The 72,089-nt window shown below is 39.4% G+C and overlaps 1 long non-coding RNA gene across 1 annotated transcript; it reads left to right on the top strand.

Moving 5' to 3' along the window:
• Positions 1-25,502: 25,502 nt before the first annotated feature.
• Positions 25,503-27,095, top strand: LOC114839091. The gene is made up of 3 exons (XR_003781732.2): positions 25,503-25,572; positions 26,803-26,844; positions 26,991-27,095. It is a non-coding gene; the product is annotated as an uncharacterized LOC114839091 (long non-coding RNA).
• The last annotated feature ends 44,994 nt before the right edge of the window (positions 27,096-72,089 follow it).

Genomic DNA, 72,089 nt, shown 5'->3' on the forward strand with positions numbered 1-72,089 from the left:
AGTTATGAAATTTTGGCCGGTCCACAGCAAAAACGAGGGGCCGTCAAAACTTTACCAACGCATCAACCCATCAATAAATCCAGCAAACCTAAGCATGGCGAAAACGCTGGATCCAGAGCGAACACCATGGGGCCGTCATGCCGCCATCAGTCACCCTGGTACCTCGATCAACATGCCCAGCATGCGTTAATAAGCTCGTCAGTCCTTTCACGAGATATACCGTACACCGGTGTGTTATACAGTGGTCCAACCACCGTACTGTTAACAGTTTTCTATAAGGTCCAACCTTATACTGCACATTTACAAGCGCATTGTGCTTTTACCTCCTGAGTTCAAAATTTAAGCCCAGGTACTGTAGATATATTGATTGTATAAGTTAGTGAACTGTTGTAAGCTGTTGTTAGCAATGAAGCAAAATATAAATTGTTTGTAATATGAGCTAAAACTGAAGGTGCAAGTAGGAGAACAGGAAACCCTGTTCAAGCGGTTGCCGGGGAGAGAAAGATTTAGTATGTCTGTCTTTTGAGAAACAGGACACAGGTTAGAGACACACACACATAGTCTGACAGACAAGACAGAAACCAGAAGGGGGCAAGAAGATGTTTGCATTTATCCTTATAAGGAATAGAACTGGGATTGGGCCAATGGCACACTGGATTTGCTAACTTAACGCCTCTATCTTTTAGGCGTAGTTGAAGTATAAAATGATGTTTTGACTGTTGATCCTTAGACATTGTGCGGCGACACTTGTCTCCAAAAGCTTTTGTAATAAACGGAATATGCGGTACGGCAATTGACCTGACTCCTGGTGTTTTATTCTCCTTTCCAACAAACCAACTCGGGGAAGTGTTAGACTTCAACAGTACCTGTACTGATGAAACCCAAAAATCACTTAAGCTGGGTGCCGTGACTCTCACCCTTTTCGCAGCCAGTCCACGATTTGAGCTCTGGGACCCAGTCACCGGCCATGCACGGACAACGAATACGAGACATCAGGCTAAGTAACCAAGGACGTGCTCCCAAAGTGTGATGGCAACTTCATCGATCAGAACTCTTAAAGGAGGAAGTACAGAGACAAAAGTCTCTTGGCATAATAATGTTTATTTATTTGCAAACAGAGAGACGTGTGAAATGCTTAAAAACATAATCATCCGAGGAGTCTCTAACTTAATACATGAACAGTTCGTATTTATAGTGGAAAAAGGGGTGTGGAAAGTTGCTGCCCATCTGTCTTGTGTCACCTAGATTTTACCCAAAGGGCGGGCTGTCCCCCCACCTTATCCTTCCTGCCATAATGTTTACTGTTGTGTTTACCTAAAGGGGCCAACTGCTCCTACTTCCCCCCAAGGGCCACATTCCTAAGGAACAAAAAGACTGACACCCTTCTTTGTCTAGGCAGGAGAACATGGTCAAAGTACCAAATAATGTGTGTCACAATCAAAGTAAAGATTTACATACCAGCCAGTGGAAAGACAGACATTTCTCAAATGTACCTCATTTCAAAATTTCCAAAACCCTCGCCAGACCATCACTGACCCATTGCCAAACCGGCCATGCTGGACGCAGGCAGTATAATGTTCACCATAGCATCTCCAGACTATTTCACGTCTGTCACAAGCACAGTGTGAACCTGCTGTCATCTCTGAAGAGAACGGGGCGCCAATGTCGGACCTGCCAATTCTTCTGTTCTCTGAAGAATTGGCAGGAGATGGACAAACTGTGCAACCTGAATGGGCTGTAGGTACCGCCTCATGCTACCAGTAGTGACAAAACACTAGCAAAATGCAAAACTAGAGAAGAATTAGTCAGGAAGGATAAAGATAGAGAAAATGGGTGTAGCCACCACCTACACAACCATTCCTTTTTTGGGGGTTGCCTTGCTGTTGCATCTCCAGTGCACTTGTTGACACTGTTGTCATTTGCACCAAAACTGGTGACATTGATTCACAATCGCTTCTGCTTCCTAACAGGACAGATTGATATTCTTGAAGTTCAATTTACTTGATGTAATACTGTGATTACGTGTTCCCTTATTTTTTTGAGCAGTGTATATATACTGTGATCATGTGAGAGATCATGTAGCAATTATATTGCACAGAGGTGGACTTCATTTAAATAATGATGTGACTATGTAATTGTTTGCACCAGAACTTATGTAGGGGCCTCATAGCAAAGTAGGTGAATATATACAGTACAGTACTGTTTTCATCTTGTGTAGGTCCATTACAATAAATATAAATACAAATCCATTTAAATTACAGTGCAACAAAATAGAAAAAAAACGCCAAAGGGGATGAATACATTTGCAAGGCACTGTAGGACCTCATTCTTCAGGTCATCCACTGCTCTGTTATTATTAGCAATATGCTAACCTGCTAACATGCCTATTAGCACCATTAAACCCTACTGAATCCTGCAATCAGACTTTCACATTTCACATTTGGCCTCATATTGTCACGCTTGAGTAATGGAATTGGCTTGAGGCAGTGAGAACATTCTGAAATGTGTAACATCCTGAAAATGTGTCTAAATGGGTCTAAATTGCCTATGGTGATGGGATTAGCTGTGGGGAAGACTACGGGTATCTTCATGGGTCAGGTATTTCATTGTAATTCACTTTTACAGTCCATTATGGTCCTTTCAGTCTTAATTATAGTTGGGAGAAAGTCTGATTGCACTGATAAGGAGTGGACTAGTCATCATGATTCCATCTAATACTTCCTGTGAGGAGGCTGTATGTTTTGAACTGTCTTCTCCATACAGAAATCTCATGAGGCTGATAGATCTCAAATTTTTGGTACAAATTCACCCATGTATATGACTTTAAAGTTTAGCCTTTGCAGATCATTTATTTTAATAATTATTCCAGGCCATGTAGCCTAAGGCACTTGTTCCCTTGTTACAGGACATTTAAACAGCACTTAGAATTTCCAGAGCTCTACCAAACAGAGCATTTTGGCAGAGCAAAAAAATCTCCCAAAGTGCATAGTTCAAACGATTCCTCTTGTGGCGAATCCAATTGCAAATTAACGATGAACAAAAGTGAGGCATGGGGAATTCCCTTTCGTGCCATTAGATAAAACACAAACATTAAGTGGAGATGTCTTTTATTCAGGTGAGCTCCTCTTGGGAGCTTGTTATTCCTTGTGACCCTGTGAGGAGGAGTAAACCGGTAGTTTCATGCTGTGGAGCACCCCGCGGCGAACTCATCCCACCTAGTTTCCTAAATGGTATCTCTCTCTTCCACCTGTTTATTAAGCGTCTTTGTACTCCGAGAAACCAAAAATAATAATAATAATAATAAATAAGAACCATTAATTAATCTGTGAACAAGGCTTTAAGGGTTTTCAAACAAAACCAGAGAAGGATGTATTTTTATAATATATTTTAATACTTCAGAATTATCATTAAAAATAGTTTAGAAAAAACGAATGCTGCAGTTATGTAATTAAAGCAGAATTTCACTTTTTTACACTTCATAATAGTTCCTCACCCTGAAAATATTATTTGTGACAATAGGAGCTGTAATGCATGGTTCAGTATTGAAGTAATTGGGGCATGAGTATGTGCAAACTTGTCACCTTGTCCCAAGGGGTGCAAAACGTGTCACCTTGTCCCAAGGGGTGTAAAACATGTCACCTTTCAGCAAAATCTTTGAAAATAAGTTATCTACGTCTCATCTAAGTCATCTGCGGGTAGGCATTATATTTTCAGTTTTGTGAATCTACTTCATCCTGTTTTGCCACCCTGTGTCGTCAAATGACACGCGAGCTAGAACATCTTCCTGTCTGCTCCAAGGTTATAATCGTTAACGAAAACGAACGAAAAAACGAAAACTAGGTGGGAAAAAACATTGTTGTTAACTGAAATAAAAATAAAAACGAGGCATTACAAAAAAACGATAACTTACTAAAACTGTAATGTGTGGTTGACAAAAAAAAAAATATTCAAATATGAAATAATGTTATGTCATTTTTACTTTTACACTGAATGTTTGCTGCTTCAATCCAGATGAGTAGGCAGAAGGCTATTTTATAAATTTAGAATAGGGTATGAAAATTGTACAGCTGTGGTATTTGTATAGAGTGTGAATTCTGTTTAGAAGATGTGTAACGTTAGATTTTTGGTACGGTGTGTGGATTTTGTAAGAGGTAACATTAACGTTAAAGGAATTTCCATGGGGTGTGAATTTGGTAGGCCTCTAGGGTGTTAAATGTGTATATTTTGTGAAGGCGTGAACCATATTTAATATAATAAAGTTCTGTGTAACATTATTAATGAAGGAATTATTTTAACTATCCCTTTCAGATACTTTTTTTCAAAACATTAAAGCAAATCTACTAAATAGCGATCAGATGGCTAAAAACTTCATCTGCATTTTGAGTTCTATCTATTTATGCTCTTGGCAAAGGTCATCATGTATGTTTTCTTCAGTCTGTTGGCTATTTAGTTTTTTTTCTTGGCACACGTCAATTCCACATTTTGCATTTATTGTGGCGTGATGACTGTTTACATATTTGTGCCCATATGTACATTTTATGTACTGATTTTATTGTTCAATAAATATTTTCTGAAATTGTATGATGTTTTTGTTGAGTTATTATTACACAATACTTTTTCTGACCTTTTTGAATCTTGCCCCTGACAAATAGCCCATATTACAAAAAAAGACTAAAACTAACACTAAAACTAATAAAAACAACTAAAACTAAGCATTTTCAAAAACTAAACTAAACTAGCAAACCCACTTTAAAAACTAATTAAAACTAAACTGAATTTGAAAACAAAAAGTCAAAACGAAATAAGAATAAAACCTAATAAAAAATGCAAACCTAGGTCTGCTCCAGAAATTAACATTTAATTCACAGGCAACAGCTCTGGTGGACATTCCTGCAGTCAGCATGTCAATGCTCCCTCAAAACTTGTGACATCTGTGGCATTGTACTGTGTGATGGAACTGCACTAAGGCACACCTGTGCAATAATCATGCTGTCTAATCAGCATCTTGATATCTCGGCAAAGGAGAAGTGCTCACTAACACAGATTTAGACAGATTTGTGAACAATATTTGAGAGAAAGTTTTGCATTTATACTTTTGTTCAGTGTAGATAGCTGTGGCGCTTCTCCATTTATCAGCACGGCACAAGACAGCAAGCATGTATCTGACCTGTGTTGCACGGTAAGGTAATGTTAAGCACATTGAATTGCCACTGTGTATGAAATGTGATATACAAATTAACTAAAACTTGCCTTTAGCTATGTTAGCATCAGGTGCCCCTAAAATTAGCCCCATCATTTCACCAGTCCAGTTAGCCTGCATTTACCACTCACCCACTTCAGTTTGTTTTCAGAATGAGAGAATGAGAGATTTGGAGGAGGAGGATGCCCTTACTGTGGCTCTACTAGAGGCAGGAATCAGGTGCAAATGGAGCTGGTCCGGGCTGAAGCTAGACTCAAAGGCTGATGTAAAGGGAAAATAATGTGTTCCTACTGCCACACTTTTTGAAAGAAAATAGAGAAACTAGGCCATGCCTGATGTAGTCTCTGCTGCAAAGAGATAAATTATTCTTCCAAGGGCTCCCATGCCCATTTGGCACACTGTAAAACAGAAAAGCATAGCCAAAAGGTGGTCAATATTGTGACCACACATTGTGTCATATCACAGTCAGCAACTCAGTGCCCATCACAGCAGGGGCCATCAACACAGGCCCATCACAGCAGGGGCCATCAACTCAGGGCCCATCACAGCAGGGGCAATGAATGCAATGAGCAGATGAGGAAATGAGTGGAGGTGCCAGTACCATTACTTGAAAGAGTAACAAATGCTGAGGTGAGTGTTGACTAGCCAGTATGTGCTAGTTGTTATCTACTGTATATTGATATATACTGTAGATCATTATAGTCTTATGCTTAGACTTTGACAAGCAGAATAGGAAATCCCCCATAGATGCCCCATATTCCAGTGAATTCCAGTATTAATTATTTTTATAATGATGTCAAGTTTACTTATCACAAGTGTTAACACAAAATACTAATACTGTTTTTGTAAAGTGAGGCACAGCTGCTCAAAAAAGGAAAAAAGCACTGGAAGTGCTGGTGAAGGCAAAAAAGTAATGAGCTTGGTGGGGTGAACTGGAGTAGGTGGATGGGAGGGTATTGGGGTGGATGGTTGGGGGGGGGTATTGTACACTGCATGCACAATTATTAGGCAAGTGAGTATTCTGATCGTATTATTATTTCTATGCAAACATTCCAACTCCAAACCATATAAACTTGATTGGATTGAATCATTTTCAGTTGAAATGTATTTGTGTAATGAGGGAGGGTGTGGTAACAGTGAATAACACCTTATATCAAGGAGTGTATAATTATTAGGCAGCTTCATGACCTCAGGTAAAATGGGCCAAAAAAGAGATTTAACTGACACTGAAAATTCATAAATTGTTAAACACTCTTGAAATAGCGAAACTTTTGAGGCTTGACCACCGGATGCTCAAACGTTTTGTTGCGAATAGTCAACTGGGGTGCAAAAAATGCATAGAGAAGAAAAAACCCAAATTTACTCCAAAAGACTTGAGAATAAGTAAACGTGAAGCTACCAGGATTATCCTCCAGTGCAACCATATTCCAGAACTGCAACTTTCTTGGAGTGTCCATAAGTAAAAGGTGTCAAGTGCTCAGAGAAATGGCCAAGGTCAAGAAGGCTGAAAGAACACCATCATTGAATAAGATTTACCTGTTGAAGTGTATAGATTGGGCAAAGAAATACCTGAAGACAGGTTTTATGGACAGATGAAATGAAAGTGACTGTTGATGGACCAGATGGATGGGTTTCACACCTTTTTCACCCCTGATGAGTTTGCACCCCTGACGTTAACAACATTATCTCCAAATTATCTTAAATTAATTCCTTATTTGTCTTATGTTACTAAAATGGGTAGCACTTTATAATAAGTGTTTATAAAGGCTTTATAATTATGCTATTAGTGGCTATTTAAGCATTTATTAATATGCCATTTATAAACCATTATAACACACATTGCTCAAAATAGTGCGATAGCTGTTCAGTTCGCGCCAAATACTGAGCCAATATTTTATTTCATTTATTAAGCAGTTTTAAAGCATTTAAAACTGCTTCTATGATGAACCGCTATGTACCTGGTGTTGGATGTTTGCAGTTGGACAATGCAGTTCTTTGCTGTTATTTTCCCTTTCATGGGGATGACATGTTAATGCTGTCCCATGAACAGTGGTTGTTTTTTTAGCTAATGATGAGTAATGATGCGTCTTTGCATACATTTAAAACAGACATTATGTAATCACATTGTTTCATGTAACCCTTTACTATATCATTCATATCTCTACATGCTTTTTTCAAAAATCCATATTTTGTGTGTGCCAGATGCGTCTTTAGGCCTGGGCGTCTGGGGCTATAGCCTCGGTTCTCAAATTGACCAAAGTATCTAAGCCCTGAATGTACTGTGATCCTAGCAACGCCTCTGGAATGTGCACTAATGTGAGTCATATATGTACATACCTTTGGTCTTCAGTCTTCTCATTTGGTGTTCAACCTCCATATTTTCTTCCTATTTATTTATTGTAACCTTGAAGACCATCTATCAATGATTTACGAATCCTTAACACTCATGAAAAGAGATCTTATTTTAAAGTGACAGACCTATAAACATTTACAAATTACTTATAACCAGTTATAAATGCTGAAAGGATACCATAATGGAGATAGAATTGCGTCTAAATTATTGCAAATGTGCAGACCACAATTTACAAATGTATAAACAGAGAAAACAGTTTAAACAGAAAATACAATTTACAAATGAATGTAACATCCACAAACAAATGTCTTGTGATCTGCAACCCAGCATGCAACACGCCAGTGGCCAACCAGCGGCCCGCTAGCTTTCTGCCACTGCGGCCGCCGAATGTTTCTGCAAAGCGTCTGGCCAGTTTTTTTTTACAGCGCGCGTCGCAGTTGAGCCACCGGTGGGCCGCTTTCATTACAATGCCTTCCAACAATATACTGATCAACGGCTCACCAGCAGCTCGACGCCGGCTAGCTGCTTTTATGCACTAAACCCAGTGGGATGCCTTATGCCCCAATATTTGGTTTTATTTATAATAATCGTTTATAATAATTTTGGTCATATCACAAATTGACAATGAACTGAATAAAATCTCAACAATTTATTTCAAATAGTGCAAGATGCATACAAATAAACATGCATTATACAGGAACCATACAAAATAAACATGTGCAAATGATTATTTTTTTTATTTTTTTTATCAAATAGTGCAAGAAAACGTGTCCAGCAACATATATAGTAAAATTACAGTATTTGAATGTGAAAAAGTACAAAATAAACATAATACAATACAAAATAAACAAGGGCTAGAATGGCAGTAGTATAGTAAGTGACCTAGCAGCAATCGGTAGTTATTGACAATCAGATTTAAGAAAATTCACACACAACTTTAAATATATTAAGAGGATAATGTGATCATATACATAACACTGGACATAGCATCAGTAAAAAAATAAAGATACAGTACTGCAGCTTAGCAGCAATATTGGTTGTGCTGGAGATGTCATTCATATTCACGGCAGGTCCCTTGTACCGCTGCGACATCTTCCACCTGCACGGTCAGCTGCCCCTTTCTGGTACCTGGGGACCTGGTTCTGGACGGCCTCATCAGTGGTTGAAAGATTCTTCCTTTTGGCTACTGTAATACAGAAATCAGATATTGTGCTTAAATGGTCTGACATGATTTTGAGAATTGCATGACATTCAAGACAAATGAAATGTTTCATGAAGACAACATGCTAGCGCAACTATAGTCTTGTTTTTACCTGATTGTAGAGCCATCTGTGCCCTCCACTCGACCATCTCTTCAGTCAGCCGCTTGATCTTCTCCAAATGTTCTGAAAGTACATACACACATACATACATCTTCTTCCGCTTCATCCGGGGCCGGGTCACGGGGGCAGCACTCTAAGCAGAGATGCCCAGACTTCCCTCTCCCCAGACACTTCCTCCAGCTCTTCCGGGGGCACACCGAGGCGTTCCCAGGCCAGCCGGGAGACATAGTCCCTCCAGCGTGTCCTAGGTCTTCCCCGGGGTCTCCTCCCGGTGGGACAGAGACAGATGAAACAGATCCGAAACAGATGCCCAAGCCACCTCAGCTGACCCCTCTCGATGTGGAGGAGCAGCGGCTCTACTCTGAGCTCCTCCCGGGTGACCGAGCATCTCACCCATCTCTAAGGGATCGCCCAGCCACCCTGCGGAGAAAGCTCATTTCGGCCGCCTGTATCCGGGATCTTGTCCTTTCGGTCATGACCCAAAGCTCATGACCATAGGTGAGAGTAGGAATGTAGATTAACCGGTAAATCGAGAGCTTCGCATTGCGGCTCAGCTCTTTCTTCACCACGACAGACCGATACATCGACCGCATTACTGCAGAAGCTACACCGATCCGTCTGTCAATCTCCCGTTCCATCCTTCCCTCACTCGTGAACAAGACCCCTAGATACTTAAACTCCTCCACTTGAGGCAGGCACTCTCCACCAACCTGAAGTGGGCAAGCCACCCTTTTCCGACTGAGGACCATGGCCTCGGATTTGGAGGTACTGATTCTCATCCCCACCGCTTCACACTCGGCTGCAAACCGTCCCAGTGCATGCTGAAGTTCCTGGTTTGAAGGGGCCAACATGACAACATCATCCGCAAAGAGCAGAGACGAAATCGTGTGGTCCCCAAACCTGATACCCTCCGGCCCCTGGCTGCGCCTAGAAATTCTGTCCATAAAAATTACCAACAGAACCGGCGACAAAGGGCAGCCCTGCCGGAGTCCAACATGCACTGGGAAAAAGTCTGACTTACTGCTGGCAATGCGGACCAAGCTCCTGCTTCGGTCGTACAGGGACCTGACAGCCCTTAGCAAAGGACCCAGGACCCCATATTCCCGAAGCACCCTTCACAGGATGCCGTAAGGGACACAGTCGAATGCCTTCTCCAAATCCACAAAACACATGTGGACTGGTTGGGCAAACTCCCATGAACCCTCCAACACCCCATAGAGGGTATAGAGCTGGTCCAGTGTTCCACGGCCCGGACGAAAACCACACTGTTCCTCCTGAATCCGAGGTTCTACTATCGGCCGTATTCTCCTCTCCAGTACCCTGGCATAGACTTTCCCGGGGAGGCTGAGAATTGTGATCCCCCTGTAGTTGGAACACACCCTCCAGTCACCCTTCTTAAAAAGAGGGACCACCATCTCGGTCTGCCATCCCAGAGGCACTGTCCCCGACCGCCACGCGATGTTGCACAGGCGTGTCTACCAAGACAGCCCCACAACATTCAGAGACTTGAGGTACTCAGGGCGGATCTCATCCACCCCCGGTGCCTTGCCACCGAGGAGTTTCTCACCTCTGAGCCCTCATCCTCTGCTTCCTCAATGGAAGACGTGACGGCGGGATTGAGGAGATCCTCGAAGTACTCCTTCCACCGCCCGACGACATCCCCAGTTGAGGTCAACAGCTGCCCACCTCTACTGTAAACAGCGTTGGTAGGGCATTGTTTCCCTCTCCTGAGGCGCCGGATGGTTTGCCAGAATCTCTTCGAGGCCAGCCGATAGTCCTTCTCCATGGCCTCACTGAACTCCTCCCAGGCCCGAGTTTTTGCCTCCACAACCACCCGGGCTGCAGACCGCTTGGCCTGCCGGTACCCGTCAGCTGCCTCAGGAGTCCCACAAGCCAACCAGGCCTGATAGGACTCCATCTTCAGCTTAACGGCATCCCTTACTTCTGGTGTCCACCACCGGGTTCGGGGATTGCCACCTCGACAGGCACCGGAGACCTTACGGCCACAGCTCCGAGCGGCCGCTTCGACAATGGCGGTGGAGAACATGGTCCACTTGGACTCAATATCTCCAGCCTCCCTCGGGATCCAGTCGAAGCTCTGCCGTAGGTGGGAGTTAAAGATCTCTCTGACAGGAGACTGGACCAGACATTCCCAGCAGACCCTTACAGTACGCTTGGGTCTGCTGAGTCTGTCCAGCTTCCTCCCCCGCCATCGGATCCAACTCACCACCAGGTGGTGATCAGTTGACAGCTCTGCCCCTCTCTTCACCCGAGTGTCCAAGACATACGGCCGCAGGTCAGATGAAATGACAACAAAGTCGATAATCGACCTACGGCCTAGGGTGTCCTGGTGCCACGTGCACTGATGGACACCCTTATGCTTGAACATGGTGTTCGTTATGGACAAACTGTGACTAGCACAGTGACTAGCAAACAACAGTGAGAGACCTATCCCCGACCCGTAGGCGCAGGGAAACGACCCTCTCGTTCACCGGGGTAAACTCCAACACATGGCGGCAGAGCTGGGGAGCTATAAGCAAACCCACACCAGAACCGCCGCCTCTCACCATGGGCAACTCCAGAGTGTTTCCAGAGCCCAAGCCGTGCGTAGCGGTGATCCCGACTACCTCTAGTCGGAACCTCTCAACCTCACGCACAATCTCAGGCTCCTTCCCCGCCAGCGAGGTGACGTTCCACGTCCCTAGAGCTAGTTTCCGTGTCCAAGGATCGGGTTGTCGAGGCCCCCGCCTTCGACTGCTGCCCGATCCTCTCCGCACGACCCCTTATGGTCCCTTCTGTAGGTGGTGAGCCCACGGGAAGGCGGCCCCACATCACTCGTTTGGGCTGAGCCCGGCCGGGCCCCATGGGGAAAGGCCCGGCCACCAGGCGCTCACATACGAGCCCCAACCCCGGGCCTGGCTCCAGGGTGGGGCCCCGGCTGTGCCATACCGGGCAATGTCACGGTGCTCGAAATGTAACTCATCATTAAAGGGTTTTGAACCGCTCTTAGTCTGACCCGTCGCCTAGGACCTGTTTGCCTTGGGAGACCCTACCAGGGGCATATAGCCCCAGACAACATAGCTCCTAGGGTCACTCGGGTACTCAAACCACGTTAAGGTGGCAGTTCATGGAAGGGACCATCTACAGTGTGTTTAGTCTTAAACATGCAATGTGCATGTATCCAACTTAAATAAATTCCCAGCTTAATTTGGACCACCACATGACCTAGCTGATTTATTTAGATACCATACTGATTGTTAAGTGTTAAAATGCAACCTAATGACATTTACAGTACGCAGGGTTTATAGTAGGCTATATACAACATATACCAGAGTTAAGTGCTGTTGTTAGGCACTCTGCAAAGTATAGGTATACAATGGTATAGTCAGGTACGGAAATAATTGGACACTTGTTATTATGGCTGCTTACCAAAATATGTTCTAGTTACTGTATAAATAAAGAATATTGGCCTAAAGTGCAGTCTCTCGGCTTTAATTTGCGTGTATTAACATCCAAATTGGAGGAAGGGTTTAGGAATTACAACTCTAATATGTAGACACCTCTTTTTCATGGGACCAAAAGTAATTGGACTATTGACTCAAACACTGTTTTGTGGACAGGTGTGGGCTGTTCGTTATTTGTTCATCACTTGATCAGGTAAAGGGTCTGGAGTTTATTCCAGGCATGGAATTCGCATTTGGAAACTGTAGCTGTGAACCCACAACATGCTCAATGCAAGTGAAACAGGCTCTCCTTAGTTTTCAAAAAAGCAGGAACATATGGATTGGCCAAATCAACAGTTTGGGACATTCTTAGAAGAAAATAACGCACTGGAGAGCTCTGCAACACAAAAAGGCCTGGATGTCCACAGAAGACAACAGTGGTGGATTATCGTAAGATCCTTTCTATGTTAAAGAAAAACCCTTTCACAACATCCAGACAAGTGAAGAACACGCCAGGAGGTAGGCATAACATCATCCAAGTCTACCATAAAGAGAAGACTTCATGAGAGCAAATACAGAAGGCTAACCACAAGATGCAAACATTCATAAATCTCAAGAATAGAATGGCCAGATTTTGCCAAAAAACATCTAAAAAAGCCAGCTCAGTTCTGGAACAGCATTATTTGGACAGATGAAACTAAGTGTCAACCTGTGCCAGAATGATAGGAAGAAAAAAGTATGGAGCAGGCTTGGAAAAGCTCATTATCCGAAGCATACCACACTATCTGTAAAACACGGTGGAGGCAGTGTGATGGCATGGTAATGCATGGCTTTCAGTGGCACTGGGTCACTAGTGTTTGTGACAGAAGCACCCGGATGAATTCTGAAGTGTATAGGGATATATTGTCTGCTCAGGTTAAGCCAAATTTAGCTAATTTGATTGGACGGCGCTTCACTTTACAGATGGATAATGAAAAACATTCTGCAAAAGCAACCCAGGCAAAGAAGCGAAATATTCTGCAATGGCCAAGTCAATCACCTGATCTCAACCCGCTTGAGAATGCATTTCACTTACTGAAGACAAAACTTAAGGCAGAACCTGAGATTTAACTGCAGGCTTAGACTAGGTGTGCCTTGCTGACTCGCTCTAGCAACTGCTTGTGATGGGTTTAAGCACCTGCAAGTTCAATCAAGGTGAAATCACAGGTGATTACTATACTGTTCAAAATATTTATTTGTTTTCAAAAGAAAAGAAAATATTTTGTCTATTAAAATAACATCAAATTGATCAGGAATATAGTGTAAACATTGTTTATGTTTTAAATGACTATTGTAGCTGGAAACAGCCAATTTTTTATGGAATATGTAAATAGGCATACAAAGGCCCATTATCAGCAACAATCAGACCTGTGTTCCAATGCCACGTTGTTTGCTAAACCAAGTAAATAATTTTCAAAGGCTAACTGATCATTAGAGAACCCTTTTGCCATTTGTTGTTCTGAGAAATTAAGGCTATTCCATGCAAGAAGTTGCCAAGAAACTGAAAATCTTGTACAACGCTGTGTACTCCTCCCTTCACAAAACAGAGCAAAATGTCTCTAATAAGAATAGAAAGAGTGGGAGGCCCCGGTGCACAACTGAGCAAGAGGACAAATACATTAGAGTGTCTAGTTCAGAAAAAGGCACCTCACAATGTCCTCAACTGGCATCTTCATTAAATAGTACCTGTGACTCTGGGATGCTGGCCTTCTAGGCAGAGTTGCAAGGAAAAAGCCATATCTCAGACTGGCCAATAAAAAGAAAAGATTAAGATGAGCAAAAGTACAACAACTGGACAGAAGATTGGAAAAAAGTGTAATGGACAGACCAATCTAGGTTTTAGGTGTTCGGATCAGAAAGAAGAACATTCGTGAGACGCAGACCAAATGAAAATATACTTCAGGAGTGCATGATGCCATCTGTCATGCATGGTGAAGGCAATGTTATGTTATATTTATAAAATTATATTTTTTCTCTAAATGTTACTGTGACAAAAATGAAAGGTATGAGGTAGCATGCTACCACAATATTTTCAGAAGTAGCCAGGAAATTAATGGCCAGAGACAATAGAGAAAGAATGTACACATTATTTTCCTAACTTTACCTTAGACTTCTTCATTATACACAGCATCGGTATATTTAATGTGATTACACAAGTTTTAGCTAATTTGAACTATTATACTGCATGTTTTTAATAACCACATGCAATAAAAATGTATATCATGGGTAGGATGAGCATGAAATATGTATATTAAAAAAATTCACATTTTTAAAATATAAATTATTAATAACTATAACAAAAAAACACAGCATATCAAACACTTTTATGACTTTAGTTCAAGTTTTTTATATGTTATCAATTAAGCAAACATGCGCAAAACAAAACTAGACAATTACACATTTATTTAGACTTTTAATTTCACATGAAGTGATAAGGGGTACGAACAAAATTGACACAAACAAGAATATAACTTGAATATTATATTTACAGTTTTATCAACATTCAGAGCACAAAGAGCATATAAAGTTGTTACAGAAAAAATATACAATAGAATAGAACAGATGTGTCATATGAAACTTATCACAGTATCAACAGGTGGTACGGAAAAAAGACTGTGGTTTATCAGACTATATACCATTGTATACCTATACTTTGCAGAGTAACAACTGCCCTTAACTCCAGTATATTTTGTATATAGCCTACTAAACCCTGCATACTGTAAATGTCATTAGGTTGTATTTTAAACAACATAACCACAGGGTACTCTACAATCAGTATGGTATATAAATAAATCTAAATCAGCTAGGTCATGTGGTGGTCCAAATAAAGCAGGTACGTTTATTTAAGATGGATACATGCACATTGCATATGCCTGCATTTTGTTGTATTTGCTTGAAGACTAAACACACTGTAGATTCTAAAGTGTCAACAAGAATGCTGAGGCGCCAGGACATCATTCCATGTTATATGAACTTCAGCTGAAGTAGTTGTGCAACGTTGAGCTGAACATGGAGCAATTCTAGTAATCATCTAGGCAAAGAGCTACAAGTGAAATTATCACAACATGGCTGGATAGCTGGCTAGCTAGCAAACTACTTTGACAAGGATAAATAAATCCGGCTGAGAGAGTGACACGTGTGTCACTACAGTGTCGCTACTTTTTCTAGTAATGAAGAGTCAAGCGTACAAATAGCTAGTTGGTTACAGTAGATATCAATCTATTTCCTCCAATAACGTTTTTATAAACAACTTACTCTGCACAGTTGCTGTTTTCAGCAGGACTTAAGGAAAGATCACACTTCGTAAATTTCTAAACAAGACCTGACGTAAGACTGAAGGCAAGTGCCTGATTGGCTGGAGCACAGGCCAAGGTGGTGTAAAAAAGCTAGCGAAGAGATAACCTTGTTAGCCTCATTGGATTGCAAGTACAAATCGTTTTGCAAATCTAATGCAGAATGTTTGCGTCAAAATTCTGTAAACCAACAGGAACCAATCCACAACACAGTTTACTATCCATAAATATGATACATTCCACAAACTCAAATGTCACTCACAAATACCTCCTCACCTGATGAAAATAGTTTGCATATTGTGAATTCCAAATGCGGATCGTGTTTCATATTTACAGATGGTATAGTATTTGTTTGTGAATTTGAAACGTGTTTGTTTGAAGATTCTGAATTACATTTGTGGACCCTGTTTCTTATTTACAGATCATGATGTATTTGTTTGAGGAATTTGTGATACTTTATTATAAAGTGACACACCATTAACCATTTACAAATAGGTAATAACCAGTTATAACTGCTGAAAGGATGCCTTATTATGAAGTGACACTATTAACCAATTACAAATGGATTATAACCAGTTATAACCTCTGAAAGGATACCTTGTTATAAAGTGAAATACCAATGACCATTTCTGAATGAGTTAGAAAACAATTTTTTCTGTTAAAATGTTTACTTTAAGTAACAGAATTATGGACATTTATTATCAAGTTATCAAAATAAACGATTTCTTTATAAACAGTTACACAACCATGTAATGATGATAAACACTCAGAATATATTATTTTAACTACACACATTATACTATATTATAACCTATACCCTGGACAATATGTATAACATATACACCAGAATTAGTTACAATTAGTATTTATTCGTACATATTCTAAGGAAAGACAGATATGCTGTTAATAAAAGAAGTCCTTCAATTGTGCAAATGTTAATTGCTTAAACAAAACACATATGAAAACAGGAATTGCATTTTCAAACTTCCAATTCTACTGCACATTAAATCCATTAGGCCTCTAACCTATTATGTGAAGTTAGAAGAGGAAAAATGTACAGTCTTTGCAAGTATTCTTCATCTCCAAGGCCTTGAGAATCAAGAATCAAAGACATAGGAAGGTATGAAGGATGTATGTCATTAAAGTTATATTTTTAACATAATGTCCATAATTCTGACATTTAAAGTTATATTTTTAACATACATAAATGTTTGTAACTCATTCAGAAATAGTCATTGCTTTGTCACCTTAAAATAAGGTCTCCTTTCATGAGTGATAAGGGTTTGTAAATCATTTACAGATGGTCATCAAGGTTACAATAAATAAATAAATAATAAGAAAGATGAAGATTGAACACCAAATGAGAAGATTGAAGACCAAAGGTAAGTACAGATATGATTCACATTAGTGCATACACTAAATAAGGATTTTTGAATAAATGCGTGTTGAGATATGAATAATAGAGTGAATTTGCGTAAAGACACATTATTAGACATCATTAGTTGAAAAATCAAACACTGTTTGTGGGACAGCACCAACATGTCATACCCAAAATTGGGAACATTTCTGCATTGTCCAACTGCAAACATTCACAAACAGGTACATTAACGGTTCATCATAGAAGCAGTTGTAAATGCTTTATAAACGCTTAATAACTCATATTAAATATTGGCTCACTATTACAGAGTTGACCAGTTATCACAGTATTTTGAGCAATGTTTTATAATGGTTTTTAAAATGGTGTTTAATACATTAACAAATGCATGTATTACCATTAAAAGCATCATTATAAAGCCTTTATAAACCCTTTACAAAGGGCCTCTTTATAAACCCTTTACAAAGGGTGTTACCAATTAATGTTATATAGCGTATTAAAGTTCATGCCATGGGGGCCCCTGGAATTGGAGTGCAAAGCATGGTACTTTAAAAAAATAAATACATTACCTTACCTGTACACTACTTTACCTGAAAGCTAGAGGTGGCTAAAGTTAGTTTTATAGGCTTTCCAAAGAAAACTGAACCATAGATCACAGTTAACTTGGTCCAGACAATTTTTACATGGGTAACATACAGTTGTAAAATTATGATAAACTTTTTAACTATACAGACATATTTTAGACAACTAATTATATATAAGATTATAAATATTAATCCAAATTAATGTGAAAGCACATGACAGCACGAGCTTCACTGAAATTATATGGTATTACTCAGCCTCTTCAGTTCAGTGTTTTCAGTTTGTTTCATGCCAGACTTTAGCAACATTCACAATTTGGTTTTTAAAATTGCTTATACAATTTCAATACTGTAGATTATGTCCGTATTTTAGAAAGTAAAGCTTCTGACGGCCTCCCACTCTGCTTGTGTTTGTGCTTGATTTTCCTACTATAAGCTGTGGGGGGAGCCGGTATGACCGTCAGTAAGACTGGAAACACCAGTTGGAGACCTGGTTGGCAGGCTTTAAAAGCTTGTTTGCAACAGACACCTAAAGTTGTTTTGTTGTATCCTTTGGCCTTTGGACACCCTACAGAATAATACTTGAATATTTCTCACACAACCACAACTCACTCCACCCTTTATTCAGTTGTATGTGCTTTCAATAAATAATCTTTAATTAACAGCCAATGTGTTGTCTGCCAAATGTTTGTTAAGGCATTGTGCCAGGTCGTGACAAGCTAAATAGACAAAAAAAAGTTCAAAAAAATGTCTGCGTACAGTGTGAACTCCAAAAGTATTTGGACTGTGACTCATTTGGGTAACACTTTACATTAAGTCTACATTCATTAGATGTAATAACATTTTAATTAACGCATTTATAACATAGTAGATACTATTAAATACTATGTAAATAACATGTAATTACTATGTAATACGGGTTTATCGGTATCAGTTATTACACAATTGGAACAAAGTGATGTAATTACAAACATGATTGTTCCACAAGTGTAATTACTAATGATTTATTTATCTGTAATTACAAGGTGTGTAGTTACATGTGTAACTAACATGGGCTGTAATTACACTTTTGTAATTTCAATGTGACACTGTTAACAATGCATTTTGAAGTTTAACCTTGTTACATGTAACTGCATTAACCTTGTTACATGTAACTACATAAGTTCTTATCACCAATGTTAGTCTAGGACACAAGGCAAACCCTATCATTATCTTCAACTATCTTATTTGATTGTTGAGCAGTGTCTTTGCAGTTGATATTAATGTAACTATAATGTACCTACACAAAGTGTGAAATGTAAGACATTTAATTATCCCTTTCATCATAGCTGCACTGTAAGTCAAATGTTTCGAAAAATATTTGGTGTTCATGTATTAAGGAACAACACTTGGTTAATTTGTTTTTATTACGATCCCTTTGAAAGTACAGTACAATATAGAATAACAATATCATTAGAAATAACAATGCAATGTCACAGGCAAACCAAATGTAGTATATTTCATTCTGAAAGTGTTAATATTTTTCTCCATGTCAGAGTAAGAAATATTAAGTGTACTACAAAATAATTTCTATGTTGTTACACAATGCAAAACTTAATCAAATGTCAGTTACTATGCAATTGCATTGTAATTACAATGGTATTAAAAAGGAACGAGTGAATTAATGTAAAGTGAAACAAGATCCATTTACACATTAAGTGCGATTTAGTTACTATGTTACAGCGACAATAGGGAATAAGTTGTGATCTGGGAGTGAAAAATGGGTTAGCTTATGTAAATGTAATTACAAAGTAGTATCAATGCAGTTACACATAACAACACTCAATCCTATGTCAATTACTATGTACCTACATTGTAATTACAATGTTATAAAAAAAGGAACGAGTGAATTAATGTAAAGTGAAACAAGAACAATTTCCATATGAAGTACCATGTAGTTACTATGTTACAGTGATCACAGGGAATACATTGTGATCTGGGAGTGAAAAATGGGTTAGCTGATGTAAATGTAATTACAAAGTAGTATCAATGCAGTTACACATAACAACACTCCATCCTATGCCAATTACTATGTACCTACATTGTAATTACAATGTTATTAAAAAGGAACGAGTGAATTAATGTAAAATGAAACAAGATCCATTTACACATTAAGTGCGATTTAGTTACTATGTTAAAGTGACAATAGGGAATAAGTTGTGATCTGGGAGTGAAAAATGGGTTAGCTTATGTAAATGTAATTACAAAGTAGTATCAATGCAGTTACACATTACAACACTCAATCCTATGTCAATTACTATGTACCTACATTGTAATTACAATGTTATAAAAAAGGAACGAGTGAATTAATGTAAAGTGAAACAAGAACAATTTGTATATGAAGTACCATGTAGTTACTATGTTACAGTGATCACAGGGAATACATTGTGATCTGGGAGTGAAAAATGGGTTAGCTTATGTAAATGTAATTACAAAGTAGTATCAATGCAGTTACACATTACAACACTCAATCCTATGTCAATTACTATGTACCTACATTGTAATTACAATGTTATAAAAAAGGAACGAGTGAATTAATGTAAAGTGAAACAAGAACAATTTGTATATGAAGTACCATGTAGTTACTATGTTACAGTGATCACAGGGAATACATTGTGATCTGGGAGTGAAAAATGGGTTAGCTTATGTAAATGTAATTACAAAGTAGTATCAATGCAGTTACACATTACAACACTCAATCCTATGTCAATTACTATGTACCTACATTGTAATTACAATGTTATAAAAAAGGAACGAGTGAATTAATGTAAAGTGAAACAAGATCCATTTACACATTAAGTGCGATTTAGTTACTATGTTACAGCGACCATAGGGAATAAGTTGTGATCTGCAAGGGAATAAAGGGTTAGATCACATTAAATGTAATTCAAATGAAATCAATCTTGTTAGACATTACGCTCAATAAAATGTAAATTAGTATGTATTTACATTGGAATTACAATGTTATTACAAAGGAATAAGTGATTTAATGTAAAGTGAATAAAAGGAAATCAATATAATCCAGATTTTTTTTTTTATTCTTTGTTCATATTGCAAAACCACAAACTTAAATAATTACAATCTGATTTTATATAATTGTAATTAGTCTATGTTATTGTAACTAAAACTTTAGAAGACAAACAGTGCTTGTAGTTCAGATCAGTGGAAATGTAAATTAGTTTTTAGTTGTTTTATTGCATCTTTAAGTGTTTTAAAAGTGTACTAAACAATAAAGTGTTATTCAATTTAAAATTGTATATATCAAAATCTCTACTAAAACAAAAGTAGACTTACAACAGCATTGCACAATTTATGTTAGCTCCACTCCTAATTGACCAGTATATATATATATATATATATATATATATATATATATATATATATATATATATATATATATATATATATATAAGGACATTCACTTGCACTTGCAGTGGCCCCTCCAAACATGTGGCCCCTCCAAAATGTACCAAACATGTCCTTTTTTTGCTCCTAAGGAAAATACCAACGCGAACCCTAGTCAACTTTTAATCATACTCAACAATACAACAAACAGTCTATAGCCATATTAAAATTATGAATATATAAAGAATAACTATTTTCTTATTTAATCACAGATGTGTTTTAAAGATGCATATAACTGAGATTTTCAGATTTCTCAGAGCGGATACATTGATTGGATGTCTTTTAGGAGTTGACAGAGTACTCCATTCTTATTTTCCTTACCCAACCAGTACATCCACTCAATGAAATGTAGATGGTTTTTTTTTTACTTTTTGCTCCGATTACCCCTTAGTCTCCAGACCTGCCCCTTTATTGTCTGCCATGCTCTTTCAATGTGTTGTGTGAGGATCCACAAAGTTGTTGGTGTGATTTACTGTTTGGTGATTGTAGCCCAGCCTATTCAGAGACCTGACATATGCTCTCCAACAGTCACTCAAAATGGTGGAACCTCTTCGCACATGTCTTCTGATGATAGGGATCAAGGTTTCCTGAGAACGGTCCTTCACCATTTTAAGGATTGGGCATCGTCTGTTGTGTTTGACCTCCAGCATCCCAAACACCCATCCCTCTCTTCTCCACGTTGGACCCATCCTTCCACGATTGTACTAAAATAAAAGGACATGCAAGACAATGTTATTTGAGCCTCACAATGTGCAATATTTTTTATGTATGAAAGATCCAATCAAGATACATGTTTAAAATCAGACAGTGGTTTGTCATTTAAGCTAACAGTTAATTTAGTTGACTTAAAAAAATCTCCAGTATTACAGTGTATGTCCAGGCGAGTACTGAGGAACACGTATAGACATATTTCAATTACAGGTATGTTATCACTTTCTATTAGTTCAAAAGCCCAGACACTGGGTTGCCATGTCAAAGTTACAATTCTATACCTTTCTCTTGTGCGAGAACTTGGATTCGTCAATCACAACAAATCTCCAAAGAGATCTGGATCCAATTTTAAAACCCTTTCTCCTTTTGAATCTCCTCAAGGCTTTGTTGCAAACCTTGAGAAGAGGTAAGACATTTTTATTGATATTGGAATACGATTCAGGGGAGCATGAAATAAAATACAATCTAGAAATAAAATCTAATTCATTATTCTAAATCGCCCTAAACTGACACTGCTCCCTCAATCATTTGGAAATAAACATGTTATGTACAATATGGGTACCATCATGAACCTTAGTTAATGTATTACTGAATTGAACAAACATTCAGTATGTGTCTTAATTCAAGATTAACTTATTACCAGTTACCAATATATACGTATGTAGATATTCACATGAGTAAAAATATATGTTCACAATTTAATAGTTACTGAATCTGTTAACACTATTTATCTGCATCACAATTATTTTAACTAGCTACTAAACTTTTCAGTTTTAACAAACAAATTAATCATTGTTAAAGGAGGTACCCCTATCAGAAATTTTTACCACACACTGTAAGTTGGTCTGCTACTAAAGCATACATTTGGTTAGTGATTCATAATTGTGTTTTGTGAATAGGCAATTTGAACTATGAAAGTGACATTGCTTTTCTCACCTTCCTCAGGATTTCTGTCATTCTGGTTAGCGTCCTTGAGCTCTTGGCGATACCATCCTCCATCATGTCAACTTGCCTCAATTGTAGGCCCTGTGCAAATCTGAAATTTTTTATAAAAGAATTTGCAAATCTCATATTACTTGGAACGTACCTCATGTTTTTATAATGTGATTTATCTTTGTCTATGCCTCAGTTGATTATTATTGAATAATTAATTTAAGTTATTGACCTACCGATAAATGAATGTTAACCAATCTGTAAGGGTAACCCGAGAATGGCTAAATATTGAGTCCTTCCGGATGGAGCAGGTGGAAGACTGATTGTGCCTGCTCTTTCTTCGACAAATCCTGTAAGGAAAACCAAACAATACTTCAAATAGATCTGATTCTTATTCAGCGTTCACCAAACTACCGGGCTGAAAAGCACCCCACTAAATGATCTCCCACATACAACTGGGACAGTCAATAGGCTTAAGTCAATACAAAGTTCACATGCAATACCATCTCCAGTTTTGAGGTCCCAAACATAGCCCCTTTTGGGGCCCCTCCACTGACCCAAAAATATTTGTTGAAATAATGACATTTAGTTTGTATAAAAGAAAAGTAAGTAAGACTTTCTGTAATAATAATGTAATAAAATATTTAAATTCATTGTAAGCAGTGTGCGAGTTGTATACAGTATACAAACTATAATAAAACATGTTATTCATCCAGGGCCAGTCTTGGATGTCTGGCGCACACAGGTCCTGCATGCCTACACGCTGTGAGACCAAAGGTTCTTGAACACTGCCCCAACACTGACAAATATCTTTCCTACATAGTTGGCTGATGTATTTAAAATGTTGGCATAAAATGAGATATCTGCACACTGCACAACATTGACCAACATGACAGTAGGCTATTGTAATGCTAGCTATCCACAAAAACAACCTTTTGATCTATGTTAGGGCATTGTGCATGCACCAAAAACTGCAACCTAAATAAATGTAGCTACATTTCAAGTAATATTTTTTCTTTCACAAATTGCACTAAGCTTATCAGTGCAAATTGCAACATGAGGCTTGACTACGTTTTGTTTTTATGAGCTACATTAAAATAACTTACCATATATATCCATCTCTGCATCTATGCTTGACCATTTTCTGCTTGTGGTGACAGATAGGACATCGCATAGACTTTTTCAGCAGTCCTTTCTTCTGGAGGTATTTTATAATCTTTTTTTATTTCTTCTGGCGTGTTTTGCTGACAATACATGAAGCAGTGCATGGGGCATGATGAATTCAATGGCATTTGGATTTAAGCGGGAGGTTTAAAATCTTATCCTGTGTCTTGCAGTTACAAGTAGAAAATTGTCAAAACTGTCATAAAGAAATCAAAGTAAATTGCTACACCTACGTCAGAAGCAGGTATTCTTCAGTGAGTGAATTCAGGTAAATAGCTATAAGTAAGTATAATTATAAGTATGAATATTTTAATCTTGTCATTGTATAATATTTTTTATCCAGTTATTTTGTTTTTCTTCAAATGCACCGATGTTTGTGAATGTCTAGGACCGTCTCTATCTCTCCCTACCTGTCGAAATTACCTAGCTAGCTACTAGCTAACATACTGGCTAGCTAAAGTAGCCAAGCCAAGATAGATTTCCTCACTTTGTCCCGACATCTCCCTTTGAGTTAACTTAAATTAAATTAGCGATGGAAATGACAACTGTCTGCTGTTCTACAAAGCTAGCTATCTAGCTAGCTAGTAAGAAAAGCAAGCTAACTATGTCGGGCTTGCCAGCTTAGCTGGCGCTAGCTACCCGGCTAGCTAGCTAGCTAACGTTTTTGTTCAACTTCTGGCCAAAATTTTATTAGTCATGTTTAACAAAGTTGCCACGTTTAGTCTATCCACCTAGCTAAATACACCTTGATCTTAGCTATGTTTCTGTAGAAGCACATCGATTGTCAAGGTTAAGATGGCCCAATACAATGTTATATGTCAGTGCAGTAACTTTGCTTAGGTATTTAGTTAACATTAGCTAACTTAGTAGTCTCAGCTGTTAAATTGACCAATTTAACTATCTAGGCAAATCTATTTGCAAAGTTGTTTTAGCTAACATTTTGGTTACACCTCATTTTAAGGGGCCTTTTTAAAGTGCAGTTACATAATTACTTACATTGCAAAATGTGTTTCAGTGCAAATATGCACACACATTTTGTGTGGCTTGTTTGTATGTACGTATAAAGCATGTGTGAGCTAAAGTCATGTTTTTGTTTGTCTATAGAATGCCACGTACTACGCGTTCTAAAAAAGTGCTTGTTAGCACAGTGGGGGATGATGGCATGGCATCAAAAAATGTGCCGGATGAGTTGACTGAAGTGGTGGATGTTGAAGTCCAGCAACGAGAGGGCCAGGAACCACCTGTGGTTACTGTGATGGAGGATGTAGACACTGAATCCTTTGATTCAGGTGGCAAGTATTACTTCAATCATTCTGTATAATCCATAGAATATGAAATATCTGAGGCCATAAAGGCTTCAGACTTTGTAGGCTTTATAAGAATAAGACTATGTACTCCAGCCTGTCTGTGAGAAGTTAATGGAAACAGCACCACCATGTGACACCACCTGTAGCTACCACCCAGCCCAACAATTTATTTCGGGGAAACACCAACCTTTAACACCAATAGGTTTATTTCGTATTGATTATTTGTGGTAGGGGAGCTGTATGACGAATCTAATGTCATTGTTGATCTTGTATCAATCTTTGAATTTTAGATCCTGCATCAAGTTACACCAACAATGAAAACATGAAAATGAAGATTCTCAAAATGAAAATAAAGGCATTGGAGGAAGAGAGGGACTTCCTCCGAACAACTATTACCCAGCTGACTGGTTAGTAACATCTTCATGCAAGCCCAAATTCATATATGCGAATAGTAGGGTTGATAACCGAACTGGTTCGCAACTTGAGGGTACACTAATGGTTTTTGAGGTCACATTTACATAAGCTCAGTTAGAGACATTTGCTTTTCTTAACTGGCTCCACTTTGGCGAATCACAGCCTTCAAAGGCAGGAAACAACATGGCTGAATGAAGGTTTGGCCTCAATTTACAGTGGATATAAAAAGTCTACAAACCCCTGTTAAAATGCCAGGTTTTTGTGATGTAAAAGAACGAGATAAAGAGTAATCATGTCAGAACTTTTTCCACTTATAATGTGAATAATTAAATTGAAAAACGAACTGAAATCCTCGAGGAGGAAAAATGAAAAATAAAAACCTTGACCCGGTTGCATAAGTGTGCACATCCTCGTATAACTGGGGATGTGGCTGTGTTCAGAATTAACCAATCACATTCAAACTTATGTTAAATAGAAGTCATTACACACCTGCCCTCATTTAAAGTGACTGATTAATCACAAATAAAGTTCAGCTGTTCTAGTAGGATTTTCCTGACATTTTCTTAGTTGCATCTAAGAGCAAAAGCCATGGTCCACAGAGAGCTTCCAAAGCATCAGAGGGATCTCTTTGTTGAAAGATATCAGTCAGGAGAAGAGTACAAAATAATGTCCAAAGCATTACATATACCATCGAACACAGTGAAGACAGTCATCATCAAGTGTAGGAAATATGGCACAACAGAGACATTACCAAGAACTGGACGTCCCTCCAAAATTTATGAAAATATGAGAAAACTGGTCAGGGGGGCTTCCAAAAGGCCTACAGCAACATTAAAGGAACTGCAGGAATTTATGGCAAGTACTGACTGTGTGCTACATATGACAACAATCTCCCGTATTCTTCATATGAATGGGATATGGGATAGGGTGTCAAGACGGAAGCCTTTTCTTACAATGAAAAACATACAATCACAAGATTTAAATAAAAAATACTGAGTAATAAAAACTGATTTATATAGGATATTTAATGGAAGGAGGGTCCTGGAATTGTACAGAGTACTGATGTCAGTTCATGTCAGAACTTTCTCTTTATTTGCTGTGGACAAAATGACCCCTGCTAGGCGCTTCTAATGTTAACTCCCAAAAGTAAATTTTCAGTTGTTTTTTTTATTGTTGAACCCATTGTAACCAATCATCTCTTCACTGATTTCCTTTTATTTTAGGACAAAGAACTTCTTCAGGACCAAGTCCTAGCTCATCTGTGGGTAAGTTTTTATACGTTGTTTAAACCTTCAATATTTAAGATATTATAACACTTTTTAACTGTTTCTGCGGTTTTACCAGTGCTTTATTTGATCAAAAAGTCCGTAGCTGCCTCTATTAATGATTTAACTCTCAATTTCTATTTCAGGTGACAACATTGCCAAGCTTGAGGATCAGTGGGATGACAGCTCTGATTCTTCGAGCTCTGATAGCTCTTCATCCACAGACAGCGAAATAGAAAAGAAAAACAAGCAGAAGAAGAAAAAGAACAAAAACAAGAAGGAAAAAAAGGAAACTAAAAAAGGGAGAGGTATGTTTAGATTATGCATTTTTTAAGTTAAAGCGCTGTATTAAAGCATTTTGTTGTGGTGAAGTTGCTTCTTAAAGGATATGTTTTCTACTTTTTAACCTTATGTACCGAATACCTAGTGTGATCCTAGTATGTAGAAATGTGTCTTGTAATCTTAGGGCTGCAATCGATGTGAACGGGCCAACTTATACAGCATTTGAAAATATGACACATTCTGTGGTGTATTGATATAGGTCTCAATATGTTCCTTGGAATTTTTGGGGCCAAACGATCATAATATCAATAGTTATCACGGTTAATTCTAATGTACTACCTGCTGCCACGAGGATAAATCTCAGAGGCTTTATTAAAAAAAAGATAAGGAGACAAAGGAGCTGTGTATATATACATAAAACATATGGACCTATTCAGTGTAAATTTTTTGGGGCTAGTAATTCCACATCTACAGTGCAGTGCGTCTCGGATAACAGCTGTTTTACTCCAGGCTTTGTTTACATCTACGCGTACTCCACCTCTATGATTTTTATGGGTAGGCCAATTTGCCAAGTCTGAATTGTGTGCCAAATCCTTCCAGAGAAAGTTTAGAGTCCACAGTTATATCGTCCAACCACTTCTCCATAAGCATGATGTTAGCATCTTGTATGTCCATATCAGTACACCTTTGCATTCCTGTTTTGTAAAACTGAATTTATCATATATTTTCAAACTCTGTAGAGGTTGCTGCATTCACTTTCTTTGTCTCTCTGTTGTAGAGTGCAGGAAAATGTAAAAATACATCTAAACTGAAATACTTGAAAATAATCTCTTTACATACTAGGAGCATGCTAGATAATCAGTAAATAAGCCCCAGGGATAATAAGCTCCCAACAGAATTTTTGAAAACTACTGCTTACTCCCATTGATATGTGCATGGGATAGCATAGCATTGCTATCACCCCGTTATTCTTATGCAAAACACCTGACCACCCCAGAATAACATCCTGACCACACCAGTGTTTGTCAACAGCAAAGACCCCAGAAGATATCCTCAGAAGATACAAGATGGTCCTGGCAGCATACAAAAGGAAGGGAAGTATGGCTGCTGCATTCCAAACCGTGGGTGTTGACAGAAACACCGTGGCCATGAGTGCACCACTAGCACAGATAATGATTGCGGCACCAGAGTTCTTCAAAAAACAGCCAGCTTTTGAATGTGGTAATGATACACTGAACCAATATGTGAGAAGGATCACCAAAAATGCAACAGCTGAGGTGAGCAATGTGATCAAAGAAAAGAAGAAACAAAATGAACTGCTCCCAATCACTTATACATTTAAGTGACCACGAAGTATGCAAATGCTTGCACTCACACACTCTGAGACATGCTTTAATCAGATAAACATGTTAAGATACATTCTGTTCTGGCTGTTTGTTGTCTTGCTGTCCATCTGAGTTCGTATACAATCTATCTTGCCCACATACATTGGATTTTACACACCAGAAACATGTTTTTAATTTTGGGAATATAAATTGAATATAGATTCAATTTTTTTCTGTACATTGTTTTCTGTATATTAGTTTGTAAATATCCTAAGAGACGAGTTTCATATTTTTTATGTAATTAAATGTATTTGTGGTTCAGTGGTATAGGTCTTTACATAATTGTAAAAATCCATGAAAGACGTTCTTCAGAGGTAAATGAAGAGGCCTCACTTGTGGAATAACCCCCATACGTGTAATAATGTACCACAATTACATGTAATTACGTGGTAGTTCCTGTGTAACTATAGTGCTGTTACTACATATAATGCCACATTGTTCAAGGCTGCAGATATACACATGGTGTACAGTGTAAGCTTTTTTTTAAACGTAATTTTTCCTTTTAATACTCTCTTTAGATTTTGGGTTTGTGTGGTCTCTAGAAACGTAGGTTGCGATGGGCGATTAGCAGAAATAATAATGTTGTGGAAATGGAATGGTAGTAATTATATTCTTCTGCCTCATGTTTAAGAATGAAAACAAGTCTATAGTGTAGTTTAAACCGTTTGATATTTAACCTCTTTTGTAATTGTTTTTCGTGCAAAATAAAAATAACGCACCATGTTTACACCTGACTTCAGAGTATTCTTGAATAGTAAATTTGTCCTCCATGATTAATTGTAGATGTTACTACATTGAAGTGCTAGACCATGTGTACCAAATATATATTGAAAAATACTTTTCTTTGCAGGAACTACTTTTCTTTGCAGTACTGCATAGGTTTTTTTTGTCTTAGTAACTACATACTACTTGTACTACATGGTCATTGACATTTTATTAACCGGTAAAATGGTTAACAATATTCATATTACCTTGTAATTACACTTAGCATAATCAAACTCATTATTCCCTTGCAGATCGCAAAGTATTCACTGTGGTCTCTGTAACATAGTAATTACATAGCACTTAATGTGTAAATTGATATTGTTTCACTCTACATTAATTCCCTCATTCCTTTGTAATAACATTGTAAATCCAATATAATTGCATACTAATTGAAATTTTATTGAGCGTTGTAATGTCTAACAATATTGATTTCATTTGAATTACATTTAATGTGATCTAACCCTTTATTCCCTTGCAGATCACAACTTATTGCCTATGGTCCCTGTAACATAGTAACTAAATCGCACTTAATGCGTAAATGGATCTTGTTTCACATTACATTAATTCACTCGTTCCTTTTTTATAACATTGTAATTATAATGTAGGTACATAGTAATTGAAATAGGATTGAGTGTTGTTATGTGTAACTGCATTGATACTACTTTGTAATTACATTTACATAAGCTAACCCATTTTTCACTCCCAGATCACAACTTATTCCCTATGGTCGCTGTAACATAGTAACTAAATCACACTTAATGTGTAAATGGATCTTGTTTCACTTTACATTAATTCACTCGTTCCTTTTTAATAACATTGTAATTACAATGTAGGTACATAGTAATTGACATAGGATTGAGTGTTGTAATGTGTAACTGCATTGATACTACTTTGTAATTACATTTACATCAGCTAACCCATTTTTCACTCCCAGATCACAACTTATTCCCTATTGTCGCTGTACAATAGTAACTAAATCGCACTTAATGTGTAAATGGATCTTGTTTCACTTTACATTAATTCACTCGTTCCTTTTTAATACCATTGTAATTACAATGCAATTGCATAGTAACTGACATTTGATTAAGTTTTGCATTGTGTAACAACATAGAAATTATTTTGTAGTACACTTAATATTTCTTACTCTGACATGGAGAAAAATATTAACACTTTCAGAATGAAATATACTACATTTGGTGTTTGCCTGTGACATTGCATTGTTATTTCTAATGATATTGTTATTCTATATTGTACTGTACTTTCAAAGGGATCGTAATAAAAACAAATTAATCAAGTGTTGTTCCTTAATACATGAACACCAAATATTTTTCGAAACATTTGACTTACAGTGCAGCTATGATGAAAGGGATAATTAAATGTCTTACATTTCACACTTTGTGTAGGTACATTATAGTTACATTAATATCAACTGCAAAGACACTGCTCAACAATCAAATAAGATAGTTGAAGATAATGATAGGGTTTGCCTTGTGTCCTAGACTAACATTGGTGATAAGAACTTATGTAGTTACATGTAACAAGGTTAATGTAGTTACATGTAACAAGGTTAAACTTCAAAATGCATTGTTGACAGTGTCACATTGAAATTACAAAAGTGTAATTACAGCCCATGTTAGTTACACATGTAACTACACACCTTGTAATTACAGATAAATAAATCATTAGTAATTACACTTGTGGAACAATCATGTTTGTAATTACATCACTTTGTTCCAATTGTGTAATAACTGATACCGATAAACCCGTATTACATAGTAATTACATGTTATTTACATAGTATTTAATAGTATCTACTATGTTATAAATGCGTTAATTAAAATGTTATTACATCTAATGAATGTAGACTTAATGTAAAGTGTTACCCTCATTTGTTTACATCTGTTTTGTTTACATTTTTTACTTTGTATTACAGCATTGGGGATTTAAAATGTACAATGATAACAGGGTTAGTGCAGCCTGTCAAATTTCACTTGAAACACATGTAATTTTGACAATTGCCTTCTAAGATTTTTCTTATTAAGCAGCTTTGTTTCCTTGGATTGTTAGGGAATGTACAATGTCTTGTTTTGCATTTCATGTTTGTTGCTCGTGTTTGACAACATTAGTTTCAAAATATCATGTAAAGCTGGCTATCATGAGGACATTATGAATAATTTAGTCAGAGATAGACAGAATGTTTGGCATGCCAAAATCAACTGTTTGCCACATTAACACAAACAACAGCAATGGTAAAATCAACAACAGCTGTCAATCTATTAGACTAAGGAATATCTCTCCAGTGGATGACCAAGTAATGCTTAGAAGACAACAATTGCCAAAATACACTTGCTAGTTGTCACTGAAATGGTGAGTGGCTGAAGCTCATTGGCTGGAACTTCAATCACTAGGGGGATTGGCCCACATGTGCCAAGCACATTATTGAACAAGGACACATGTTTTGTACCAGTTGTATGAATCAGACAATTTTACAGTTACAACCAAATATGACACTGAGGGGAATCCCATTAGCCAGCCGTTTGAGAAGATGATGAGATACAGTGGAAGTTTTGTAGACTTTACAGTTTTTCAAAATGTAAGAACAAAATGTTTAGAATGAGTTCAATCAGTGACCTCGGATAGTCTAGCAATAATAATAATAATAATAATAGAGACTTTGAAATGTCTGTGTATTTTTGACTATTTTGTCATTGTAATTTAGTACAGGCGTTATTGAAAGGGAATAGGTAGCTGCAGTCTTGAGAGAGCAAGTATGTGTTTCTTTGAAGATCCTTTTGGGTGACAAACAAGCACTAGCGCACGCTGTTTCCCACAGAGCATGTACTTCCCCTCCTGGCCATAGGGGGCACCAGGAATCATTCTGCATCAAAGGTCTCACCATATTTAGGGAAAAACACGCCAGCGGCCACAACTTCAAAGGCCCCTCCACCGTTTAAAACATTCTATCTTTCTTGCTGAATATTGGAGACTGCATTTATTACCTATCCAACACAGACCCCCCGGACTTCCTCCCTACTCCTTTTAGAGCATGAATTCAAATAATGTTGTCTACAGAAAGGCATTTAGAACTAACTGTGTAGAATCTGGGCACAATAGCATAAAGATATGCTAATGTACTTTCTCAGCCCCCTGTGTTTCTTTCTAATGTGATACTTTAAAGGGCATTGAGTGGGTTTTTCCTTGATGTGGTGTTTTAAGCTCAGCTAGCAAATTAGTCAAGCAGCGGAGCCAATTTAAACACCTAGCTTAAGCTGGTGACATATTTCAGGGCATATTTGTGTTTATTATGCATCTCCCATCCCAACATTTATCATCCACATACCTTAAACAGATGACATCCATGTTTCCAATTAACCAGAGCCTCCATGGCGATAAATCACTATGTTGCCTCACTTTCTTTACTAGTATTCACAATAAAAACACAAATGCTTGCAGAACAAAAACAAATGTAACAGATGGGTAACTATTCCTCACCTTGGGATATGGGAGTTAGACAATGTTTTGTTTGTAGTATGTTGTTCCTTGTTTGCCACTGGGTTGAAATATTCAGCAATATATACTGCTGAAGTGGACTTTTTTCACAGCATCATATGTTATTCAGTTTCAGATTGCCCTCAAGCCCAGGAGCTTGAGGAAAGGTTGACGACCCTCAGAACTTCTTAAAGGGATGAATACCAGTTACCATGGCAACTTGGCAGGTGGGTGACAGTTGGATGAAGTTTAATCTTAAGTAGCGCTTTCCAGTGAACAAGAACAAAAGCTAGGCACTATACTGAAAACAAACTATCCATCATTGTCGTGAGCAGTAACTTTCCCCTGTTGTTTCCAGTCTTGTAACTCAATGTCTCAATCAATACATCTTTTGAAATGTAATTGGTCATAAGCAAATGTATCCATGCTAAACCAAAAACACTAATTGACAATGCTAAATTCAATGCTACTGTGGGTTTAGCTTATTATTTCTTTCCTCTAGGCTCTCCAGAGAGTACCTGCAGAAAAACATAGCCAACTTTTGGGTTTGTCATATGGAAATGTTTGCTAACCAGGCAGTAGTTGAATAATTTAAAAGTCTATTATAAAATCATGATTTAATCTTTGTTTTTCTTCTGCAAACTTAATGATATATGAAACCAAATCTTCAGGACTAAAGAAACTATCTGGGGATTTGATTCTCCTCTGACGCATTGGATAGTTATTTAGTTAATTGCACATTATTTAATTTAGGGGCAAATTGCAAAACACTTAATTAATCAACTTGATAAAACCACAGAAAAACAAAACACAATGAAGGCTGCTGTTAAACGCCCTCCTCACAAAACGTTATTACACAAGCACAGCATAGTTATTGCAAAATCTTTCAATTGCATATCTCTAAAATGAATAAACCACTGGAAAATGCCCAACACTGTAAATAAATCCGGGCAAATCCCTCACTTATTGCAATCTATTCATTTCTCATTACGGCTCAGTTTAGAGGATTTTTTGCCTTGGAAGCTGAGACTCCATTTTGTGGCGGGTATAACCAACTCTGTGCAGCTTCTAACTCTCATGTCGAAAGGCAGCTAATCTCCTCTTTCTGGAAGCAGAGAGACAGGATTACGACAACGCTTTGTGCGCCTCTTCGGTGATCACGGGGTGAGAGTGAGACCCGAGCAAGGAGCTAAGCCTCTCTGTGTTCTATAAGAGAAAATGGCCGATCCAATTGCAAGGGTTGGTAATCTAGCTGGTGCCAGATAGGGCTAGGAGGATATCCCCATATCAAGCATCAAGGCCGGCCTCTTCTCCCTTGAGGCAATGGCTGTGTCCTAAAAGGCAAACTGCACTGTGAGAAATTAAAAGAAATCTTAGCACACACTGGATCAATGCACATTTTGGGCAGTTTCAATGATCCTGATTGTGCATAGACCCCTTTTTATTTAATATTATTCCTTATCTCTAGCACGTCAGCCGCAGTAGGATGTGTGATAGATCCACTCATGACACTACACAGTAAAACCTTTAAACATGTTACATGTCTATTACCTAAAATGTAAACCTTATGCATATGTAGATATGCCAAATACATTAGGTGTCCTCATCTTAAACACAGGCATTTAGAATTCAAGATTAAACACAATAGTGAGTTTAAAAACAAGTGAAGTTTCATCCAGAACTATATAGCCTACATTTTCAGATTTTAGACTCTAGTGTTTTCCAGTGTTCCATTCTATGTGTTTACTACGGTGGCCCACAGGGGCACAACAAAACAACTTTAGCAAAGCAAACAAAAGTTGATAATTCAACAACATTAACCCACAACAACAACATTAACAGAAATGAAACATTTATGAAAATGAAACATTTATGAAAACGTACATTTAAGAAAACAATTAATTACTTATAACACTACAACATTAGGTGACAACACAACCGTAGTACCCTACAGCATTAATAGAAACAAAGCCCCAGGGCACTATGGGACGTGCAAAGTGTTTTTGGTGTGGATTAACCCATCTTTTGAAAAGACACCTGAAGTTAATGGACGCTGGTACGGGACCATGAGAGTGCGTCAGACATTTTTGTTATTGCTTATCAGTCGAATGATCCAAATGTATTTCTGCAGATGCAATTTTTTTTTAATATTTGTTTTTTTGCCACATGACTGCTATAGTAGTCTAGCACATGAAATGTACACATTTTTTTCAGAGGCAGGCATTGCAGACAGGCACATGCACAGGTAAAGCTCAACCTGTGCCAAGCACATGCCCCTTTGCTATCTAGTGCCCTTTCCAGTTGACATATGCAGATTTTTCTTGCAGTGCGTTTGTCGCTTACCCCGGGCTGTCTGCAGGTGCCTTATTACTTGCACCACGGAACCAAGTTAATAATGACCATCTGCTCCCTGCACCTGATAAGACGCTTGCTGGAAATGTTCAATGTGAGTTATACAGAGGTGGCACTGCTACTGTAACTATAGTTAACCTTTGTGGCGATTACTAGCTGATTAATGTAAATTAGTTAACTAGCTAACTTTAACTGCTAACTTGTTAGCTAATGTTGTTAGTGTGCCACAGATCAGGTTTCACGCTGCTAGCAATCACATTTCATCTCAATAGTGTCTCACCTAGTTAGCAAAGTCATCTTAAATATTGAAGAGATTACAACCAACAACAGCTTGTGAGTGTTAGTGATGAACTAGTTCATGTGCTTAAGCCTAGCCAGAATCATCCTAATGCAGATGTTAACTAATAGCTACAATCTTATGCCATTTTTCCACTGCAGGTTTGTGCAGGTTCTAGTGTGAAATTCATGGTTCTGTCAGTTTTTCCATTTGTTCACGGCAGGTACAAATTACAGCTCGGTTTCATAGCTGATACTAAGTAACAACTTCAATGGGATTAGAAATGACTGGTCACAACACGATTTTGAAAAGACTGAAGACCACATTCATTTCATTAGCCAGAATACACTCATTATTGTAATGTACTTCAGATATAATTCCTGAACCTACAGTCTGCTGAACCCATAATCACAGATCTGTCTCTCATGTTCAGAGTCCAAAGGCACAATTAGATTAAGATTCATCTTCACTGTCATTCAACAGTAGGAGTAGAGTACAACCAAATGCAGTTAGCATCTAACCAGAAGTGCAAACAGGAGTGGGCAGGAAGGTTGGCCAAAACTAGTCTTTGGAAGCACTTCATGTTCTTGAGGGTGAGTGTGACAGGTTGGAATTAATTCAGGCTGGACACAGTCAACTTTTTCGGCACTGGCACAATAGTTGCGGTCTTGAAGCACATTGGGACAACTGCCTGGGCCAGTGACTAGTTGAAAATTCAGTAAAGACCTCGACCAGCTGCCCAGCACATGCTCTGAGCACACACCCGGGACACCATCAGAACCAATTTAGTCTGGTCTTACCTTTCAAATGTATTTTTCCCTTTCTGTCTTTTGGATGAAAAAATAATTTACTAAATGCTCTAGATCAGTTTTAGACTCCATCATAGCACTCTTAAATCTGGTAAATTACCTCAGACTGAAAGCATGCTTATTTAAAAAGTAATTTACATTCAATTTGTACATGTAGTTTTCTGTATTACAGAATAATGGTAGGACTGCTGTTGAAATTACAAAGATAAAAATAAATGTAACATTTGTTATATAATACGAAACATCTATAATGAGGATAAACAATAATTGTCTGTGTTTTTCCACATATATAAGTAGACTATGAAAAGAAAGCAATATACCTTTTAGTTCTGTGTATCCAAGCTTTATGGCTGTTCATTCTGTTACTGTTCCAGTGTTGCACTGCCTTTGGAAAATGTTTGGGGGGAAGGGTGTTTTTGTGCCAACCATAAGTGTTGACTATTTTCAAATAAAATATCATTAAGAAGCTACGGAGGTCAGCAATTCCACAGTCACCTCTTCACTGTTGATGTTGAGACTGGTGTATGGCTAATACTATTTAATGAAGCTGCCAGTTGAGGAGCTGTGAGGAATCTGTTTCTCAAACTAGACCCTTCAATGTATTTGTACTCTTGCTCAGTTGTGCGCTGGGACCTCCCACTTGTCTTTCAAGGTTTATTTGTCAAAATGCACCAAACAACACAGTGTCATCCTGCACAATGGAATTCTTGTGACATGGCACCCGACAACTATGTAGTGAGAGTTTAGAAAAGTTGTATATAAGCACAAATAAAGCTAGGCAGAAGAAAAAAAAAAGTTTTAAAAGGTTTTAAATTAAATTATCTAAATAAAAGGCCTTGCAGAGTCTTAAATTGTCTTTGTTTTGTGAAAGGTCTTAAAAATGTATTTATTAAGTTTGGTTAGCACTGTAAAGAGGTGATGCAAAACTAATGGTATGGTTTGTGAATGCATTTTAGCGGTATGGAGGACCCACTATTTCATTCAGAATGTTAGATGTCAGCAAGACATTTGTGACAGTTGGCGGTTTTTCTCCCAACACCGTTATTCGTGAGGTAGCTAGCTAGGACCAAGCTAGGTAATTTAGCTAGCTACATAGCAGATATTGGCTGTTAAACTTCCCGCAGGTACAGAGGGAAAGTGCAAATTCAATCCGATTTTTTTGTGGTTTCATTTTAATTTTTTTCATTTTGTGGTTGATATCTGGCTTTCAAACATGGCACTATGGGAATAAAATCTTTGGAACAAGGACATTTCCCCCAATGTTTGAACAGTAGTGTTTATGTGCTTGTTGGACATCCCATTCCAAAACCTTGGGCATTAATATGGAGTTGAGCCCCCCTTTGCAGACATCACACCCACCAGTCTTCTGGTAAGGATTTCCACAATAATGTTTAGAGTATCTCCGTGGGAATTTGTACACATTTAGCCAAAAGAGCATTTGTAACGTCACACACTGATGTTGGATGAAAAGGTCTTGCTTGCAATCGCCGTTCCAATCTTTCCCAAAGGTTTTCAGTGGGGTTGAGGTCAAGGCTCTGTGCAGGCCACTTGAGTAATGCTGGAAAACGCCTCACACTTTTCCCACAAAGTTGCAAGCACCCATTTGCCTAACACATAGAGCGATCAATGCTATTTCTGACAGCTCAACTCCACTAACATAGCTGGCTCACATGCATATCCTTTTTTATCTGTGTAAATCATTACATTTGTGTTAGTCGTGTCCCTTTTATTGATGGCATACAATTTGACTCGCTCAATCATGGCGTTAACAGTTTGAGGAAAGTCAGTATTTACAAAACATTGTCCTGCTCCATCGTAGTATTACCATGAAATGTGAGTGTGTAGAACTATTCACAATAGTTCCACTGAGTGAGAACTCAGGGTGTGGGTTAAAATGCAATTGTAGCAGGCAATTGGACATCCCAGGAGCGCCTGTGTGTTTACTGATTTGCTGAGCATTCTGCAAAATGTGAGTGTGGAATTATCTGATCATGGATAATGATACTAAACAACTGTATAAGAATTGTATCCATCAGAATTCTCATATCTGTAACAATACTCTTTATCTGAATAGCCTACTCGCTTCATCCAAGTGCTCACACTCCATGGCCAGCCGGGCACCTTAGCACCCATCCCCACATATTTATAATGGTGTCTCTGAGTGCAGCTCCATTGAGGACCTCTAGCATTTTAAAGTAGTCATCTAGGTGCCTGGTCTTTCAGTGCAGGTACTGTTTACTCACGCCATTCCCATTACAATTACAAACATGTGAGGCAAAATGGCTCAACTTGAATGCAGGGTTAAGCAGTGAAACCCTGTGAGAGTTGAAATCCCTTATCTCAGGCCGTATATTCAGTCAAAAAGTAGCTTAGTTCACATGTCAATCGAGAGGTTGCTCCTCCAATTAGTTTTGATGTGCTTCATTGCACTGAATCCATGAGCGCCAGCAACAATAAACATGAGGATCACAAGTATGAAGCGTGAGAATGTTGCAGAATACTGTCTTAGGCTCAGGATCTGTGAAGTCCTCATGCCTTTGCTTGTTGAGGCTATGTTAATGATAAAATGAGTACCTTATCTTTTTGCCGTGCTGCCTTACCTGTGAAAAGTGAAAGTTGACCACTCCTAGGTGGGCTACTCTTGGGTCCCCAAGCTTGCCTGTGGCCCTTCATGTGTGTCCACACTCCTAAATCAATTATTCAGTGCTTCAATTACCACCTCCCGCAGCTGAACTAATCAACTGAATGAAATTTTGTTAACTTAACAGTAAACTAAACAACCCAGTATTGCAGGAATAACGTTCATATACAACTAATGTGATAACCACAATTATGTTCAGAATTAACTTAAATTGGTTGAATTACATTTGCTATCAACGTGTCATGTAGATATTGATCCTTAGTGACTGGCAATTATGTTAATTGTCAACGTATGAATACTGCCATTAACCTCCCATTGAAAACGAGCCATCTGGGGCAGTTACAAACATATTATTAGCGAGCTGCTGTTTGGTCAGTGATGGTGGGCGGGCGTATCCTCAACTATCTTTCAGTTCAATGTTAGCGAGTTCAGTAGGTCAGACAACTTAATCAGACAGACAGTCAACAGGTAGTAATGCTCTCCCAACTTAATTGGGGCACTTTGTAGAAACCTATCTTTTAACAATAGTACGACTGCTACTCATCTTCCCTAAGCAAATGAACCCAGAATAGTATTAGCTAGTCCAGTTTGGTTTAGGATGGGAGGCAGAGTATTGTGATTTTCTGAAGCGAGTATAAGGAGATTACAAGTAAATACAAACTTATAAACCAACTGTTGAAATGTGGAATATCTAAGGCACACCAATCTACACAGTAAGAATTGCACATGTTGCCCCGTTAAAGGAGAATAATGACAAAGATCTAAATTATTTCTAAGTTCATAAATTGCTTAGAAGTAATGGATCTGTGAACGTACAATATAAGATCTGTGAACGTACAAACATCCTTTTACGACTTTACGTCTCCATTAATTTGTTTACGAATCTATTGGGCCTACAAACTTTTGTCAGTAATGTAGCATCTGCAAAGGTAAGCGTTTGAAGCTGTGAAGCTAGCAACAATTAGTTGCTAGTGGTCCAATGAGTTGGACTGCCAGCCACTACTATAGCTAAGTGATTCTTGGTTTCATTTTCAAAATACAAGTGCACGGATGTTTTTTTATTACTGCATAACACCATTACACCAGTAGGCTCCCAGTAAGCAATTGATGGCGTCCCGCCGGCGTTTTGCTGCTGGCGGGCCACAGGAGGATATAATGTCCTACAGCCAGCGGTCCACCAGCTTTTGCCGCTTTTCTCCTGATCTCAATTTGCATAAGCTAATTTGCATTAGCAGGTGGCTTTTCACCAGCAGCCCGACTGCTTTACGCTGGCGGCTAGCCACTGAAGAGAGTGTGGGCACTGTGATTTGCTGTATTTGCTTGTGTTGCCATTTTCTTCCAGCAGAGATGCTATTGTACCCTTTTTATTCTTGTACTGATTATTTGTATTAACTTTATTTTAATATTGTTAAATCTTAGTTTACAGAATTTTGGTCAACATTGGTATTTTTTAAAATAATATAGACTTTGACTTTTGCACTATTGCTTGTGTAAAGGACCTTTGTGTAGATATGTACTGTAAACACATAGAAACAGCCGTCTCGCCATTGCTTACCATAATGTTTACCCGAACTAACGGTCATTTTCCACTGCATGGTACCGATGGTTACTTTCGTAACTCAGTGCTATGAGTGGAGCGTCGCCCATAGGGGCTTCGCTCCTATTGGTTTAACCCTCTGCCAATAGGCAGGCACTGAAAATGTAAATATGCAAATCACACCTCTCATGGCCATCTGCCCCATGGCTATAAAAGAGGTGGTCATACTCTGTTCTGTCTCCCGACATACCTTTCTTCACAAGAAAAGCAGTCAGTGAACAGTCAGGGTATGAACCTTATGGGCGACGCTCCACTGGAGTTACCAAAGTAACCATCGTTCTATATCGTGAAGCTTTGCCCATAGGGGCTTAGCTCCTATTGGTTTAGGGCGAGCGAGCCCAAGATGTACTCCTACCTCACCAATGAGATAAGTGCCAAACAGGACGGCATAGGCGTTGAATAACCACAACACAGAGCCGCTTCCATTCCGCTCCCACCAAGCACATACACTGACACACAGCCCCAAACAAATGTACATATGGCACCAACCCAACCGGTACCTCCTCAATCAGGCAAGACTGAATCGGAGCGTCCGAGGCCAGCCCAGAGAACACGCCGAGGCCCGGACTTGGCGCATAAGCAGACGCGAGCTTCACACACAAAACCTCACAGGCACACCGGAGCAATGGACAGACCCATGTCAAATGCACCGCCCCGGTAGCTCAACGGACCTAACTCACACCCCAGACTCAGCCACACTGAGCACAGAGTGAACCAGGGTGCCCGCAGCCATATCATGCAAGTAAAAACGGACAAAAGGCGATGGCGTCCCCCAAGACGCGGCTGCACAAATGGGCCCCAAACCCCATAGGCGTAGGAGTGCCACGTGACTTCAAAGCCAAATCAATTGCTTCACAAAACCAGTGAGACAGACGCTGTTTCGACAACGGCTGGCCCACCTTGGGGCCACCATGAGACACAAAGAGCTGGGGTGCGGTCCGCTTCGCGGTTGTGCGCTGCACATACTGTGCCAAAGCACCCACCGGACATAAACGATGCTTTGGGGAGGAGGGAACGAAACGACGCCTTGATCACCTTAAGCAGAAAGGCCGGGTAAGGGAGCAACACAGCCCTGCTACCATCCCTGTTGATGGCGAGACAGCCAGGCTGCGTTGACAGCCCACAAAGGTCACTGACCCTCTTAGCAGAGGTCAGAGCCAACAGCAGTGCCATTTCAAGGGACAGCATCTTCAACGGTATCTGCGTCACACAGCGCCTCCAGAACCAAAGCCAAATCCCACAGTGGCAACATCCACCGGGCCACCGGCCAGAGACAGCGGGACCCAGCCAGAAACCGTTTCACAAAGGGGTGACTAAACACAGACACTCCATTGAAACCCTCATGACACGCTGAGATTGCACATGCGTACACCTTAAGTGTGCCAGGGGACATTTGCTGTACGCCAACGCCTACCCGAACGGAATCCTGGCCCTGAAAGGTGAACAGCAGGAACTTCCTGTGGCACGGCAGTATAGGAACATGGAAGTAGGCGTCCTTCAGGTCAATGCTGACGCAAAAATCCCCGGGGTGCACACACTCCAGGAGACGTTTCGTTGTGAGCATGCGAAACGGCCTTTTCGACACGCAGAATGCGCAGGTCTAGAATCGGCCTCATGCCCTCCGTCTTCTTGGGCACCAGGAGGTAAGGGGAGTATAGCCCCTTCTCCCTCTGCCCCAACAGGACTAGGAACACCGCCTCCTTTTCCAGAAGGTCCACAATCTCCTCCTGTAAGGTAGCAAACTTCAAAGGAGACACCATAACGGTCTGATTGTACACGTCCTTGGCTGTCTGCGAACAAGGCGGGGCCAACCCGAAAGGGAGAGGATGAAGCATGCGCCACCTGGGCCGAGCTGTCCATCTCCCCATCGGTTACAGTCGTAACCAAGGAGACAGAGGATCCAGCAAGTGACGTAGCCGAGCACAGATGATCTGACACCTCAGTGGGGCGAGCAGAGAACTCTGCTTCGCCTAACAGAAACCTCCCCAGGCCCCAATCCCCGCCAGACACCTCAGAGGCGGCAGAAAGGGAAGCCACAAACTTATGGAGTCTGAGGTCGCCGTCCTCAGTCAGAGACCGAGGGCAAGAAGACGGCTCACTGACTGTACCCAGGCCTACAACAGCCACCTGTAATGAAGGCTCACTCACTGGTAAATAAGGTGAACACACAATTTTATTGTCTGAAACAGAGGAGCTCCCCACCAAACGCACACAGGGTGGGGAAGCGTGAGTTTCTCCCCCCCAAAGAGTCAGGTATGCCGTTTCTTGAATGGTGTAACTTTCTGGCCCCCGTCCTTCTGACCTGCGTGAAGTTGGCCCCCCACCCAACCCAAAATGTCGTCAAACTATGCTCAATCGTTTATGCTCCGTTTGTGCTGGTTTGTGCTGTAAAAAGTTTTGTTTGTGCTGCTTCGGTTTTTTAGATATTAAAATAATATTTTTAGGTCAATCTGAGGTCACTCAGCCCAAACATGCTCCAAATTCACCCAAAATAGTCTTGTTCGTTTGTGCTCCGTTTGTGCTGGTTTGTGCCGGTAAAAGTTTCGTTTGTGCTGCGTTGGGTTTTAAAATATCAGAAATCTAATCAAATTAATGTTAACATTTATTAGGCTTATATGCTACAAATAAGGCTGACTGAATAAAATTGATAAATCAATGGTCACACGATCAAAAATAGTTATAGACAGCTCTGTATTTTTGTGTGAAGTTAGTCAGTAGCCTATAGCCTATGAGCATTTTATTTCGGTTTTGTCTATTCAATCTCTAAAATGTTAGATGCTAATAAAGATGATTTAATAGAACATCATGCAACTTCTTATCAGTGTTTTTTGTAGTCCTGTAGTGTTTAATAAAAACGTCATGTTGTTCAGATATTAGGCCTATGTCACTCTTTTTTTTCCGCCACTCTCTCTCTATGAGCAAAATGGCGTGTGCCATCAAGTCGTAGTTTAAATGTAACTTCAGCATTTTTGGGCAAGAAAACAGCTAAACTATCCTCGAGGAGAGCACACTTTTAAAATAGAATTGACGAAGACATTCTGTCATCACATAATTTGTTCAATAAACAATTATCTTCACTACAGTGTCTTCTGATTGTATTTTATTTTTACGAGTCTCATCTGCTACACTCCACTGGGCAAGTGACTCTTCCATTCAAGAATGCTCTTGTATAAAATGGTGTAGAGTTAGTGGAGAAAAGGTCGATATAAATCAAACTACAAAAGTCGTTACTAATCCAAATTTCTGACTAATGTAAATATACAATGTTTTAAAACTGTCAGTTACAATATTAGTAGCTTTAAGAATATTGTACAGGATTCAAGAGAGCTAATCTTGTTATTGAACAGAAACCTCAATAATAACACTTATATTACTAATTTAGTTATGAACTGCTAATTACAGTTGCACAAAGTTGCATTTTAGTATTAAAAAACGACCATGGGTCACATGTGCAACTGTATTTAACATTTCATAGCTAAATTAGTGATAGTGTTAGCAATGAATTTTCAGTTCAATAAAAACTGACAATCTAGGGGTCAACATTACCATATTGGTCCTAATATAAGATATATTATCCATCTACATTATCCTTACTATATTATATTATCCTTATATTCAGACCAATACAGTAATATATTAAAAACATTTATGCTGTACATGATATTTTTTGGAATCAGGATAATTGAGGGTAATTATGTTTTGCTTATGCCAGATGCCCAATAAACCAGCAGTTGACAGGGATTCCATTTTCACATTCCTGTGTTCATCAAAAGAGGCCATAGTCCAAAATGGCAACATAGCTACTCCTAATCAGAGCATCTGGACAGAACTTAGTAAACAGCTAGACAACAAGATCACTGCAAAGGCACTATACACTTTTGTTAAATTAAACAGACACAACATCTGGAATGCTTTAGGGTTTACTCATGAAAGTGATCATGAAACGTGGCAGTAGTGATGACACTGATTTTGAGCCAGGGTCCCTTTCCTCCAGTCCAAAAGATTGCTACACTTTTGGTTTTGAAGTTCCATTTCAGAAATGGATTGAATTTATGCCTGAAACAGTGACATACAAAAACAAGTTCTCTAAAACAAAAAAAAAGGAATACACAATTTTGAAGCCTGGTATCTGGACGCATGTGATAAATCATCACATTTGGCAAGAAGTGAAATGCCCCTGCACATTTGCTTTTAAAAGAGCCAAGGTCTATCCATCAGTCACAGACAAATATACTGTAATCAGAGGCAACTGTAAGGAGTGTCGTGGCCAAATTCACATAAAATGTGACAAAAAGCCTGAAATAAACAGCACAATGATGTTCAGGTGTTCGCTTAAAAACATTGATGACTCCCTGCACACTGGCTGTTCCAAACGTCCGATGTCTGGTAACTTGCGTGTGCAGATATCCAAAGAACTGTGTGAGGGTAGGAAGGAACCCCATGTATGGAGGGCATCAGAGGCAATAAAGCTGATGGATTTTGGAGATCCTGAGCCAAGTCATCTGCCTAATTTGGCCACCCTGCGCAAAGCAAAGCAGGAGAGAAATGATTTGGAATTAGGCGACAAGGATCCTATTCTGTCATTGCAGATGCTAAAACACAGTGCCCCTCACAGTGGTAGCATTAAAGACATTGGACTAGACAAGTTTGTTTGTCACTATTGGAGCCAAACACAAATGTATATTCAATGTCTAATATTTTGAAACCCAACGCAGCACAAACAAAACATTTACAGCCACAAACCAGCACAAACGAAGCACAAACGAACAAGACTATTTTGGGTGAATTTGGAGCATGTTTGGGCTGAGTGACCACAGATTGACCTAAAAATATTATTTTAATATCTAAAAAATCAAAGCAGCACAAGCAAAACTTTTTACAGCACAAACCAGCACAAACGAAGCACAAACAAACTATACTATTTTGGGTGAATTTGGAGCATGTGGGGGGGCTGGTGACATCATCGTCTATAATTCAATGTCTAATATTTTAAAACCCAATGCAGCACAAACGAAACTTTTACCGGCACAAACCAGCAAAAACAGAGCACAAACGAACAGGGACTATTTTGGGTGAATTTGGAGCTGGTCGGGGGGCTGAGTGACCTCAGATTGACCTAAAAATATTATTTTAATATTATTTTTGCTTCATTTGATGAACTTTTTTGGGACAATGGCCTGAAAAATATGAAACAGTGTGTCACCTACATAGCTATGGTGAATTCTGTTCTGCGCTATTATAAATAACTAGTGTTAAGTGTTGTTAGGTGACTGAGTAAGAACATAATGACTGTTTGGTATTAAACTAGAACTATTTGCAATATTCTGAGATGAAATACCTACAGTAACCCTTGTTTCTTCGTGTGTCCACTAGTGTGGTTGCTTACTATTTTTTGTTTCTTCGTTTATCCTCAAGTTTGGATGTTTTGTGCTTATTCGCATATCAACAGTTGAACAGGTATGGTAACATCGTTAGCTAACTTTTTTAAATTGTGTTTCTTAGTGAATCAACAAGTTAGAATGTTATAATATACATGCTTATTCTTTGTAACTTTTATCAACTGATATGTAAAGTTAGCTAAATCATGTTTCTTTGTGTAACGTTATCCACATGATGTGGATAATGTTACTCTTGGCAGTAAAATTTAGTTAGACTAGCTAAATCTACACTTGTTACAATTCCGTTACTGAGGTGTCTTTGTGTATCAACATTGTTCTTAGCTAGCCTGTGTGTGTCTTATTCTAAACATTGCTTTCAGGTGATTACGTTTTCTGTAGTTTTGTTCCCGGAGGAGGATGACTGTGTGGCTGTAGTTCCACGCCTGTGGCTCGTAGGGGGACTTTGCTACTGGCCACCACACAGCATCACCAGCAGGAAGTCCTTCAGTCACGACAAGTTTGCCAGAACTTGTTCATCACCTGAAGACACCTGGGAGGCTGTCCCTTATAAGCTCATCAAGCATGCAGGTGAATTTGAAAATGTAATAACAAATTGAAACTTGGAATGAAAATGTGTTTTGAAGGGTAAATGCTTACAAAACCTTAACTTTTCCTAGACACGTGAGAGAATGGACGTGTGTATCGCCAGAGGAGTGAAAATCGTTCCAGCATGGGCCCCTACCACCCCAAGGACACACATTTAAACCAAAACGCCCTGTGGATTGTAGCCCTGGAGGTATGTGAATTACATGTTGATCTTGTAATTGCTGCAATGTTTACTTGGTTTCACCATATTTACCTCTTCACCAACTTTTATGTTTATTTTTAGGATGGTACAGTACTCCAAGGCACCAGAGAGGTACTCTACATAGGTAAGTGTGTGTTCATTCACCTAACCTAGAAGCTTAACTTGTTATTAAAGCATATTGCTCCCAATTTGTGTTCCTGTACGACCGAAGCAGAAGCTTGGTCCGCCGGCAGTAAGTCAGACTTATTCCCAGTGCATGTTGGACTCTGGCAGGGCTACCCTTTGTCACCGGTTCTGTTTGTAATTTTTATGGACAGAATTTCTAGGCGCAGCCAGGGGCCGGATGGTGTCAGGTTTGGGGACCACACGATTTCGTCTTTGCTCTTTGCGGATGATGTTGTCGTGTTGGCCCCCTCAAACCAGGACCTTCAGTATGCACTGGGACGGTTTGCAGCCGAGTGTGAAGCAGTGGGGATGAGAATCAATACCTCCAATCGGAAAAGGGTGGCTCGCCCACTTCAGTCCACAAACGGTCACCATCAAATTTAACTGAACTTGAGCAGTTCTGCAAAGAAGAGTGGTCAAATATTGCAACGTCTAGATGTGCAAAGTTAGTAGAGACATATCCCAACAGAATAAAGGCTGTAATTAAAGCAAAAGGTGGTTCAACAAAATACTGACACAAGGGGGTGATCCTTTTTCCAACTCAGTGATTTTAAAGGGGGGTGATTCTTTTCTATACCCACTGTATATAATCTCCCATAACACAGACGGAATGCGTACACAAATAGTTGTCAGAAGTTTACAGTATCTCTGCAGACATAACCGGTGGCTATAGCACATTTATTTTACTCCAGTTTACGATAATTCTGATGCATGTTCTGATTTTGTCATGTCTGTGCATTTTCACCAGTACTCTTCTGCTACTGTGCTTAGCCTACAATAGCAATTTTCTGATTTAGTTGTTTTCTAATTGTACGACTACGTTCAACAAACATCAGTTTAGTTTGTTAAGCCGACATCATTTCTGGCGCTAACCACTACACCAAAAAGGATTAGGCTGATAGGGGAGCCAAGTAGTAGTATTACCAAGTTTACTTTAGTACGTTAGACTATATTTGTGACTAAGTTGAAATGTAATTTGGTAATGTACACCTATTAAATGTGTTTCAACACCTAAATGTGATGTAATCAATATGTCGGTATTTACGTTTAATCATTTTACTTTCACAGGACCTTGAAAATGCATTTGAATAAATACATCAAAAATACATTTGTGATGTATTTTCTATAATACATTACAATTGTAATGAGAGCATTGTTGACAGTGAAATACATTTGGACAAAACTGAAATGTATTGCTACATTTTCAAATACATTTCGGATTAAAAGGTGAAATACATTTTGATACCTGAAATGTATTTTGAATTAAGTTAAATGTATTCGACATATATTCAGCATACATTATACATCAATCAATCAATCAAATGTATTTATAAAGCCCTAAACAGCAGTTGTCACAAAGTGCTTTACAGAGACACCCGGCCTTAAACCCCAAGGAGCAAACAACAGTATTGTTGGATTTCAGTGGCTAGGAAAAACTCCCTAAGAAGGACGAATTTTAGGAAGAAACCTAGAGAGGACCCAGGCTCAGAGGGGTGACCAGTCCTCTTCTGGCTGTGCCGGGTCAGATATTAAGAGTCCAATTAGAATAATAAATACATTTCTCTGGGCTAAATCCAGAGTCTATTTGATTCTAGACTAGGTCAAAAGTATGACCAGGTGGACAAGGACAGGGACAGCAACAGGCCCCCCAAACCAGGTACTCCGCAGGTGTGGACCAGGACCTCATCTCCTCCTAAAATTTTAAACTGGAGGGGACTGAGAAAAGTTAGAAAGGGCATTCCTCATATCCCCCAGCACCATAATATAGCAGCGTAACACCTTGGAACTGAGACGGGGGGGTCCGGCGAAACTGTGGCCCTACCTGGGGGAGGCCCCGGACAGGGCCCAACAGGCAGGAAATCAATCCACCCACATTGCCAGACATCAACCAAAGGGACACCCACCAACCGCAACCAACTGCATTTTTGCATTGCAAAAATATATTTATTTTCCGTATGGGAAATCTTTAATTCTGCAAGCGAACTTGCAATAAAATAATTAGTAAAGTCACATTTAAATGGTGGTTCGGGCATCTGGTAAGGATGCCCCCAGGACGTCTCCCTAGGGAGGTGTTCCAGGCACGTCCAGCTGGGAGGAGACCTCGGGGTAGGCCCAGGACTAGGTGGAGAGATTATATTTCGACACTGGCCTGGGAACGCCTTGGGATCCCCCAGTCAGAGCTGGCAAATGTGGCTCGGGAAAGGGAAGTTTGGGGTCCTCTGCTGGAGCTGCTGCCCCCGCGACCCAATACGGATAAGCGGATGAAGATGAAAAGAGACATTTAAATGGTAAATCAATAAGGACAAATAAGAATGACAATGATATACTTTCAAAATTAAATTTGTATCACCTGTCTATTTACTAAGTAGTTTTGGAGTAGTACACGTAACAACTACATTGTTCCTATAACTACCTATTCTTACCACTTACTTACATTCTTGTCACTACGTAGTTACGTGGGAACTATCCTGTAAGTAACAGGCTGTAATTTGAAGGGTTACCTTATTTTTTGTTATTCAGCATTAATAATAAGTTCTCATTTTATAGCAACAACCGAGGGGAAAAATGAAGACCCATGAAGCAACGCTCTATGAGTTTACGGGATCACAACATGTGTGTAGGCCTACACAGTAAAACAATTTCTATAGGTTTAAGTGATTTTCTATTACACAAGAACCGTTACAAACATGGATTACACACGTGAAAATCAGGTTTCACTGTGCATGAGTGAAGAGAGAAAAGAGACTTTTAAATTGAAATCTGGCAGGATACCTATTTCTGGTTTTCCTGATTTCCTGTTGTTCACACTGCCTATGCTTGTTATATCAGTAATCCTCCTGGAAGGTTTTTTGGTTAAGTTTTATAGGAGGGTGAGATGAAACTGCCAAAATTCCAGATCATGATATTGTACTTTAGAATTGTAAAAGGAGAAAATATTTGTCCATCATCATTACAGGGTTTTTCTACTTCAACAGATCTAATTTCACGCTTTCACGTTTCATGTTTTACATATGACAATTTTTACCATCATACAAATGTACGTATGGATTGTCTTACCATCCTACCAATATGTACGCTTAACCACAGCCACCCAGGCTATGGTCTGTTCACACTGCTGTCGTCAGGTAGATGCTACCGGAGCATAGAAACACGCACTTACAATTATACCTGTACATCCAAAATACCTTTTTCTACTGATTGAACCTCATAAAACTCAAATCACTCAAATCAAGTGCAATGTATTGGGCTGTGATCATTGATATTAGTGAGTCCGAATCCAGGCAACCAAATCTGACAACCGAAGTTGTTGGCACATGGATTTGGTGTTGTAGTGACTAGGAGTTTGTTTTGTTATTCTTTGAAATAAACCACTAGAATCAAGGCATTTCCTGGATATGTCACTTTAATATGTCACAAAAGACTAATAACTAATCATCTCACCAGATGTAACCTGAATGACAAATTTGGGAAAAACTGAGAAATGTAAGTGAAAATGAGTTCTTATTGGGGCGTGCTTCGACAGGTCACTCTCATCATGATCAGATCTGATAGATATTGCATAAACGTGACAAAGCTGACTAGATCCACGTTTGACTGAATGAATCAAAGGCACCTCACCACATAGTGTGTGGCTTTAACTTTTTAAAACTTGAATTAGTCAGCTCATCGGACTGATTAATGAAATATAGGTCCAATTCACACATGTTGGTAAACAGACAGAGCCATGTCTTACAGGTGCCAGAAATCCCGTCAGGTTTGTACACTTGTCACAGTGGATAGTTTCTTCTTTGGGGGAGAAATGGGTGGCATATAAAGTCTTTAGAAGCAATGTCTTGGAAATCAATGTCTTAGCATTCTACAGATTTAGTTATTTGGTTGGTTTTCTAATGTAAATATGAAAGCAAAAACAGAAGATTAATCTTAACCCAAGAGTCCAACAGGCTATTCCTGTCTTTTTCAGGATAGAACTAGACTTCACCTCTGTGTGCACATACTGGATTTGGGTGCATGGGCTTTTTCTAAGAGAACAACTGTATATCGATTGTCACTGTGAAAATATGAATGACTGTAAAGCGGACACCCCTCCCGACGTGGTTTTCGGCGCACGTCATCGCCGGCCTTCTAGCCCCGCCGCTCCTCCTCCCACGGCACTATCATGTCTTGTTATTGCACGCACCTGGTTTCCATTCCCTCATTATCTTGCCTATATTATTTCCTGTGTTTCTGGGTGTCTTTGTGTGGTATTGTTCTATGTCTTTCAATTGTGGAGAGAGGCACGTTCGTTTGAGCGCCGTGTTTTAGCGTGCCTTTGAGTTTGATATTTCAAGAATACAGTTTCGTTATCACTTCCCTGTGGTTTGGCTCAACGTTTTTTTCTACAAACTCCACTACACCTGCATCGTGACAATGACTCAGTTGAAGGCATCCGATGGATTTTAATAACAGCTAAGCATCATGTTCATTTAATCCATGTCTTCAGGGTGGCAGTTTACTACCTCATCGAAGCAAGCTCCTCTAGGCCTGTTGATGTATCAGACATTTATTAGAGTTTACTTGGCCATGTACAGTATATACATACCGTAAACACCGCCATTTTCTTTTATTGGGCTACTTTAATAGCCAGAGTGCTGATGCCCAGAACTACGGTACCAGTCAAAAGTTTGGACACATTCAGGTTATTACGGGAGACCGCATGTTTGATAGGTCCCCCCAAACAATTTTGTTTACTGCAACACTCTTCTTACCGGTCTCCCCACCAAACTCATCAGCAGAATCCAGTTGGTCCAGAACTCTACAGCAAGAATCCTCATCTACACATGATCATCCGAACATATCACAACTCTTATCTAACTTCACTGGCTCCCTGTGCAATATCGGATCACATTCAAAACCCACAACGTGGCATCCACCTATCTCTCAGACCCCCTCCCACTCTATGCTCCCTTGCGCTCCTTACACTCCTCTGCAGGTCTCCTTGTCACCCCCCCATTCTGCCTCTCGACTGTGGGAGGCCGTGCTTTTAGCTGCTCTTCACCCAGACTCTGGAATGCACTCACCCCCCACATACGACAGGCTGACACAGTCACCTCACAACCCTCCTCAAAACACATCTAATCCGTACTGCCTACAACCTTTAGCCTTTCCTATCTTTACCCTTTGTGTTTGTTTTATTTGTCCAGATTTTAGACTTATTTTTTAACTTGTTCTGTTGGCTAACTCACTTATATAGGCCCATTTTATGTAAGATGTCTTTGAGTGTTTTGAAAGTCATCCCCCATATAAAATGTATTATAATTATTATTATTAAAATGCAAATAAAAACAGAATGCAATGATATGCAAATAATTGAATCCCTGTATTTAATTGAAAATAGCACAAATACCACATATCAAGACAACATATCATATCATACAATGATACAATGAATTTTTGTGCAAGAAAAAGTGTTTGAAAAGTGTTTTTGTAATGGCAGAACAGTTCCACATGGGGTTTTGGGCCATTTTTCTGTTCACATTCATTTTGAAGCCTTTTCTTACACAAATGTGCATTGTGTTTGGGATGCCCTCCCTCCAATGCCTTTCAGGGGAAGAGTCACTGGCTTGTTGTTGACTCTCTGTTGCGCATTTGTGCAATTGGGCTGTACATTGCTGGCAATACTCTGCCCTCATTCAGGGGGATGCGGTTGGTGGGTGTCCCTTTGGTTGATGCCTGGCAATCTGGGTGGATTGATTTCTTGCCTGTTGGGCCCTGTCCGGGGCCTCCCCCGGGTAGGGCCACAGTCTCGCCGGACCCCCCCGTCTCAGTTCCAAGGTGTTACATTGCTATATTATTGTGCTGGGGGATATGAGGAATGCACTTTCTAACTTTTCTCAGTCTCCTCCAGTTTTACATTTTAGGAGGAGATGAGGTCCTGGTCCACACCTGCGGATTACTTGGTTTGGGGTGCCCGTTGCTGTCCCTGTCCTTGTCCACCTGGTCATACTTTTGACCTAGTCTAAAATCAAATAGACTCTGGATTTAGCCCCGAGAAATTCATAAATTATTACAATTGGACTCTTAATATCTCACCCAGCACAGCCAAAAGAGGACTGGTCACCCCTCTGAGCCTGGGTCCTCTCTAGGTTTCTTCCTAAAATTCGTCCTTCTTAGGGAGTTTTTCCTAGCCACTGAAATCCAACACTACTGTTGTTTGCTCCTTGGGGTTTAAGGCCGGGTGTCTCTGTAAAGCACTTTGTGACAACTGCTGTTGTAAAAAGGGCTTTATAAATACATTTGATTGATTGACTGATTGATGGTTAATAGGAAAACATGTAATAAATTACTTTTATTTTAATGTGACAATATTGAATGAATACCTTATAAAGACCCTACCTATTATTTATTTTTTTTACTACCTACACTCATATTAAGAATGTATATTGTATATGCTCATGGGTCAGGATTTTATTCCTATAATCCCAAAATGAAAACCTTGCTCACTTCCGTCTCTGTTGGTTCAGTCGCTGTCTCACTACTCGCTGGGCCACTCTGTCTTCCAACTCCTGCCGGCTGTGACTCAGCCTGCTCCTCCTCCAGTATCTCCATCCTAGCTTCAGTCAGTGGCTCACTAGTTTATAATCCATTCTCCAAAACTAAAAACATACTATAATTGCATAAAACAGTTACCGTGGGTTAGTGAAAAGAATTAGATTTTATTACCTTATATATGATATTTTATTGAACATTTTTGTTAGTAAAATGTTTAGGGTTTCTGGTCATCTTGCTAGCAGTTCGTGGCCTCTTACACTATTTTCCCTTCCCTAATTATTCACAAAACTAAACCACAGATGGCATCATTACCATAGGCTATGGCATAGCTAACTTTTAAACGTATAGACAACGTAGCTTACAGATGCGGTAGAGTCTTCAGTCTGGGAGGTTTCTCTCACTTCAATTAACTTTACCCTTTCACAATCAGTACAGAAACGACTATCTTACTACAGCACAAGATCCGAAGAACGAGATTGTAAAAACTGGAAGCTTTCTGAGATTTACTCACCAAACTGAAAATCTACCCGTGTTTGGATCTTGACGGGGGTTAATTTTGGACCCTGTATATATGATTTCTTCCTAGCATTGTAGAGTTTTAACTTGCATTTGTAGATGCAGCGACGTACTGTGTTCACAGACAATGTTTTTTGGAAGTGTTCCGGAGCCCATGCAGTGATGTCCACTACAGATTTGTGTCTGTCGTTGTAACCTGGTCTCAGGGGACTTTATTATTTTATGTAAATCTATTTCTGACTAAATCACTATAATTTAAAGGAAGGCTTTGGCAAACAGTACATTGAGTCTTGAGTTACATGAAGTTTTAAATGACACAGTGAAAGGTATTCACTTTATTAAACCAAGTTATCTGGATCAGTTGTTTGAATGGCTCTGTCATGATAGTGGGATTTAGCATGACCTGCTACTGCTGCACACGATGTCTCTTGGCTTCCCCGAGGAAAAACAGAACAGAGGGTTTTTGAACTGTGCGCCAAAGTGCTTTTTTTGCGTGACCACTCCCCCTTGTGGCTGTGTTCATGGACACAGATTGTGTGGCCGCTTTGCTTCTCTTGCTTGTGTTCAGCAAACTGAACAAAATAAAATGTTCATCGCCAAGATTAAAATAAAAAGATTCTGATAAAGTGTTTGGATACTGTAGTAAATCGAATGTGAAGATCAGGATGTAAGTTCCAGCAGCTTGATACATACCTTTCTACATATGATGTTGACAAAGCTCCTATAATATTAATATTAAGCTGACATTTTACCAAACTCAACAGTGAGTTCAACTCCTTCCCTGACACTTAGAACAAATCTGCCAAACTCGACTTGGTGCTTAATCCCTTCATTGACATTGCCAGAAAACACTGTCACAGTTCTGGTGTGATGTGGATAATCCTGATTTGGGGAAACATGCACTTAATGAACTGCTGCTTTTTGAATCTACATACCTGTGAGAAGAGACACGTTTATCCATGGCCCTAATCCAAACCAACAACATGAACAGACTTGAGTTGGAGAAAAGCCTGTTTACAGCTGTTGCCTCACTATCTCTGAAAAATGACTATGCTGAGTAAGAGAGACAGGGTCAAGTTTCACTAATTGATTGGTGAACCCTCATGCATCATACATAATCATCTTATAAATATGGGTTACATGTGTTGGAAGTAAACGTATGTATAAAACATTTGGGTTTTTTAGGTACTTTTTCTAGGCACATAAATTGTCAGGTAAACAGATCAAATTTAAATTAAAGTTGATTCAGTTACATTTCTGTAAAATCTTGGTCATACTGTCATTCGGAATACTTCAGGCAAGTGAGTGTTTTAGGGATTCAGTACTGAATAAAGTTTGGGATCCAGAGCTGTAGAAGATACATGAAGCTGTGGGAATCCTGGTCAAGGCATACAAATAGTGCCGGGGATGGTCAAGCAAAGGAAAGTGCAAAACATGGTGTCAGTGCTGAAGACGCAGAACAGCTTGGCCAGATGTACAGCAGAGTCTCAAATTTCAACTCTCCTTGTTCACCCAATTTTGCTTTACACAGTAGCAAGTGCACAAAACTAAATCGCAGTGGCAAACTGTGACTACTGGAGCAATAGTGGAAAAAAGATCTGACGTCATACAGATGCCTGTGTATACTCAGATGCCTGTGTATACAGAACATGACTTGAGACCTTTCTTTTGCAGACCTATGTAGTAGAAGCAATTCTTTGATGACAGAGTCACAGCTTCGGCTGTGGCTCAGAAGCAGCAAACATAACTACATGATGGGTGCAAATATCAATAGCAGAAACCACGTTACATGAAAATACAGTTATGTCATTTCAAAGAAACATTTGCCAAAACAGTCTCAAATAGTGGCAGAATAAATTCAATCACAAAACTACTCACATTGTTTTAAGACCACAAACATTATATGCAGTCAGAAAGAAAAAAGATGTGACGTATTTTCCAGCATGCAACAATAAAAAAAATGCACTACAACAAATGTTAATGTCATGTACCTAGGACTTCCTATTTGGAAGGCAATGCCCTCCCCCGCCATACAAAACAATTTGTGATTGGCTAATTCTACTGTCATTCCAAAATGCTGCTCTAATTGAAGTCAATGTCAGTGACTTTGGCTGGTGCCTTCTATTCAAAGCCTGAGGGTCTAGCCAATGAGTGCTGAGCACAGCTAGATTATTTCTACCAAGGTACTACCAAAGAAAAATTGTGATTGGACATTTTTTTCTCTTGGATATTAACCAATGGATATTAAACTGAATAAATTCAGTTGGAAGATCACTACAATTAAGATAAGAAAATATTAAATCAATGAAAACAAAATTGCTAAAAAAAATAAAATAATATATATATATATACTTGTATCCATTCTTTGGCACAACACAAAATAAGCAAACATGAAACTGTTAGAGGGGAAAACAGGAATAGCCCTATTGAAAAGATGGGGCTTAAAGGGGCCATGACGTTGATTGACTCTGGGTCATGAATGGTTGCAGGTAGGGAGTTCCAAAAACATGGAGAAACCCTCAAGAGACACCTGTCCCCAAAACTCTGGATCATGGACCTGGGGATCGTAAGGTAGCCTGCTGTAGTGGAGCAGAGTGAACGAGTGGGTTAGAAGGGAAGAAGGTCTGAGAGATGGGTTGGGTGAGGAAGTGGAGGGCTTTATAAGTTAGTAGAAGGATCTTTTACATGTTGGGAGACACAGAGGATAGGCCTGATATGCTTGCAGTGTGTGTGAAGTCGGCTGCAGAGTTTTGAACAATTTGAAGCTTATGGAGCAAATGTAGAATATATGATGAAGATTAGAGAGTTGTGTTACTCTTCCAGCCTGTACCAAACAGCCCGTTACAGTACAACAAAGAACTTGACTCAACTTCCAATTAATAAGTCTAAGATTATGGCTGTATTTCAAACAGCTGAGATTTGTAAAGCACTCAGCACTGAAATATTGCTGTTGAATTAAAAAATATAATTCTAAGAATCAAAATGTGCTTAAAAAGGTATTTGGTTATGGCTCAATGTCATCCCAGAGGTGTTGAAATGTGGAACCATCTACCTATAGTTTATGAAGACGAAGGTTTCCAACTGCTGGGGTATAAACGTCTGGCATCTATAAATAATAATTATATTAAAAGATGTTTCCTACTGACTGAAACAAACAATATTGTGGCAGAAAGTGCCAAAGCTGCTTGCATTACATTACCACCTTAACCAGAATCATCCACACAAGGTTAATAAACTTTCTGTTCATTCGTGGATTTTTCTGAATTTTTCTGAATTGTCATTGACTGGATAATTATTATGTTTGAGTCCCTAGGTCTAAATATATAATGTGAAATTTTGTGCTTGAGTCAGTGGTTGGTTAAGTGACAGAGTTCTGCAAAAGTAATTTATCTTGCTGCCCCAGACTTTGTTGGCTACAACACTCAACAAAAGGACAGATTTTATCAATTTATTCACACCTACAGACATCGAATCTATCATATTTTTACCTTCAATCTCCTGAATACATTTAATTTGGGGACCTGCTTCTTTAAACCATTTTACATTACAAGGCTATGTACAGTATTCTCATGCATTAAATAGGTGTCAATCTTCTTACTAGTAAACAAATACACATCTACCTGCTTACACTTTTTGTTCCTCCATGATTAACAGGCTCATTGTTCTTAACTATGAAACCCCTCAAATCCTTCCTGAACAGAGATTTGGCGTGCACAAACCTGTGCTCAACAGTTCATTCACTCAATGTTATCTTTGTTTTCCATTTCTAGTTAAATCAGCGAAACATTTTCACCTGACCTAAAAAGTAGGGTTGATAAGTAGTGTTGCTAGTTAGGCTACCTAACAATGTATGATTTTCTCACTTGCAGGGAGGGGTCAGTACCTGCTCTACTTTCTCATTGTTTCATGGCTGGTTATTTCTCATCTCTCACAGAAATAAAGTTTTGTCTTAATATGAAACATTTCTGACCCGCAAAATAAAAGTTCTGAACTGCGAGTCAACTTACAGGTTAGTTTATATTCCACCCAATGAGTGATTTATTTGTGGTTCACCCAGAGGGAACTGCAGGCAACCGACCTATGCGGGACTCGAACTGGCTGGTTCCCTGTGAACACTGAAGTGAAAAACAGGGTTGCATTTTATTACACTCTGTTCTGAATGTTGCCCTGGCCTCTGTATTATGCATCTTACAATTTTAAACTGGCCAATAAATACCTAGAAAAAGGTGCCTGTTTAATCTTTGAAGAAACATGTATCTCTTCCATTTCTTTAGGCACATTTCATTGTATTTATCTTGAAAACTGAAGATGAGCTTCAAGAAATGCTAAATATTGTTTTTGACTGATATAAATAATGGAAAAAGATATCAATGTAAGAATACACAGAACACCTTCCTATTTTCCCGTCTGGCCCGGCCTCTTTAGATGTCAGTGTGTACTGTATCAGCTGCTGATTAATAATGGATTACAATGTTTTTGTAAACACGGCTAACCATGCTACTAGTCCCATCATTCCGAAGTGTGAAGATGTGTGGCCTACTTTTTAAACATTTCACCATAAGATTTTCTTCTTTAGAGCTACCTATTATTATTTATGCTGCATAAACAATGCATGCAGATCGTGCCTTGTTGTGAAACAATACTCAACAAATAGCTGCTACGCAAGAAAATATAAGTAGAAAAATTATATGGCAACCCAGTGGCTATTCATAAAAAAATCGATGTCTATGCAAACTTGTTTTATGTGCTCTGTCGAGGTCAAATGTGACAATAATCTGCCCTCTGTTCATTCAGTAAGAAAGCATGCAGGTAAGATGCTGTCCCTCCCAATCTGGTCGCTCATGGTTCCAACAATTCTCATATTTAAGGCATGTGGGCAGTACAGGTCAATCATGATACAAAATAAAATCCTGCCACCGGAACAATGTCTTTCCCTGTGCTCTGGGTCTCAGCAACCTACCATCTGTCCCACAGTGACGGACAGGACTATCCTCACCATATTAAGCCACCTCAAAACTGTTAAAGGAAAAGCTGCACTATTCTGATACAAAAACGTTGCTCATCTATCTGTATCTAGAACTGAATACATGAACTGTAAATTAATGCATATGAGATACTCACCGCTCATATGCCATGAATGTATATGCTAACCATTTTAAATTGCTTCTAATCTCGGTGTAGATTTTGTGTATTCTGTGTACTCTTTTTGTGTATTCTGTCCCTTTATGTTGTCTACCACTATCAGCACCAATAGTACAATTCTGGGTAATTCCGTCAAAGTATTTAGTGAATTACAGTGATTATGAGTATGATATACACCAATGAGACAATTCCTGATGACCACTCATAGGTGACGCGTATACTGTTGATCATCTCCTAACAAAGACACATAGGTCTGGGTAGGTCTGGGTAGACTAGACGGTATGTGAACAATCTGTTCTCTTAGTCAATATGTAGGATGCAGGAGAAATGGACAGGATTAAAGACCTGAGCGACTTTGACAGGGGCAAACATTGATACGGTCAGACGACTGGGTCAGAGCATCTCTGGAACGGCAAGGTCTACTGTGGCAGAAGCCACAGAAAATGTTATGACGTTTGTGGGAGGAATGTGTCACAACACACAGTGCATCGCCCCCTGCTGCACGTGGGCCTGCATAGCCACAGACCATTCAGAGTGCCCGTGATGACCTCAGCAACTAAGCAACAGCTCAGCAGACTGCTGTGTTGCAACAGTATGTTTTAATGCTCTTAATTTTAAGGTGCAGATGAAAAAATAAGTGTTTCCTTTTTAGCACCACCCGGCTGTGGACAGCGACAGGCCTGATTAACCGCAATCAGGCTGCTTTTATATATGGATGAGGCACACCTGGGCCAGCGCCACTCTTTGCTCTTTGTCTTTGCAATGGTGTTCATCTGTGACTCCTCTCACAATGTTTGATTCATTTGTTTGTCCCATCTTCCCCTTACCCAGTTATTTGTTTGTAATATAATAGGGAATGAAACCCAAATGTATTTTACTCAAAAGTGATTCGACCTCCTGTTTGTACAACACATGCTGTTCACCATCGAAAGTGCCTCAAGTTGGTTGGAGGGAGTTTGACGCTATGGATACTGTTCTGCTGGAAACACCCTGGGTCTAGGTATTTATGTGTATTTGTCAATTTGACATGTGCCATCTACCTAAACATTGTTGCAGACCAGCTACACCCCTTCAATGGCAACGATTCTCCTTGATGACAATGGCCTCTTTCAGGAGGGTAATGCACCCTGTCACACTGCACACATTGTTCAGGAATGGTTTGAGAAACATGGTGAAGAGTTCAAGGTGTTGCCTTGGCCTCTAAATCCCACAGATCTCAATTAAATTGAGCATCTGTGGGATGTGCAGGACCAACAAGTCTGATCCACGGTGGCTCTACTCAACTTACAGGACTTGAAGGGTCTGCTGCTAATGTCTTGGTGCCAGATACCACAGCACAACTTCAGTGATCTTGTAGAGTCCATGCCTCGGCGGGTCAGCGATGTTTTGGCGGTATGTGGAGGACCAACAGCATATTAGGCAGGTGGTCATAATGTTTTCAGTGCATACAGCTCCGGAAAAAATTAAGAGACCACTGCACCTTTTTCTTTCCTTTCCAAGAAAGTCGAAAAGGAAGGTTTTGAGTGAGGAACAGAAGGGTTAAAATTAAAAGACCAATGCGAATTGAACACTTCTGTTCCTCACTCAAAACCTTCCTTTTCAACTTTTTTCGAAAGGAACGAAAAAGGTGCAGTGATCTCTTAATTTTTTTCTGAGAAATATATATTTTCACTCCATCCATATGACTGAGCTCACTGATACTAACAGAGTGTATTTTAGAATGGACTATAATTCTGTATCATCTGCACTCATAGAAAGTAAAAAACAGAGCAGTAAAAACTTTAACATCTACTGGCTCCTTTAATAATGCACTTTGGGACGGGATCCTATGCATGTACCATTTTACCCAAGCTCAAATCTCTTGTTAAATGTAGATATTGAGTCTCTTGTAATGAAGACTAATCAATAGACAAACATTTCTCTAGATAAATGTGTGTGTACTTTTTGTATGGTCAATTAAAAGATAAAAAGATAAAATCTTGCTTCATTATAAGGGACGGTTTTTATTTTTAAATATTGACAGCGGTTCAGCCTAATAACCTAATTTTTATTCCTCCGTCACAGTGATTTATTTTTTATGTCTCAGAATGCTCAGCATGAGGGGTTACAATGTTTAAAAAGTGAATCCGTATATCTAACACCCCCCACCTCAAATAATTTTCAGTTTTCAAGATGTTTAGGATTTTTTTCTCCACACAAACACACACAAATGTAAAATAATACCACCTTTTAAAGTCAATTTGTCACAATGCGACAAGTCTCCTGGGGTCCTGTTGTGGGTTAGCCATCTTTCAGGAAGTGAGACAGACTTTAGGGTTTCTGCAGTACCGGGCGGAACATGGAGCTCCTGTTGTTTCTTTCCCATATCTCTCCAAGACCAGTGTGGGGAGGCAGCATTTACCAACCTCAGTTCTCTATCAGATTACATGACACACCCTAAACCACCATAGCTCTAACTGTATCAAAGCGGGAGTGAAAAATCTGGAGTCATTTGTTGGGGGCATGCAGAGGCTAATCCTTAGTAGCACGGCAGTCACAGTGCGGGGGACAATATGATCAGAGACTTAGCCCTGGGGTCACAAACTCTTGTAAGCCTATTCAGGGAACCTCGTCATATAAATTAATATGCATAATGCTTTTGTCAGTGCAACATTATGCCTTGCAAAATGATCTAACAAGTCAACTTATCCAGGATTATTGCTACTCACAAAGACCCCCTTAGCTTCTCGTCTTCTTTCTCTCGTTCCCTCTGCCATGAATGCGTTCACATCGCCCCCATTCCTAAAAATGGTCTGCACTACGGCTTTATATAGGGAATAGGATGTCATTTGCCTGCAGTACATTTTTGGTTTTGGATAGTGTGCTTTGCTGTGTTTGAAATATGTTCCAAACACCTATTCCATTTATCTACTTTATATGTGGTTGCTTGGCGTTTGGAGGGAATTTTAATAAAGGTTCAGTCTGCCATCAGACCCAATTCGAGGGGTGTTTTCCAAATGCTGTTCCACACAATGGAAAACTAAGATCATTTACAAGCCTATATGACTGACACATCGGTCAGAATGACTGAACGTCGATGTGGAGAGAGAGATGGAAATGGGCGAGGGAGAGGGAGAAAGAATGGATGTAGATAAGGAAAGAAAAAAAGAACGATGACTATCACACAACAGGACTCTCTCAGCGAGACATGATGGGTATCACGCACCGACAGGCATCTGGGCCATTTAGGTGAGAGATGGGCTGGGGGAAAACAGGAGTGCTCTGTTTGCACGCAGTGTGTGTGTGTGTGTGTGGGTGTCAGCTCAGCCTAGCCAGCTATTGGGTTTATTGATTAATTGCAGTTACTAATTTATGACTGAAACTGTCCTGGCTAGTCATCCCAAGTTTGAATGTGAAACTAATTTAATCCCATTCACACTTTCTCACAAACTGGCTATGAAAACATGTTACTACTTTGTTTAACCTGGGCAGATGGATGTATACTAGGCTCACTCGTTTGTAGCTGCTGACAAATCCTTTTGTTTCCATGCAATACAGCATATCAGCTCACTAGTGGTGAGGTGTAGGCGGATATATTTATATCAGATTTTTTTTCTTGTGTCTGTCAGGAATGATGTGTTATCAGGCATTCTAAATAAATAAGGCACAGGAGGAAAATGGAGAGCCCAGCTTCAGCTTTATTCCATGCCCAAGCAAACTAAGATTTCAGATTTATCGAGACATGAATGTGAGTGACAGTGGAAGCGTGTGTGTTAAAACACGAGGCCCGTTGTGTCTAATATTATGTATTATGTTAAATTACAGACGCTGCCACATCTGATTCAAAACTGCTGTGATAAATCCTGCCACAACATATGTTTTCCGGGGTTGAGAGATGGTAAAAGACAGCAAAAGGGGGGGGGGGGGGGTGCTAAGCCCCAAATGTATAGTGCCCCTAGCAAAGTCTCTGTGTTAAAGATCATGGTGAAAAACGTTGATTCAACAGGTAAACATTTTATGGCAACCACCTGCAGTGGGATTGTGAGTGAATCTATGGTCTGCGGTGGTCTAGCGTTGTAAGCCCTTGATTCTGGTGTACTTGTGCAGCTGCAGCAGGATTTCACTCTTTCAGCAAGAACCCTCTCTTCTATTTTTTTTTTCCGGTAACCTTCATTTAACTAGTAGATAACCACTGAGGTTAAAAACTATTTTAAAAGGGGACCTGGCAAGAGGGGCAGCAGGAAGTAGGCATAGTCAGCATGTATGGACAATACCAGAACACCATTACAAACATTCACAACTGCATTTTCAATTATCAGAACTTCAAACTAAGAGAGCTATATGCTCTCCTCTAGTATGAGTCTTTTCCAGCTCATTATGGTAAAAGGTTGAGGGTGCTCGCGGAGGCTTGCCTGTAAACAATGTCCCAATAATCAAGAACATATAAAGAAAATGTCCCTTGGATGAGACAGACTTACAACCTTTTGGATAAAGTGTATATTTTTTGTGTCTATTTTCCCCTCTGACTCTGCCTAATAAAAAATACATTTCACAATCCTATCTCATCTTATCACCTGTATGCCACTTTAGTTGACAAAACAACCATCACTCTAGTTGTTTATAGCATTTTCCACATTTATTTTATTTTTATTTTCTACTAAATTAATCATACTTGGTTGATAACATACATTTCATAATATGAAATACTACAAATGAAATAAGTTCACATTTGGTGTACATTTCTGCAAATGTAGAAACATTGTACAAATGAAGAGACGCTAATGGGTTCACCAGACTCACAAAAGTGATTTGGAGGCTGAAATCGGAGGTGTACCGGACAGGTTCCGTCAACATGGGCTGTTTCAGCTGAAGTGGTCCACTGCCGGAGTCCACTTCACTTTTTCCAGCTGTACCTTTTTGGTTAGGTCTCTACGTGGAGAAGCTACTGTGTTAGGCACAAATCCGTGGTAGTGAGTCATGATCATGCGTCATGATCAGGCTAGTGCACTTTCAATACACAGCTGAAATGATTGAGGTATCAAAGTGTAACATAAACAATAGGCCTCCAGCAAATGCTGCATAATGGGAATAATTTTTCACATCCTGAAAAGGCTCAAGGTATGCCATTCCATGAGAGCAGCATTTATGTTTCCAACAATGTTTTGAAGCAATCTGTCACCTTAACAGATAATCAAAAATGTTCAGGTCAAATTCTCAAAGATCAAAGGGCATTTAATCCAAATTTAATCAGATAGAAATCTGACAGACATTGAAGTTACATATATAGTCCAGTTGCATTATGATATTGGGGCCAACGTGTTCTAATGAAGAAAGCAAAGGGCTGTAAAAAACCTAACCCATAAGGTACACTTCTAAATCCATTAATGTACAGCTATGTAAACTGTAACATTAATCTGCAATATTAAATAGCAGTTTTTCAAACAGTAATTCATTTTTCTTTAATTATAATGTCTCTTGGAAAGAAGTGACCGATGTCAATGGGTTATCCAAGTGTTGTTCCAGACTCAAATTTTGGACAGGTAACTAGTAACTATGACAGATTACATTTAGAAAATAACCTACCTAACACTGGTGGAAGCAAACAGATACATTTAGCTGTGAGCAAAGTTGGTTTAGAGATTAAAATTTGTTTGATTTCTTTGTCCTCTAAAATCCACCCAAGTAGAAGAATAATGCTGTTCCAGCAAATTGCTAAATTGTCTTTTTTAATTGTACAGTGTGTTTATGGACTAGGACTGAGTAAAAGTCAAAATTGAATTGGCAGTGTGCAATGTAAAACAGAGAATAATGTGTTGTTGTTTGCAGTGTGCACTTTCTCACTGCAAAAAAAAAAGGGGACTGGATGCATGGATTGTGTTGGAGTTATTTTTAAAGACCCTTAATAAAAGTAGTGTGTCAGAAGGTTTTGAAAAATGGGCAGGGACTGTGATGTCCTAGTTAAAAAAGGAAGCAGGTTCTACCGTTAGGGTGCCAGGATGGAGAAAACTTGGCTGAGTGGTAGCTCCCGTAGGGCTAGAGTTGCCAAGTGACAAGAAGGTGGAAGAATAAAGAGCTTGGGAAGAGTTGTAGGCTTTCAGCATCACCTGGAGGTACGTAGGGTCAGTTCCCTTTGCTGCTTCTTAGGCAATCACATAGATTTTGTAGTTTATGAGGGCTTCAATGTGCAGAGTACTGGAAAGTCATTGTAGGACACCAAGAAGGTTGAACACCAAGTAACCTGCGGCATTTTAGAACTTGCAGGGGTTTGATGGCTTAAGTGGAGCCTGTGCCATCAAATGACAAGTGCTTGTATGAGTAACTGCCATAGGATATGGGACATTGCTCGGACAGGTTTAACTTAGTTGCTCCCTGTTCCAGTCATTTTTCTCCTGTGCGATGCCAACCAACTAAAACACAAATCAAAGCTAATTGTTGCTTAATTTGATGACCTCCCAGGCACAACTGAGTTTCAAGCTAAAACTACCTTGACTGGCTCTCTTAGCATTCCTCCCATACCAAACACAGCTCAACATGACTTAAAAAAGTAACCTAATTTTAAATCAATATGGTGTATATAAAAAGATATGGATGCTGTATCCATTGCCACTTCTACTGTTTAAATGTCCTGATATGGGCACATTACGGTGAATGATAATTTCCCTGAAATGAGCAAGTGTGTGGCAGTGACGGCCACCTGTCTTCTACATGCATATTCAGATCCTCCCTAATGAAGATGCAGATGTCTGCTAACAAGATCAGACTGCTGTAGCGAGCAGTGGCTGGATCTCATAGCTACTACTTCCAGGCAGCAATGCCCACATGTGCTACTTTTGATTGACTTGGCCAATATCATTTTCACTTGACTCATGCTATTTGGGCTAAAGAAAACCCTCACAGGAGGTCTTTCTTAGCCTTTCATGGGTGTTTTTTTCAAAATGCTGGAAGCAGAAAAAAGCTTAAAGATGTATAAGAAAAAAGGGCTTTCAGGGTTTTTCAGCTGCATGTACACTGTAGGTTGGGAACGCTACCCATTCTATTGTGGATTAATGGAGAATTATTTTACAGTCAAGACTAAACATTTTGGCGAGCACACACATAAACACACAAACATGTTTGCACAAGTGTGCCCACCACATTTATACACTCAAAGGCATACACACATAACCACAGCCCCAGTGGGGAAAAGGCATGACTAATCCACCAGTCCGAGAAACCATGTGTTGGGCGTCAGCGATGCATCTGTCGCTCTGACATCCACTAGCGCAGACTGGGTCCACAAGGCCCGTTAGGCCTAATCCATCTGCAGTATTTGGGGATGCACTCCTTGCCAACTGGATCCATCCCTAAACCACAGCAGAAGCCTTTGGATCCAATCCGAAGCTCCCACAAGCATGCTTCAATAAGTGTATATTTATAATATAACCATATTTAGCAATTCCCTTTTTCTTGCTGGATATTGCTTTGCCGGATAAAGGGTGTGTGTTGACTGGGGTTGGCGAATGTGCTCTCTGATTAATCGGAAGCCTGGGCGTCTGGTTCTTTGATGTCGTTGGGTGAGCATGGCGATATGGGGGATTGTGCGTGTGTCTGTGTGTGTGTGGGGTGGGGTGGGGGGAGACTTGGGCAAACTTAAATCCCAGACACCAAAGGCAGAATAGAAGGCCTTCCACTTTGATCTTGTTCATGCGAGAATTCCGTAATTTTCCACTGCTATGCCACCGTGGTAGTCATACTGGATTGGAAATATCCCGTGTTCTTTTTTTACTCCTCTCCTGTCCACTCGTGTATGGCCCTGAGGTACCGACACGCATGGCCCGTTGAAGCGACCTCCATCCCAGCATGGTACATAGAGAACGAGAGATAGAGAAGAGAGAGAGATGGAGGTGGGGGAGAGGGGAAGAAATTAAGATGATGAGATCTAAGAGTTAGACAGAGAACAAGGGAGAGAGAGATATGAGGATACGAAGAAGGAAAGGGAGGGAATCGAGGATAGGGAGAAGGGAAGAGAGACCGGGGGGATGAAAGATGGAGGACGAGAAGAAAACTGCAAGAGAACGATAGAGACCAATAGATGTAAACATTTTTTTTCTGTCCATATCTCTTTCTGGCGGACATGCAAATCGATAGCTCAAACAGCCTCTCTAGTCACGGGGGGTTAACTGAGCACACTAATAACACGGTTGGACGCTCATAATTGCTGTTGATGATATTCATCCTCCCGTGTGTTTTCATATGCTTTTATCAAATAGCATGGTTTCTTCATGGTACCTATTTATCATCATGGATAAACAGGTATTCAGGGATATGTGGAGCATGGTCTTTTTACATTCCTGAGTCTTGTCCAATTCAAAACAAATTGTTGTTTGCCACTTGCTTTTTGTTAACAAAAGGACTAGCAATGAAATTCTTACTTATGGTCTTTTCTGAAAATGGATGTTGATGTAAATGTTTGTTAAAAATAATAGAAGGGCAAATAACAATTACACAAATAAAAAAAAATATGAATAACAATGATGTGCCCATTTACAGATACACCAATACCAGCACAGAGATATGGGGTCTTTAAGTACATAAAGCTACCTGACGTTTGGTTTCAGACACAGGAGTTCCTGCCCTGCAGATTGTTCATGTTAGGATGAGTTATCCATTCGACATATTCACTATACCCTAAACATAATCTTAATCTTAAACTATACTTCAATAATGTAACATTTACATCTAAACTTTAACTTACTATAACACAGAAAACCTAAACCTTACCCAATTCAAAACTAACCCCCATGATCGATTTGACCTTAAACCTAACCCCTACAACGTAATCGTAAGGTCTGCCTAAACATGTAATGGCCAATTTGTCAGATTTTACCATCTATTTTGGGACTTCTGTTCCCGACATGTACCGGTAGACATGAATCAGACACACACACTATCCCAGTCATTAACTTGCTACGGCAATCATGATCAAACATGATTACACTGTGTAACATATTTGTGTTTACATATGGAGATAAGAGGTTAGGTATTCGGGTCGGTTGGTTGGAAAGCCGCCAACGTGCTCAATGTCAACTGATCTACGGCTGTGTCGTGGATAGTGTTACAGCTACTGTTCTACCCCACCCAATAGTGATGACACGTGTGTGCAGACAAAGTGAAGGTTACAAGATCCTCTGTATCCCCCATCCTGTCAGGGCTTAACAGAGCTCAGGAGCTGTCTTTTTTCTGTCTCACACTCACACACACACACACACAAGAACTCACAGTCACTCTTATTTACACATATCATGGGAGAATCTCAGTGCTGGCTTCTGGGCTATTAAAACAGCCTGTCTGTCAACTGTATTTGTGTTTGACCCACCTCACATCTCCACTAGAACAGACCCCACTGCCCAGAAACCATGGCAACCCCACAAAGTATATAATGACTGCAGTGTACTCAAAGTTTAATATTAATTTATATATTAGGGGTTCAACAGTGAAAGTGGTACCATTGGTTATTATTGAACTATAATAATGCATTTTCCGGTCCTTTTTAGAAAAAAAAGCCCAAACTAGCATCACAGTAAAGACCATTGAGCCCCACACTCTCATGCAATGCTACGCCAGTCAGCCTCATGGTGGCGCTGCAAAGCAAGCCTCTGCAAACCTCTAAGCCTGCCAAGCTCACCACACCCACCCCATGTAATCCAGAGGTGTGTCAAATTGGTACATATGTCCATCTCCTCACAAGGAACATGTATGCCAATGGAACTCATAAAGTCAGCTTTATAGGATTATCCACCATTTTGGATTTTGTGAAAAACACTTGAAATGCTACTCCTAAAGTACCAAATTACCAGTCTTCTCGTAACTTCATATTTGGCCTATATGGTCACTCATGAATAATAAATATGTGTGGGGGTGTGGTTTTGCACACATGCACACAACTACAACACACATAATCATATGATAATAAAACCTGGTACATACTGTACACTGACCATCATGCAACAACTAAACTAGTGCAATCAATTTCCAAACAAACATATTTTTAATCACATTTTCAATAATACGTTGTTCACCCTGTACGCCTTGAAAAGAGTTACATATAGTAAGTGAATCTCCTGACAAGGAAGATGTATTTGCCATTGGACTACATGTTCTCCACCATCATTAATGTTTGGCCAATTTGAATATGTAAACAACACATCAAATGCTACTCCATTATTATTAAATATACCTTCATATTTTCCATGTAATGACCTACCAGGTCAAAGAACATGGACACTATTGACCAATAAATATTACGTGGCTGTGGTTTTGCTCATAAATGCATTTTAATCAGCCAGTGATAATCAAATTACAACCAGACTTGGCAGATGTTTTAATAATCACGTCTGGAAAAAATAATTGCAAGTTCCCAATTGACCACAAGGTGTACTATTGGACCAACTAACTTTGGAGGTTCAGGTGCTCACTCCAGGTACAGAGGTACAGAGGTCCATGTCATCACAATGAACATACAGACGATTGACAAATTAAAGGAACAACCTGAGGAAAAGATTGGAGGAACATAAAAAAATGCAGATGCTTCCATACAGGTGTACTGCATGATACAATTAAGCAATTAACATCCTATCATGCTCTGTCACCCATACAACCCCATTTCCAAAAATGTTGGGACGCTGCGTTTAAAAAAAGTTGGGCATCAAGTTCTTTTAACAAGCAAATTATTTCCCAAACAAGCATTTAGAAACTGAAGAGACCAATTGCAGTAGTTTTGAAAGTGAAATGTTTTCCCATTCTTGCTTGATATTGGATTTTAGCAGCTCAACAGGGGTCTCCTTTGTCGTATTTTTGTTTCATAATGCACCAAATGTCTTTAATGTCTGATAGGTCTAGACTGCAAGTAGGCCAGTTTAGAACCTTAACTCCTATTGTTCAGCATTAATGGTCACCCATGCCATATGCACTAATTTATTTGTCAGACCACAGGACTGTTTTACGCTTCACCTCAGTCCATCTTAAATTAGCTCAGTCCCAAAGAAGGTGGCATTTCTGGACCTTGTATATTTCTGGTTTCCTCTGTGCATGGTAGAGTTTTAACTTGCATTTGTGGATGCAGCAACAGGTATGTCAAGATGTGATTATTTTATATAAAGGAAAGACATGGAGTCTCAAGCGAAAAGAAACTCAGCTACCACCCTCTGCTAATTTAATCCTTGGTTATCATGGGGTGGGTAGCTAAACACCTGTTTTGTTTTGGTACCTTGACGCACTTCATGTGGTTTTGTGAGTTGGGGAGGGAGCAAATCGGTAATGTAAGTCGCAGAGGCAGCAAGGTCAAAACCCTGACCACAATTACTTCCCAAGGCTATACACACGTGAAATGACGATAATCTGGTATAATTATGCAAGCATACTATATACAAAGTAAATGGTTCTCTGTGCACTATAATATCTCAATGTTGCTTAGGGCTTTGATCAATATGGGGCAATTTGGAAAATAATGTGTGTTTCAGCTCCTTGGACAGACACGTGCTTAGCTGCCTCTCATGAGTTAAATAAGCTCTCTGACGAACTGATAAAAGGTGAGTGTGATGGATAAGAGTGGGACGTGTGTATGTGTGTGCGTGTCTGAGACGTCAGAGGGCATAATGTGAGGCATCCCAAGGTTTCAGAGAATGCAGACACTTTCATCCTTGGGCACCAACCCAGGGCCAGTCTATTATTCAAGCATACGCCATCACGTACAGTAGGTGTCCTTGAGTGAGTGACACTGGACAGGCGTAATCACAGCCACCATGCAGATCTTAGCTTTAAGCACTTAGCTAAGTAGCCTACCAGGTGGAGGAAGTGAAAACATGCTCTATAGAAAAAATAACATATCAGAAGCAGTGGCTGCAGGGCTTTTGAAATTTTACACAATAGTAACAGTTTTTTCTATATTCATTTCAAAAATATTTGGTAGAAGGTTGCTAAGAAACAAGTATACCAACATTTCCCAATGTTGCCATGTTTATATATACAAGCTCTGCTCATACTGAATTATCAATAGAATAATATTAATATTAATAAGAAGTCGGAGCTGGAGAAGTCTGAAAATGTGTTGGGTTTACATAAAAAGATCTATGCAACAGTTTGCATGGATGTTTTGCACTGAAAAACTTTTGATGTCTTCCATAGAGTTACAGGTGTATGGTGGTGCAGGCAGAATTGGCATCCTTGTTCTATGGGGGCAGTTACTCACAGGGAGAGGTTGATGGGGTTTTGACAAAGAATTGACGTCTGGCTCCTGTAGCACTCCTGTAATTTCCACATGGTTACATACCGGAACGGCACCTCTCAGGTCAAGGGCGAGATGGAGGCGGTGATGAGGCAGAGAGAACGCTGTGGAAGGAGGGGAGATAGGGGACCAAAAGGTGGAAAAGTGAGGGAGAGGGATGAAGAGAGGCCAGGGGGAAAGTGAAGAATGGGGAGAGACAGAAAGAAAAGCAGATTGCGAGGAAGAGACAGAAAGAGAAAGTACCTGAACAAGAAAGTGGGTGGAGAGAGAGCGAGTGTCTAATTTTTCAACCGCAGCGGCACTTCAGGGTCAGTTTAGAGGTGAACAACGAGGAGCGTAGTGGAGGTTGGGGGTACGTGTTTGTTGGAGGTCAGCAAACTGGCTTGATCTGAATTGATCTGGTTTTTGTATACTCCCATGATTTCTGGTCAGGGCATGTCAAACAAACAAATTAATCTCCTCTTTTCTGTCAAGATGAGAACTGTCAAGGCAGAAAAAGAATCCACCTGCACAGGTTATACATCGAGTTGAATGTTATGTGCGTAGGTGGGAGGGTTTGTGTGTTTATGCACCTGTGTATCAGGGGTCTGTCTGTGGGGTTGCTGGGGTCATTTTTTAGTTAGGGTTGTTCGTCGACATTGACGTCAAAATAAACTGTATGAAACTACTTAGAAAATTATCTAGCTCTTCAATTCTTTGAAGACCTATAATTATCATAATTGGTCACACAAAACAATTCCAGTGTTATTCTGGATTTTTCCAAACACTACTGACTAACTTCCCTTAGGAGAGCACTTTGACTGCATTTAGAACACTCTAAAAGTTTCAAAAGTGATAGGAGAAATGTACTTTTATAATCACAGGTAATTG

The sequence above is a fragment of the Esox lucius genome, chromosome 22, assembly GCF_011004845.1.
Source record: "Esox lucius isolate fEsoLuc1 chromosome 22, fEsoLuc1.pri, whole genome shotgun sequence".
In the NCBI taxonomy this organism is placed as follows: Eukaryota; Metazoa; Chordata; class Actinopteri; order Esociformes; family Esocidae; genus Esox; species Esox lucius.